At 37.9% G+C, this 60,948-nt stretch overlaps 9 protein-coding genes and 1 non-coding gene across 12 annotated transcripts in view; 4 read left to right on the forward strand and 6 right to left on the reverse strand.

The window, feature by feature from the left end:
* LOC137736651 (carboxyl-terminal-processing peptidase 2, chloroplastic-like) overlaps positions 1-3,120 on the reverse strand; it is a 5,599-nt gene extending 2,479 nt beyond the window's left edge. The window contains exons 1-7 of one of the 2 annotated variants that reach the window (XM_068475884.1): positions 2,946-3,120; positions 2,033-2,393; positions 1,787-1,936; positions 1,217-1,299; positions 814-1,022; positions 475-543; positions 1-64 (exon numbers count right to left, since the gene is read on the reverse strand). The exon at positions 1-64 is cut by the window's left edge and continues 55 nt beyond it. In XM_068475884.1, coding sequence (XP_068331985.1) covers positions 1-64; positions 475-543; positions 814-1,022; positions 1,217-1,299; positions 1,787-1,936; positions 2,033-2,393; positions 2,946-3,059 — 1,050 coding nt within the window. In that variant the 5' untranslated portion in view covers positions 3,060-3,120. Of the gene's footprint in view, positions 65-474; positions 544-813; positions 1,023-1,216; positions 1,300-1,786; positions 1,937-2,032; positions 2,394-2,945 lie in introns of those variants that run through there. The other variant, XM_068475885.1, reaches the window with a different exon arrangement.
* A 1,517-nt stretch (positions 3,121-4,637) lies between these two features.
* On the reverse strand, positions 4,638-6,514 carry LOC137736653 (eukaryotic translation initiation factor 3 subunit A-like). The gene is made up of 3 exons (XM_068475887.1): positions 6,297-6,514; positions 5,826-5,873; positions 4,638-5,523 (listed from the first exon to the last, which is right to left on the reverse strand). Exons 1-3 carry the CDS (start codon positions 6,340-6,342, stop codon positions 5,300-5,302), a joined length of 318 nt encoding a protein of 105 aa, XP_068331988.1. The 5' UTR covers positions 6,343-6,514; the 3' UTR covers positions 4,638-5,299.
* A 3,447-nt stretch (positions 6,515-9,961) lies between these two features.
* On the forward strand, positions 9,962-12,013 carry LOC137736937 (ammonium transporter 1 member 1-like). The gene has a single exon (XM_068476263.1). It carries the CDS (start codon positions 10,002-10,004, stop codon positions 11,523-11,525), a length of 1,524 nt encoding a protein of 507 aa, XP_068332364.1. The 5' UTR covers positions 9,962-10,001; the 3' UTR covers positions 11,526-12,013.
* Positions 12,014-12,535: 522 nt separating this feature from the next.
* Positions 12,536-14,003, reverse strand: LOC137736654 (eukaryotic translation initiation factor 3 subunit A-like). The gene is made up of 3 exons (XM_068475888.1): positions 13,812-14,003; positions 13,343-13,390; positions 12,536-13,040 (listed from the first exon to the last, which is right to left on the reverse strand). The coding sequence occupies exons 1-3, from the start codon at positions 13,855-13,857 to the stop codon at positions 12,817-12,819; spliced, it is 318 nt and encodes a 105-aa protein (XP_068331989.1). The 5' UTR covers positions 13,858-14,003; the 3' UTR covers positions 12,536-12,816.
* A 5,216-nt stretch (positions 14,004-19,219) lies between these two features.
* Positions 19,220-21,270, forward strand: LOC137736753 (ammonium transporter 1 member 1-like). The gene has a single exon (XM_068476010.1). It carries the CDS (start codon positions 19,290-19,292, stop codon positions 20,805-20,807), a length of 1,518 nt encoding a protein of 505 aa, XP_068332111.1. The 5' UTR covers positions 19,220-19,289; the 3' UTR covers positions 20,808-21,270.
* A 14,109-nt stretch (positions 21,271-35,379) lies between these two features.
* On the reverse strand, positions 35,380-35,452 carry TRNAK-CUU (transfer RNA lysine (anticodon CUU)). Its single transcript has one exon. It is a non-coding gene; the product is annotated as a tRNA-Lys (tRNA).
* Positions 35,453-35,615: 163 nt separating this feature from the next.
* LOC137736567 (uncharacterized) lies at positions 35,616-37,254 on the forward strand. Its single transcript, XM_068475818.1, has 3 exons — positions 35,616-36,099; positions 36,347-36,529; positions 36,794-37,254. The coding sequence occupies exons 1-3, from the start codon at positions 35,890-35,892 to the stop codon at positions 36,941-36,943; spliced, it is 543 nt and encodes a 180-aa protein (XP_068331919.1). The 5' UTR covers positions 35,616-35,889; the 3' UTR covers positions 36,944-37,254.
* A 4,987-nt stretch (positions 37,255-42,241) lies between these two features.
* LOC137737574 (probable folate-biopterin transporter 8, chloroplastic) lies at positions 42,242-45,395 on the forward strand. 2 transcript variants are annotated; one of them, XM_068477104.1, is made up of 2 exons: positions 42,242-42,958; positions 43,555-45,395. In XM_068477104.1, the coding sequence occupies exons 1-2, from the start codon at positions 42,460-42,462 to the stop codon at positions 44,706-44,708; spliced, it is 1,653 nt and encodes a 550-aa protein (XP_068333205.1). In that variant the 5' UTR covers positions 42,242-42,459; the 3' UTR covers positions 44,709-45,395. The 2 variants fall into 2 exon arrangements, with proteins under 2 accessions (XP_068333205.1, XP_068333206.1); XM_068477105.1 differs by having other exon boundaries at positions 42,550-42,958; positions 43,566-45,395.
* A 1,091-nt stretch (positions 45,396-46,486) lies between these two features.
* On the reverse strand, positions 46,487-48,744 carry LOC137738341 (pentatricopeptide repeat-containing protein At3g12770-like). Its single transcript, XM_068477979.1, has one exon. The coding sequence runs from the start codon at positions 48,732-48,734 to the stop codon at positions 46,842-46,844; it is 1,893 nt and encodes a 630-aa protein (XP_068334080.1). The 5' UTR covers positions 48,735-48,744; the 3' UTR covers positions 46,487-46,841.
* Positions 48,745-49,268: 524 nt separating this feature from the next.
* On the reverse strand, positions 49,269-53,615 carry LOC137738168 (uncharacterized). The gene is made up of 5 exons (XM_068477794.1): positions 52,619-53,615; positions 52,395-52,502; positions 52,122-52,325; positions 50,201-52,044; positions 49,269-49,847 (listed from the first exon to the last, which is right to left on the reverse strand). The coding sequence occupies exons 1-5, from the start codon at positions 53,318-53,320 to the stop codon at positions 49,322-49,324; spliced, it is 3,384 nt and encodes a 1,127-aa protein (XP_068333895.1). The 5' UTR covers positions 53,321-53,615; the 3' UTR covers positions 49,269-49,321.
* Positions 53,616-60,948: the final 7,333 nt, after the last annotated feature.

Below are 60,948 nucleotides of genomic sequence, written 5' to 3' on the forward strand. Positions count from 1 at the left end.
CTTTCCGGAAGCAGGGACCGCACATAGTCTTGACTTTACAGGATTCAGTGAAACTTTCTCCCGCCTAGAATACAGCAAGAAGGCATTTAAATAAATTTAAAAATGGAAAAAATGGCTCTACATTGAGTAAAAATAAAATCACAATTTACCCCACTCCTAAGTGCTAATCCCCCACTTTAACAGTAGCTCAAGGGTCCAAGCAAATGGGATGCCTTCTGGTTAAACACTGAGCTCAATTGCCAGCCATCAAATAAATGAGAACTTAAACCAAAAGCATTCTTATATTTTTAAGTTCACCAATTATCAAATGCATTCCATGACGAAGTTAAAACCAATATATGATCAAATCAATAATCTCCAAACACTTTTGGGCATACAACATTATTATCCCCAACAACAAAAAAATGAACGAATAATTCCTTAGACCATGATATTAAAATATTTCAACACAGATGAATGAAGAATTGAACCAACATTAAATCCAGGCGCTTTATTTCAGGTCCACTACGAACTGTTAGTTTAACCGTACTTCCTTCCGGTCCCCTGTAACAATTAGGAAAAACAAGATATAAATGAAAATAAATAAAAATTTAGTGGGGAAAAACAAGTCATGATTCTGAAAGCACTTGTTTCAATTACAAGTAACCAGACCCACACACAAATTCAAAAGATCCAAGGTAAAGAGCTTCTCCAGATTTTTAAATGATATGACTTCCATCCACAAGTTTTGTGAGTTATCCCCATTAAATCCTAGTACTTGATGGATAGTTACTATAATGACAGGTTAAGCGGCAGGAAGTGTAAGAAACTCACTGTAGCCGCTCTGCAGCATCATATATGCCCATTGTTTCTGTACTTGTATCATCAATAGCCAGAATAACATCCCCAGACAAGATGCCAGCTCTGTTTGCTGGACCTCCTGGGGAAGCTGAAATAACAACAAGACCAGCAGCTGATCCATCAAGTTTTGTAGGGTAACCAATTGACAGCCCTACGCCTGTAAGAGCACCTTGAGTTCCAGACTGCCTTTGAAGAAGATATTAACAGATTTCAGGAAAAACAACTATATTCAAATCCAACTGAAGAAATGTATCTTAAGATAATGAGTCATTGTAGAGTGAGTTTGATGTAGTTTCCAATGGTGCATCACATTCTTATTCAGGCTAAAACGAACTACACTAATACACTAATAGTATAAGAAGAAATATCATTGTACCCGTAGACTATTGAATTTTTCAGGCTCCAGAAACCGAGTGAAAGGATCCTCCAATGTGGCAAGCATCTTCTTAATTGCCATATCTGATTGCAAATAGACCATTAGGGTTTAAAGAGGTAGAAACTGGAAACTGGAAAGATAAGTATAGTATTTTCAGTTAAATGAAGTGATCCAGCTGGCATGAAGCTTTGCTCATTTTTATACAAAACCCAACTACAGCTTAGTAAAATAATGGTTTGTCCAGTGAATGGAGCCTTCGGCATGGTAGGATCAGTAAATCTTGAAAATTTTCAAGCTGGAAAATGAAACGATAAGTAGTAAACAAAAGTGAGAGCGGACTTTAGGTGATTCAAAGTCTCAAACAGTTTCTGCAACTACAGGCAGGAAAACCAATTATCAAGTCAAATAAGGTATCATATACAAAAGTGTATGTATAAAACTATTCATTATGTCCAATGAACCACTGTCGAGGTGTACTTCAAAAGGACAGTCTTGGTATTTCAAGCTGCTTTTACTATAGTAAATTTTCCCAACAATATAATATGACTGACTGTAGGAAGGATATCATACACGTCTCTTCTCTTGTGTTCATTGGTTCATTGCGCAATGCATTTTCTCTGTACCGAAACCAACTTTGTCCATTAAAACTTTTGTCAACATATGCACGGTCAATCATCTTCCATGCCTCTAAGAAGATACGATTCTCTTCTGTGAGAGCCCCTGGGCAAGTCAATAAAACAACAGATTAAAGTAAATCTCTTAACATTGCACGACTTTGGGTTGTCATTACTCCATTACCGTATAACGTAAACTTACAGGATGGAGTACTGCTAACAGAAAGAGAAGCTGACATGACAACCATCAGTCCAGCAACAAAAACAAAAACATGCCGTCTAATTTTTTCTGAACATTTTAGCACTTCATGGAGACTGCCAGCATATTTCTTCAGTTGAAGTTTTTTCCTGACCTTACTATAATTTGCTGAAAACAAACCACCCTGACAAACAAAACTCCGACTGAGCCTCAACACCGGTGGAATCAAGAAACTGTGCTTAAAGTCCCCATCAGTGTTACCATAATTTATCGGCCTCTTAAGCGACGTAGTCATTATACACATTAAGGGAGACTTTGCTCGAGCTTCTACAATCCTTACTGGAAGATACTTCCAGTGCAGCACCTGCAAAGAGTCCGGTTAAAAAGTGTAATTATGGGAGTCCCCATTACAACCAGATAACGCCCGGCATACATTATAGAGCGGTATCTTTCAGGAGCCACAAGGCCTCTTTAGTATCAATTTCCAACATTAAAACTCAGGAAAGTTACAATAAATAACTAAACTACCAGAATGGATATAATAAGCACCAACATGTCCTAAGAAAAATAATTAGAAACGACCAGCTAGTCGTATATTTTCCTTCGTAAAATGATTTAAAGACTTAGGACAACTATAATTAGGTGTTTACACAAAACAAGTTGCAATAGAAAAGCAAGACATCTTCTTGGAGCACGTACCAAGTAATTTAAACCCATCTAACGGCAATCAATACATTGATTAGAACGTAGTTTCGCAAAAGATGAAACCCGAAAAGCTTTAGAATTTTATCATTAAAACGTAATTCCGCAACTATATTGTTCTCTAATTCCATAATTGCGGATTATGCCCAGATAAAGAGAGCTAAAATGAGGCATGAATTAGATAGAAATCGATGAGAGAGAGGGGAAGGGGTACCTGAGGCGGAAGAGTGGCGGCCATGGAGACGGAGCTACGGTTGTTCTTGTAGAAGCTGGAGAGTAGGAAATGAGGGGATGAAGATGCAGTTGCAGAGCTAGCGAGGACCTCCATGAATGGAGAGTCCGCACCCGTAGAGCTCTTCCTTTTCCGCTTAGAACGTTATCCAATGGGAAGTTTCATTCGAAGCAAAAGATATCATTCCAAAGCCAAATTAAAAAATTTATCCCACCAACTTCCCATTTTACCCTCAAATTAAAGTTGTGCATCAAGCACATGTGGAATTGCATTACGATCTAGTGATATTCCTCCTCACTTGTAAGTAAGAGGTCTTAAATTCGATTATAGCCAAAAACGAATTTGAACCACATTATTGCTAGTCTATTGTAAGGCTTAACTAGGGATGGTTCGGTATGGGATACCATACCAAAACTAGTATCCCGAATCCCAAACCAAAATTTTTTGGGACGGGAATTTGAAGACCAATCCCAAACCAAATTTTCGGGAATCCCAAATTTCGGGAATCCCGAAATATTTTCGGGATTTTGGGACAAATCGGGAATCCCAAATTGAAATATGAAATTATGAATTGTTCTTCAAATATATAATTCAAGAACACATTCATGAACTAGGAATTTCATTTCATTCACACTACCATTTAATTGAACACTGGCATGCCTGACTGTTTTTATCATAGTCAAAATTCAAATTAATTAAACCCTTTTTGCAATCTGTTGAGAGAAAAGAATCAAGTATTCTGAAATCATCAGTCATGGTAGCATCAATAATAAATTCTACATGAATATCAAACAGAACATGAAAAATATGCAAGGTGTAGAGCATTCCAGCTTGCAGAGCATGAATTAGAAACTACTAGCATCAATTATAAAAGAATAATATATATATGTATAAATATATATATATAATAATTAACATTATATATTTTCGGTTCGGTATGGGATTCCCGAAATATTGAGAAGCCAATCCCGAATCCCATACCGAAATTTTGGGATCGGTTCGGGATAGCATCCCGAAAATTTCGGGAATTTCGGTTTGGGAAATTTTTGGTTTGGGATCGGGATTTTTTCGGTTCGGTTCGGGATTTTTGGGAATTTTTTCCACCCCTAGGCTTAACTCACTTCCCTCCCCTTAAAAATAAATAAATAAAAAACCATGTGCCCATGTGGAATTGCGTGGAGAGGTAATTGAAGAATTGGACATCCAAAGACCAAAAATTTTGAGAGACAAGGTGGTGACCCGCGAATCGATGGCGGCAGGCGAGGGGGTGCCTTTGTCGACAACAAAACTCCGCCGAACCTAACTCAATTCAGGTGCACTTTCTCCGACATTATCGTCAAAGGGCACCATCATCATCGTGAACTAAGCCAAGCACACAACTATCATCGTTATGGTCATTGTGTCTTTCCAACACGAGTTTTTAGAGATGCGTACTTGATGATTCATTATTAACAAATTATAATGTATTTAATCTTAAGCGTATCTAAGAGGATGAATTGAGCCTAAGGAGGATAGATGATATTCCATTAGTGGCATGGAATCGTTGTAGGTTTCGTAGGAGAGAGTGAGAGATTAATTAATTGGGATGAACATACAAGATGTTATTTAAATCAGTACATATAATGGAGCAAGAGCTGAGATGAAACTCACATCCCTGTATAACCGTTTCCACGGAAGAACCACCTCAATATCCTTTTTTTTTTTTGGTCAAACAATAAATTTTGTTAAATTAGATGTTAGATTAGCCGAACCCACACCATCATGCAAATGCTCAACTCCTTTCTACGACTATGGTAAAGGGCCACTTGCAAGGAACCACCTCAATATCGACACCAAAAGACAGATGTCATAGCTACTCTTAGACTCGACATTGAGTTTGAAATTACCTATTTTGAAACCCGTCCCCCTTGGACTTTTGGTGTTGTGCTCATCTTGCTGGTTATTTTTGCTTTCAACCCAACCCTAAATCCTAGACCGAAAGAATTTTGTGGTAACCTGAACCGTTATGGCAAGTATGGCTTCATCCCAAGCAAGGGAGAGGCATCTGTATCATACAAAACCAAATTTTAAGGCAAATCCTTCAAGACATGAACCTACAGATTCGTCCTTAAAAACCCACCTGCTCCAATTCTCCCACACTAAACAAAGACTAGATGTCTCAAATTCTGAATTTCCAACATTACAATCAGAATATTCCGTGAGACAACACTTCAGGGAAAGAAAGAAAATTAAAAGTAGAGATGACGGCTTACAACAACTCGTCGAGGTTAGCTACTTAAATCAGCTTCTTCGGAATAGTCCCCGCTTAGTCAGGCATTCGGTTCTAAGACGAGTCTTCAGTTCCCGGCCCATTGCTGAAACCTAGGCACACACACCTCTCTACTAAAGGATGGTGAAGCAGCAGCTGCTGCAGTCTCGGTTGATCTTCTCATCCTCGAAAGAGCCTCTGCACGCAGCCTTTCTAATTCTTCCAGCTCCCTCTCTCTTTGCCTCTGCCTTTCAGTAATCTCGCCTAATTTTGCCCTCCATTCAGCTGCTTCTCTCCTTAGTCTCTCCTCTTCTGCATGGTTCACCACGGCAATATACGATGCACGTCAAAAGATGACAACAAAAAGTATATCAAGTACAAAGGGTCGAGAAACAAAATCAACTTGATCAGCGACGCAAATTCATAGTCCGACAACAGAACCAATTATGATGGCAAACTACATTGAATTTTCCCTTAACTAAAGTACTAAAGTTTCAAAGATCAGAAACTACCATCTGAATGAAAACAAAACTGATTCCATAACCCTCCCAAACAAGATGGTCCAAAACTGAGAAGAAGCTTGACATACTAAAACTGTTTGTAACGAAACATACCTTCTTCACGCAGCCGGGTTTCGAGCTTTCTCTTCCTCATGCAGATTTCTGAGCAAAAATCGCAGCATTTATCATTATTGTTAAGAAATAATTTTTAGTTACATTCATCGTTTTTTAAAACTATATATTAGTTTCAAATTAAAAACCAATCAACCCCTAAACTCTCTGGAACAACTAATTATCCAAAGCAATTTTCAGATTTGCAAATTAATTTGGCCCATTGTAGCAAGATCATGTTTTCTACACAATTTTAGCTAAACATCAACCAAATATCCTAAACCTCGAACAAGCCTTACTTAATTACTGATTTTTTTTTTCTAATTGTAAAATATTTAAAAAATTGAAGGGCAAAATTACAACAGAGACAAGATTAAGAGACTGAAATCTTCAAAATTAGAGATACAAACTTCTAAATATAAATAATTAACGTTAAAACCTAGATAACAAGGCAAAAATTAACAATGCACTTACCTTCCACTCGCTCCAACCCACTTTCCGAATCTGCAAAATCTGCCATGTCTGAGTCAAAGATTGAACCACCACGAAGCTCCGGTGAAGCGATAATTGCAGCTACCTGATTGCGCAGGCCACTGCGCAAAATCCGCACAAATCAATTTCAAATTTCGCGGCAGATGGTGGCGCGCGGAGAGAGAGAAAATTTAGGGTTTTAACTTCTTTACGCGCGAAAAAAAAAAGAAAGCTAGCGGCAGATTTAGGAAAGCTAGTCAACGGAAAGGACCAAAAAAAATAAAAAATAAAAAAAAGAAGGGAAAGGTAGTATTGGGCTGGGCTTTCGTGTGAACGGCTCAAATTTATTGCAATTTGAACCCATGAATAACATGGCAACGCCCAGGTACTATTTAATATTTTCGTTTTCAGATTTCATAATTAAAAAATAAATAAACTGTTTTGATAACTTCTTTCAGTTTTTTTTTTTTTTTAAAAAAAACCAATCTAAATTTTAAAAATTTAAAAAAAAAAAAAAAAAATTTTAGTTTTAAAAAAATGAAAATGATGACACTCATCAAACAAGTTTTCTGTTTTCTGAAAAAGTTAAAACAAAACTAAAATATATTTTTTTTAATTATTATTATTAAGGTGAGGGTAAGGATTCAAAATTATTACAATAAGTAGATACTCAACACCCTATTCATTAAGATATTGGTCCACATACAAACTAAAATCTAAAAACAATATACTTATCAAACGACCATTTTTTCATTTTTTTTTTTGTTGATCAAAAGACCCCTTAATAAAAATAAAAGAACCTTTCAACAAAACTTCTATTTGAGTTTAATTTGAAGAGTCATAAATCTACAAAAATTATACCGCATTTGTTGCTCATGTGGTTGTAAGTATCCATGCATGCGTTGACACAAAAAAAAAAAAAAAATCCATGCATGCATTAACCGATAAAAAAAAATCCATGCATGTCCGATATTGATTGTATGAAAGAAAAAACCAAAGGACTTAAAAGGAAATAGGAAACGACAATGACCAGTTAAATGTGTGGCTTACTTCGAACCCTCTCGTCGTTTCTTAATATTGGTGTATAAAAACATGACAAAATTATTTGTATTCAATTGTGGCATGGAATATTCGTCAGTACTAGCAGATAAGATTTGACAACTTGAAATTACCACCACGAAATTTTCAAGAGGCTTGAGAGAGCGCATCTTTGGGATTTCGAAAGCACTTTGTCAGGATTTAGAATATCCTTTAATTGTATATGTTTATCATAAATAGTGCGATCAATGTTCGTTATGTATTATTTGTATTCAATTTTAAATAAATAATTTCAAATAATTTCTTATCACATGATATACGATGAATGGACACAATTAAAGTATCTTCACAAACTAAATTATGTTACGGATCTTCGTTCCAAAATAAAGGAAGTAGAATAAAAAGGGTTGTAATATTCCAATTTAACTTTTAAACTTATTTTCTTTTTTTTATGTGCATCCATATGTATAAAGGGAGCATCTTAAAAAGGTGAAAATGAAACTTTTATACGCTTTCATGCACATTATTGAAATAAGATTATCTTCCTTGTAAGTTGTAACCGCCAAAGAAAAAGTAAAAATAGGATTCCAAAAAAAAAAATGTAAAAATAAGCAGTAGAAGAAAGATTTCGTAATCTCTATTAATTAATGAAACCTTCCTTGTCAACCAAAAGATAGTGAAAAAACTACTTAGTCTTCTATCACACAAAAAAAATAATGGACAATAATGTAATTTCACAAATCCAAATTTTACTATTTTTTATTGAAGCCTTACCTACATGTAATATTAAATACCTTCAATATTTTTATAAAAAACAAAAAACTCCCACTCCCCCCCCCCCAATGTTCTCTCTCTCCCTCCTTCTCATTTTCTAAAAAAATGTGTTCATACACACAAAGTATGTAGGCAAATGCTAGTTTTAATATAAAGAAATGAGAGATTCGGTTAGCGCACATAATGGACCAACTACTAATTAGGTATCGAAACCCACACAAATATATAACGTTATCGTCATTCATGTGTGTTGGACTTAAAGCCTCTAATTTACAAATGAAGAGAAATACCACTATGTCGTAGTATTGTCTATACTGCCTAGGGTTATACAAGATTTATAATGATTTTTTGTTCTTTGAGAGAAACATTGTTGAAGAGAATAAATAAGATCTCAGGTGGAGTTATTATTATTATTATTTTTTAACAAACGATATTATCTACACTAAGGGAGAGGGGTGAGCGTAGCCTCACAATGGGCTAGCAATAATATGGTTCAAATTCGCCTTTGGCGATAATTGAATCTAAAACCTCACTTACAAGTGAAGAACAATACCCCTATACCATAGTACTAAGTGACATCTCAGGTAGAGTTATTGAAGTGCCACAACAAATTAGGCAAACCAAACAATACCGCTAGATCATCTAAATTTCCACTTTTTCTTGGATTTTCTACAAGTTTGTAATTTTATTTGTTACTTGATTATAAGAACGTAAATTTTGTGAGTACGTTTATATGACGTTCTAGCCAAACATAGGAGAATTTAACTTAAAAAGCATCTCTGCACACGCTTATGCACAAACAAAAGGCCTTTTACCAATCATGCGCACTAGATCCGATTTACAAATTTGTATTTGATTTTAGACGTTTTTATTGGATTGATACCTTAAATAATTAATTATTTCACCTAAGCCAAGGCTCTTGTGGCTTTACATTTTCTATTAAGAAAGTATGATTATAGCATGTGGAAAAGCGATAGAATTCCACTCCCATTCACTCTCCTCACTTGTATCTTGATAATTAATTGTGCGGCTAAACTAACTTTTTTTTTAATGTAAATAATATAATTTATTAAAAAAAATCGCAACATGTGCTACAATTAAGAATTTGTTTGTTTTTAGGAGTGTTATCCACTTTTTTTTTTTCAGCAGTTGGATCAGATGAATTAAAAAATATAAATTAAAAAGGGATGTAAGATAAGTAAAAAGAAATGTGGAGATAGCACACCCCTATTTTTAATGGGGTAATAAAATTTTGGAAACTAAAGAACATGGAGTTGATGATTGATCAATTACTTAAGCGTTGACAAAAGTACTCATTTTTATTAATGACATATCATTTAGTTTATAAATTTTGTTTACAAATTAGTCTTCCTTTTTAACATGTGTATGTCTAATTTGCAACCACTCTTTTCTACTAATTCATTTAAGTAAGGGAGCATTTTTGCTCATCACTATTTAATGTGGTATATGTTCACTATCCTATTTATCACCGTTATATAAATTTGAATTTCAAAATTCGTGTAGTAGATAAGTACAAATCTCAAAATTTAAATTGATAAACATAAATAATGGTGAGTAAAAATGCACTCTTTTTAAGTAACAGGTTAATTATAAAAACCCATGTTTAAGGTAAAAACGGAGAGAGAGATTCATAGTTCTGAATCCTGACCGTATATTCCCACCTTTTCCAAAACCAAATCAGCTGCAGATGATAAGACTCCAAAAAGTCATCAAATCACGTTCCCCATGAGGTGGACCCCACACCGCTCCAAAAAAGTCAAGCCACCAGTCAAAAACTCTCTCCCTCCCCCTATATATATGTATAGCCAACTAGACTGCTAGAGAGAGCAGACGACTCCAACTCCACCTCTCTTCTTTCTCTCTCTAATTGCTCCAATGGAGACGTGGGCAACACTAGACTGCTCGGCTGCCCAGCTGGCCGACCTCCTTGGGGGGCCCAACTCCACCGGCGCAGCCAACTTCATCTGCAACCAAATCGCCGGCGTCTCCAACAAGCTCTCCGACACCGCTTACGCCGTCGACACCACCTTCCTCCTCTTCTCCGCCTACCTCGTCTTCTCAATGCAGCTCGGCTTCGCCATGCTTTGCGCCGGCTCCGTCCGCGCCAAGAACACCATGAACATCATGCTCACCAACGTCCTCGACGCGGCCGCCGGCGGCCTCTTCTACTACCTCTTCGGCTACGCCTTCGCCTTCGGTGGCCCCTCCAACGGATTCATCGGCAAACACTTCTTCGGCCTCAAAGAAATCCCGTCCCCGCCCCCCACCGTTTTCGACTACAGCCACTTCCTCTACCAGTGGGCCTTCGCCATCGCCGCCGCCGGAATCACCAGCGGATCCATTGCCGAGAGGACTCAGTTCGTCGCCTACCTCATTTACTCCTCCTTCCTCACCGGATTCGTCTACCCGGTCGTCGCCCACTGGTTCTGGTCAGTCGATGGCTGGGCTAGCGCCCTAAATACCCGAAAACTCTTATTTGGAACCGGGGTCATCGATTTCGCCGGGTCGGGTGTGGTCCATATGGTCGGAGGCATCGCCGGTCTGTGGGGGGCTTTCATCGAAGGCCCCCGAATCGGGCGGTTCGACCACTCCGGCCGGGCCGTCGCTCTCCGCGGACACAGCGCTTCTCTCGTCGTTCTGGGCACATTTTTACTCTGGTTCGGGTGGTACGGGTTTAACCCCGGTTCGTTTACCAAGATCCTGAGTCCGTACGGATCATCCGGATCCTATTACGGGATGTGGTCAGCCGTGGGTCGGACCGCCGTCACCACAACTCTCGCCGGATGCACCGCCGCTCTCACCACTCTCTTCGGAAAAAGAATTCTGTCGGGTCACTGGAACGTAACGGACGTCTGTAACGGCCTTCTCGGCGGATTCGCGGCGATAACCGCGGGATGTTCTGTCGTCGAACCGTGGGCGGCGATCGTATGCGGGTTCGTGGCCGCCATTGTTTTGATCTCGTGCAACAAACTGGCCGAGAAGTTGAAATTCGACGACCCGCTGGAGGCGGCGCAGCTTCACGGAGGGTGCGGCGCGTGGGGGATAATTTTCACGGCGCTGTTTGCGAGGGAGAAGTACGTGAACGAGGTGTACCCGGAAAAAGAGGGGCGGCCATACGGGCTGTTTATGGGCGGCGGAGGGAAGCTGCTGGGGGCCCATTTGATACAGATAGTGGTAATTATAGGGTGGGTGAGCGCGACGATGGGGCCGTTGTTCTTTGTGCTGCACAAGCTGAAGCTGCTGAGGATATCGGCGGAGGACGAAATGGCGGGTATGGATCTGACCCGGCACGGGGGGTTTGCTTACGTGTACCATGACGACGAAGACGAGCAGAAGCCGAGCGTGATTCAGCTTAGAAGAGTAGAACCGAACGCTTCCACGCCGCCGACTTCTGTGTAGAATCTAATAAATTTCCGTACTAAAATTAAATTTGAAATGTTACAAAATGTGTGGTTTGAATTTGATTAGGACGGCTGTCTAAGTGTTATTATCTGTAAGATTTGGTGTGAAATAATGTTGTCATTAAAAAAAATTGTGTGTAGTGTGTTAGTGGTTGCTGTATAATTTGTATATGCATGTTGGCGAGAAGGAAGTTGTGGAGGAACACAAGACTGGGTATTTTTTGTGTTAAATTAAAGAGTAATATGTGGAGTTGGAGAGGGTTGGTTTTGTCTGATTTGGTATGAGTGATTAGAGAACCATAAGAAATGTGTGGCTGTGGCTGCCTTTGTTTTGATATGGTTTGTAAATGAGATGGGAACCGGGAAGAGACCAAATCGTAGCGATGGGATGAAATGAAATCAAGGAATGAATGAATGATGCGGTAATGTTGGAGCAATTTTGTCCATACCCAAAAAGACAAAATTAATTATTTTTCATAGTGCCAATTGTCTTGCCTTGCCCTCCTCTCTTAGAACCAACAATCAGATATACATGTATTATAATGTACTTTGAACACAAGCAGATATATCACGTATCATAATACAAATAAAAAATCACTAAAGAAATTTCCCTATATACATTTATCGATGTTCCATGGAATGAGTGATGAATGATGATGTTGGCATGATATAATGCAGGTGGGAAGAATGGGAAGGATATCTGTAGGAAGGATATCATACATGTCTCTTCTCTTGTGTTCATTGGTTCATTGCGCAATGCATTTTCTCTGTACCGAAACCAACTTTGTCCATTAAAACTTTTGTCAACATATGCACGGTCAATCATTTTCCATGCCTCTAAGAAGATACGATTCTCTTCTGTGAGAGCCCCTGGGCAAGTCAATAAAACAACAGATTAAAGTAAATCTCTTAACATTGCACGACTTTGGGTTGTCATTACTCCATTACCGTATAACGTAAACTTACAGGATGGAGTACTGCTAACAGAAAGAGAAGCTGACATGACAACCATCAGTCCAGCAACGAAAACAAAAACATGCCGTCTAATTTTTTCTGAACATTTTAGCACTTCATGGAGACTGCCAGCATATTTCTTCAGTTGAAGTTTTTTCCTGACCTTACTATAATTTGCTGAAAACAAACCACCCTGACAAACAAAACTCCGACTGAGCCTCAACACCGGTGGAATCAAGAAACTGTGCTCAAAGTCCCCATCAGTGTTACCATAATTTATCGGCTTCTTCGGAACAGTCCCCGCTTACTCAGGCATTCAGTTCTAAGACGAGTCTTCAGTTCCCGGCCCATTGCTGAAACCTAGGCACACACACCTCTCTACTAAAGGATGGTGAAGCAGCAGCTGCTGCAGTCTCAGTTGATCTTCTCATCCTCGAAAGAGCCTCTGCACGCAGCCTTTCTAATTCTTCCAGTTCCCTCTCTCTTTGCCTCTGCCATTCAGTAATCTCGCCTAATTTTGCCCTCCATTCAGCTGCTTCTCTCCTTAGTCTCTCCTCTTCTGCATGGTTCACCACGGCAATATACGATGCACGTCAAAAGATGACAACAAAAAGTATATCAAGTACAAAGGGTCGAGAAACAAAATCAACTTGATCAGCGACGCAAATTCATAGTCCGACAACAGAACCAATTATGATGGCAAACTACATTGAATTTTCCCTTAACTAAAGTACTAAAGTTTCAAAGATCAGAAACTACCATCTGAATGAAAACAAAACTGATTCCATAACCCTCCCAAACAAGAGGGTCCAAAACTGAGAAGAAGCTTGACATACTAAAACTGTTTGTAACGAAACATACCTTCTTCACGCAGCCGGGTTTCGAGCTTTCTCTTCCTCATGCAGATTTCTGAGCAAAAATCGCAGCATTTATCATTATTGTTAAGAAATATATTTTAGTTACATTCATCGTTTTTTTAAACTATATATTAGTTTCAAATTAAATACCAATCAACCCCTAAACTTTCTGGAACAACTAATTATCCAAAGCAATTTTCAGATTTGCAAATTAATTTGGCCCATTGTAGCAAGATCATGTTTTCTACACAATTTTAGCTAAACATCAACCAAATATCCTAAACCTCGAACAAGCCCTACTTAATTCCTGATTTTTTTTTTCTAATTGTAAAATATTTAAAATTGAAGGGCAAAATTACAACAGAGACAAGATTAAGAGACTGAAATCTTCAAAATTAGAGATAAAAACTTCTAAATATAAATAATTAACGTTAACACCTAGATAACAATGCAAAAATTAACAATGCACTTACCTTCCACTCGCTCCAACCCACTTTCCGAATCTGCAAAATCTGCCATGTCTGAGTCAAAGATTGAACCACCACGAAGCTCCGGTGAAGCGATAATTGCAGCAACCTGATCGTGCAGGCCACTGCGCAAAATCGCACAAATCAATTTCAAATTTCGCGGCAGATGGTGGCGCGCGGAGAGAGAAAATTTAGGGTTTTAACTTCTTTACGCGCGAAAAAAAAAATAAAGAAAGTTAGCGGCAGATTTAGGAAAGCTAGTCAACGGAAAGGACCAAAAAAAAATTTAAAAAAAAAAACAAAAAAAGAAGGGAAGGGTAGTATTGGGCTGGGCTTGAGTGTGAACGGCTCAAACTTATTACGCAATTTGAACCCATGAATTACATGGCAACGCCCAGGTACTAATTAATATTTCAATTTTAGATTTTTGTTTTTAGATTTCATAATTAAAAAATAAATAAACTGTTTTGATAACTTCTTTCAGTTTTTTTTTTTTTTAAACCAATCTAAATTTTAAAAATTAAATAAAAAACCTCTTAGTTTAAAAAAAAAATGAAAATGATGACACTCATCAAACAATTTTTCTGTTTTCTAAAAAAGTAAAAACAAAACTAAAATATTTTTTTTTAATTATAAGGATTCAAAATTATTACAATAAGTAGATACTCAAAATCCTATTCATTAATATGTTGGACCATATACAAACTAAAATCTAAAAACAATATACTTATCGAACGACCCTTTTTTCATTTTTTTTGTTGATCAAAAGACCCCTTAATAAAAATACAAAAACCTTTCAACAAAACTTCTATTTGAGTTTGATTTGAAGAGTCATAAATCTACAAAAATTATACCGCATATGTTCCTCATGTGCATGCATTGAAGAAAAAAAAAATCCATGCATGCATTGACCGATAAAAAAAAATCCATGATTGTCTGATATTGATTGTATGAAAGAAAAAACCAAACGACTTAAAAGGAAATAGGAAACGACAATGACTAGTTAAATGTGTGGCTTACTTCGAACCCTCTCGTCGTTTCTTAATATTGGTGTATAAAAACATGACAAAATTGTTTGTATTCAATTGTGGTATGGAATATTCATCAGTACTAGCAGATAAGATTTGACAGCTTGAAATGACCACCACGGAATTTTCAAGAGGCTTGAGAGCATCCCCAGCGTGGGGTTTTGCTCGGGGGAAGGGGTTCAAAACAATGGCCCGAGGGCCGGTGGCTTGGCTCCAGCGTGGGAGAGCCGGATGGAAGGGGGAGGCCCGAGGGCCAGGCCCGTGAGGGATTGCCAGGCCTTGAGCCCGAGGTGGGGGTGACGCAATGCTGACGCCAGGGTGGCGTCAGCGCATTATTTAATTTTTTTTGTGTCAGGCGCGTGCACCCCACCCGCGCGTGGGGGCGCGTCGCCGACACAAAAAAAATTAAAAAAATAAAGTGTCAGTTACCGTTGGGAAGCCATGTGGCTTCCCACGGTGCGTTAGATCTTAACGGTCAGTTAATGTGGACCGTTAGATCTCAACGGTAAAAAAAAAAAAAAAAGTCAGATTTAATATCCACCGTTCGATCTGAGATCAACGGTGGATATTAAAATGCTTTATAAATTAAAAAATAAATGAAAAAAATAGTTTTAAAAATCTGAAAAAATTACCGTTGTGACACGTGGCACAATCTGGAGTGTTGGAATTCAAATTTTTTTATATCCAACGGCAGAGATTAATTAATTGAATAAAAATTTAAAAAAAATTGTAAAAAATTCAAAAAAATATCTGAAAAAAAAATTGTTTTTACTTTTCTATAAATACCTTCTCATTATCATCTACCTTACACAACAATTTCATATTTTCTCAACTACTTTCAATATTGTTACTTATTTGTTACTTATTTGTTACATTTATTTGTTATGTTGTTTGTATTATTTATTTTTTACTTATTTTCATTAAAATTAATGTATAATATCACTTACATTAAGAAAAAAAAATGTGTATATTTAAGGTTAAAATTATTTACTAAACTTGGAACTCTAGCCCCATGTTATGATTAACATGACATATATATATATATATATATATTTGCTAGGTATACATTTGCATGATAATTATTTATTTGTTACTTATTTTCATTATTTACTAAACTTGAAGCCTTCTTACTTATTTTCATTATATTTGTTACTTATATATATATATATATATATGTATATATTTGCTAGTTACTTATTTTCATTATAATTATTTATTTGTATTATTTATTTGTATTATTTTGTATTATTTAATAATACTTCGGATAATGACACGTGGCGCAACGAGAACGATTAAAAATCTTATCCGATATTACAATTAAAATTATTTTGTATTAATTTTATAAATAAAAATAATAATAATATTTTATTGCCTATTGCCAGGGCTATTGAAGTGTAACGGTGGAGATGCAAATTCTATTGTCAGGGCTACTTACTGTTCATTAAGGGCAATTACTGTTCATTAGGTGGATTGAATAGTGTATTGCTAGGGGGAGGGCTCCAACGCTGGAGTTGCTCTGAGAGAGAGCGTCTTTGGGAGTTCGAAAGCACTTTGCGAGGATTTAGAATATCCTTTAAGTGTATATATTTATAGTAAATTATACGATCAGTGATCGTTAGGTATTATTAGTAGTCAATTTTAAATATATCACGTTATCATTATTCATGTGTGTTGGACTTAAGGCCTCTCATTTACAAGTAAAGAGAAATATCGCTATATCGTAGTATTGTCTATACTGCCTAGGGTTAGACAAGATTTATAATGATTTTATGTTCTTTGAGAGAAATATTGTCAAAGAGAATAAATAAGATCTCAGGTGGAGTTATTATTATTATTTTTTTAACAAACGATACTATTTACACTAAGGGGGAGGGGTGAGCTTAATCTCACAATAGGCTAGCAATAATGTGATTCAAATTCGCCTTTGGAGATAATTAAATCTAAGATTTCACACTTACAAGTGAAGAATAATATCACTAGACCATAGTACTAAGTAGCATCAAGTGGAGTTATTGAAGTGCCACAACAAATTAGGCAAACCAAAGAAAGGTGATCATATCATTTTGAGAAATGAAAACTCAAGACTGCAAATGTCACATCCCCACCCGTGGCGGAACCACTTCTCGGGCCCGCTCCACCACCGTAGCACGATATTGTCTGCTTTGGGCCCCGACCACGCCCTCACGGTTTTGTTTTTGGGAACTCACACGAGAACTCCCGATAGGTCACCCATCATGGGAATGCTCTCGCGCACTATTCGCTTAACTTAGGAGTTCCCATGGAACCTAAAGCCAGTGAGCTCCCAAAACGCCTCGTGCTAAGTAGGGATGAGAATATACATATAAGGATCACTCCCCTGGGTGATGTGGAATGTCACAATCCACCCCCCTTAGGGCCCGACGTCCTCGTCGGCACACACGCGACCAGGGTTAGGCTCTGATATCAAATTGTCACATCCCGACCCAGGGCGGAACCACTTCCCGAGCCCGCTCCACCACCGTAGCACAATATTTTCTGCTTTGAGCCCCGACCACGCTCTCATGGTTTTGTTTTTGGGAACTCACACGAGAACTTCTCGATGGGTCACCCATCATGGGAATGCTCTCGCGTGCTACTTGCTTAACTTCGGAGTTCCCATGGAACCCGAAGCCAGTGAGCTCCCAAAAGGTCTCGTGCTAGGTAGGGATGGGAATATACATATAAGGATCACTCCCCTGGGCAATGTGGGATGTCACAGCAAATGGAAGGCAGAAATGTAAATGAAGAACAAGAAAGCCACGAGGTAGTAAAAGCTTCACAGTTTTATTTTTTTGGACATGGTTGTGTTTGAGAATATTTCTACATCTAAATTTCCACTTTTTCTTGGATTTTCTACAAGTTCGTAATTTTATTTGTTACTTGATTATAAGAACGTAAATTTTGTGAGCACGTTTATACGACGTTCTAGCTAAACATAGGAGAATTTCACTTAAAAAACATCTATGCACGCACTTATGCACAAACAGAAGGCCTTTTACCAATCATGCGCACTAGATGCGATTTACAAATTTGTATTTGATTTTAGATGTTTTTATTTGATCGATACTTGAAATAATTAATTATTTCACTTAAGCCAAAGCTCATGTGGCTTTACATTATCTATTGAGAAAGTACGATTATGGCATGTGGAAAAGCAATTGAATCAAAACACTAGTGTCAGTTATTCCACTCCACCCCAGAGGCAGATTGTGTGCGCTTCTGTTTGGATGTCATTTCCATCCCCTCCTTTTTATACGGTTACGGTTAAGTTACGTCAATATTTTTATATTAATTTTTTTATAGAGATAATAAGACAAAAAACAATAGGAATATAAAATCTTAACGTGGCTTAACCGTGATCGTATAAATAGAAGTGGATGGAAAGAGCACCCAAACAGAAGGGCAGACAATCTGCCTCCCTCCACCCCACTCCTTTCCACTCCCCTCCACTCTCCTCCCTTGTATCTTGATAATTAATTGTGAGGCTAAACTAACTTTTTTTTAATGTAAATAATATATTTTATTTAAAATTAAAAAAAAACCCCAACATGTGCCACAATTAAGAATTTGTTTATTTTTAGGAGTGTGTTATCCACATTTTTTTTTTTTTACTTTTCACACTTTTTTTTTTAATTTTTAGCAGTTGGATAGGATGAATTAAAAAATATAAATTAACAAGGGATGTAAGATAAGTAAAAAGAAATGTGGAGATAGCACACCCCTATTTTTAATGGGGTAATAAAATTTTGGAAACTAAAGAACATGGAGTTGATGATTGATCAATTACTTAAGCGTTGATAAGCGTAGTTATTTTTATTAATGACATATCATTTAGTTTATAAATTTTGTTTACAAATTAATCTTCCTTTTTAACATGTGTAGATCTAATTTGCAACCACACTTTTCTACTAATTCATTTAAGTAAGGTAGCATTTTTGCTCACCACCATTTAGTGTGGTGAACCATCCTACTTATCACCGTTAAATAAGTTTGAATTTCGAGATTCATGTAGTGGATAAACACAAATCTTAAAATTCAAACTTATCTAAAGATGATAAATAGGATGATGAGTATACACCACATAAATGATGGTGAGTAAAAATGCACTATTTAAGTAACAGGTTAATTATACAAACCCATGTTTAAGGTAAAAACGGAGAGAGAGATTCATGGATCTGAATCCTGACCGTATATTCCAACCTTTTCCAAAACCAAATCAGCTGCAGATGATCAGACTCCAAAAAGTCATCAAATCAAGTATGAACACACCATGAGGTGGACCCCACACCGCTGCAAAAAAAGTCAAGCCACCAAATCAAAACTCTCTCCCTCCCCCCTATATGTACCGTACAAGTACCCCATATATAGCCAACTAGACCGCTAGAGAGAGCAGACGACTCCAACTCCACCTCTCTTCTTTCTCTCTCTAATTGCTCCAATGGCAACGTGGGCAACACTAGACTGCTCGGCTACCCAGCTGGCCGACCTCCTTGGGGGGCCCAACTCCACCGGCGCAGCCAACTTCATCTGCAACCAAATCGCCGTAGTCTCCACCAAGCTCTCCGACACCGCCTACGCCGTCGACACCACCTTCCTCCTCTTCTCCGCCTACCTCGTCTTCTCAATGCAGCTCGGCTTCGCCATGCTCTGCGCCGGCTCCGTCCGCGCCAAGAACACCATGAACATCATGCTCACCAACGTCCTCGACGCCGCCGCCGGCGGCCTCTTCTACTACCTCTTCGGCTTCGCCTTCGCCTTCGGTGGCCCCTCCAACGGATTCATCGGCAAACACTTCTTCGGCCTCAAAGAAGTCCCGTCCGACACCGGTTTCGACTACAGCCACTTCCTCTACCAGTGGGCCTTCGCCATCGCCGCCGCCGGAATCACCAGCGGATCCATTGCCGAGAGGACTCAGTTCGTCGCCTACCTCATTTACTCCTCCTTCCTCACCGGATTCGTCTACCCGGTCGTCGCCCACTGGTTCTGGTCAGTCGATGGCTGGGCTAGCGCCGGAAATACCGGAAACCTCTTATTTGGAACCGGGGTCATCGATTTCGCCGGGTCGGGTGTGGTCCATATGGTCGGAGGCATCGCCGGTCTGTGGGGGGCTTTCATCGAAGGCCCCCGAATCGGGCGGTTCGACCACTCCGGCCGGGCCGTCGCTCTCCGCGGACACAGCGCTTCTCTCGTCGTTCTGGGCACATTTTTACTCTGGTTCGGGTGGTACGGGTTTAACCCCGGTTCGTTTACCAAGATCCTGAGTCCGTACGGATCATCCGGATCCTATTACGGGATGTGGTCAGCCGTGGGTCGGACCGCCGTCACCACAACTCTCGCCGGATGCACCGCCGCTCTCACCACTCTCTTCGGAAAAAGAATTCTGTCGGGTCACTGGAACGTAACGGACGTCTGTAACGGCCTTCTCGGCGGATTCGCGGCGATAACCGCGGGATGTTCTGTCGTCGAACCGTGGGCGGCGATCGTATGCGGGTTCGTGGCCGCCATCGTTTTGATCTCGTGCAACAAACTGGCCGAGAAGTTGAAATTCGACGACCCGCTGGAGGCGGCGCAGCTTCACGGAGGGTGCGGCGCGTGGGGGATAATTTTCACGGCGCTGTTTGCGAGGGAGAAGTACGTGAACGAGGTGTACCCGGGAAAAGAGGGGCGGCCATACGGGCTGTTTATGGGCGGCGGAGGGAAGCTGCTGGGGGCCCATTTGATACAGATAGTGGTAATTATAGGGTGGGTGAGCGCGACGATGGGGCCGTTGTTCTTTGTGCTGCACAAGCTGAAGCTGCTGAGGATATCGGCGGAGGACGAAATGGCGGGTATGGATCTGACCCGGCACGGGGGGTTTGCTTACGTGTACCATGACGACGAAGACGAGCAGAAGCCGAGCGTGATTCAGCTTAGAAAAGTAGAACCGAACGCTTCCACGCCGCCGACTTCTGTGTAGAATCTAATAAATTTCCGTATTAAAATTAAATTTGAAATGTTACAAAATGTGTGGTTTGAATTTGATTAGGACGGCTGTCTAAGTGTTATTATCTGTAAGATTTGGTGTGAAATAATGTTGTCATTACAAAAAATTGTGTGTAGTGTGTTAGTGGTTGCTGTATAATTTGTATATGCATGTTGGCGAGAAGGAACTCTTTAATTTAATTTGGTGTTAAATTAAAGAGTAATATGTGGAGTTGGTTTTGTCTGATTTGGTATGAGTGATTAAAGAACCATAAGAAATGTGTGGCTGTGGCTGCCTTTGTTTTGATATGGTTTGTAAATGAGATGGGAACCGGGAAGAGACCAAATCGTAGCGATGGGATGAAATGAAATCAAGGAATGAATGAATGATGCGGTAATGTTGGAGCAATTTTGTCCATACCCAAAAAGACAAAATTAATTATTTTTCATAGTGCCAATTGTCTTGCCTTGCCCTCCTTTCTTAGAACACAAGCAAGTATATCACGTATTATAATACAAATAAAAAATCACTAAAGAAATTTCCCTATACATTTATCGATGTTCCATGGAATGAGTGATGAATGATGATGTTGGCATGATATAATGCAGGTGGGAAGAGTGGTGGGATAGATTTATATGAATACTACCAATGCACCAGCATATTTAAGGGTGGTGGGATATATCATTGTATGGCTTTTTCCAAGTTCAAATCTTAATCTTCCGTAGAAATTTGACTTTGGATGATCGCCTTTTTTGTTTTTGACACAAAGAATAATTCAAATAACTAAAATAAGATTATACGTACACATTTGGAAAAGAAAAGGACAATTAGGAGGAAGGGGCGGCTAATTATGACATATAAACGGAAATTTCTAGCTATATAATTCAACATTTTTTTTTTGTTTTCACGTGAAAAAAAAAAAACAAATAAAAGGCCATTCATATCAAAATTTTAGAATAATTGGTCAATAGTTTAACACTGATACTGTCATTAACTTAACTAACTGTAATCACTTAGTACTACAATCTAGTGATATTCTTCTTTAACTATAAGTGAAAAATGAGATTTAACCTACCATTTATCTTAAGGTACTGTAAATAATATCGTTTGTTCAAAAAAATAAAAAACCACCAAACTGTCAGCCCAACAAAAGTGAAGTTTGGATTGGAAATCAATTAGAGTTGTAACAGTGAAGGATGCAATGGAAAAGAACGCTTGGCACCAAAAGAGAAGAAAGGTGGCCAGTCAAAAAATGCTAGTGTGAAAAGTATTAAACTAAAAAAGCAAAGCAACTACAGGTGGTGGTTCGGTCAATGACGACTTTGAACGCTGCCCTGTGGAACATTGGAAAAGTCCAACAATTCAGAATATTTTTGGGCAAATCTGTACCCTTCATCATAAGACATTTTATTTCGCAAATATATTGCTATGGCATGTTCAAAAACAAGTGATGAATCATGAAATGCAAAGTAACAAATAAGTAGGAAGTTGTAATGTCGAACTAAAATATTCCTTTTATTACATGAAATTTAGCATTCTCATCATAATTTAAATAAATTAGTGTAATTATTTTTATCGTTTGAAAGAAAAAACTAACAAAATCTAGTAATAATCCTTGTTTTTATTAACTTAAGAATTCAGTGACAATCAATCAATCATGCCTAGTTATTATGGTGCAGATCGATCTCATCGGTTTTTCTTTATTCTAACACTTAACTATTTAACTCCTTAATGTTATTGTACATCCCTTATACTTTTCGGGCTACAGTAAAACTTTTCCTTTAAACACAAAGCAAAATCTGTCAACTTTTCCCTTAACCACAAAGCAAAAGGTTTCAACTTTTCCTTTAAGCTTAATTTTCCACGGACCTTAATTTCTAAGACTTTGACAACCTCATGAAACTTTGTGGTGGTAATTTTCAGTTGCTACATATTTTATCTTCACATGATCAATGGATATAAATCAACATTTGTCACATTCCAAGAGGGCCACGATGATCTGTCCCTAATTTTTTTATGTAATTTCTTCCCTGACTTGTGAATTGTCTATTATGCCCTTAGAGGCAAGTGGCGTGGATGTGTTTGTTTCTCTCTTAATTTATTTTCTCGCTTCCGTAATTATTTTGTACACATTGTTATGAGTGTACGTTAATTTTTATCAGTGTGAAAACATTGTTACGGATAGATTTCAATTTCCTCTTACCGTAAAAAAATCAAAAAACTTATCCCTAGTTTCCTATTTATCCTACCCCGTGCCCTTCCCTTTGTGTCACTCACCAATCAACTTCCACAAATCTCTCACCAATCCCATCCTTTCCCTCTACACGGCACCCAATCAAAAATTAGAAATAAAAAAAAGGAACTCTCTTTTTCTCTTCCTTCTTTCTCTCTTTCCCGTATACCATTCCCTCTACAACAACCCTATATGAGCCTCAAAGGTCACATATCGAACCAAGAATCTCATTTTCATGCTCATCTTATTTCCACGAGCACAACCATACCCTTAGAACTCAGTTTAGACGAGATTTGATTCGTTAACTCGGAAGGTCCGAACTCGAACGATTTGAGTTCGACGTATTTTTGAGCGAGTTAGGAAGTTTTGAAGCTTGGGGAAGCTCCTACGCAACTCCTCGAGTCTCCTTCAACAATTTGGAAGAAGTTTGGAAGTGAAACGACCGAGTTTTGAAGAGTTCACTTTTGGCCGGAACTTTCGACGTGTTTTCTGACCACCTTCGTCCACCTTTTAGACTCCAAAAAGGTACAACGCGATTCTACTCTTCATAAGCTTCAAATCCATATAATGTGGGTCGAAAATGGTTGAGAAATGAAGAAGTTATGCAAGTTTGAAATTTTTCCAGAATCCGGCGAAGTTGAGTTGCAGATGTCGGAGCTCGACGAAATATTCTGTCAAAGTTGATGGAATATTTTAACGATGTCAGGTAACGCCGTTAGACTCTGTTAAGGACTTAACGGAATATTCTGTGGAATATTCTTAACGGCCGTTAGGCCTCTATTAAGGTTCGCCTGCGCGTGGGGGCGCCTCTGGCCGTGCCTTGGCCGGCGCGTGGGGGCGCGTGCAAGGTCCAAAATTATTTCTAAAAATTTGGGGATGTTCGTAACGTCGAGTAGATCGATTTCATGTATTTAAACCCTAGGTTTGAGCAAACTACGGGGGTTTTATTTAAGTTTCCGTATATGTGCTTTAATTAATTCTTTTATAGTTATTTCACATATAGGGGAAACGTATCCCGAGGACTTACGAGGCCAGGCTAGGCTTGAGGGCTACGACCCGACGATGTACTTTTGAGTGGGCAATTTGTTTTTATACCTATACATAGTTATAGTCTCTATAAATGTGTATTTACTTCATTTTTATGCTTATATTTGCCAAGTATTCGTTATTGTGATGTAAATTGTGATAAATGCTGCTATATGGTTGTGATATTACTGTCATGACATTCATACATATTTGTACATGCTCATCTGCTGCACCCCGATGTTAATACTCGCCTCAGGGCTAGGGCCAGTCCTTCACGTGCATGTTCACATCCGCACCATTCGCTCGCCTTGGATCCAAGTGAGGTGCCAGTCCTGTCGAGTAGATTGCATTAGGCAATCCGACTTGTATGTGACCGTGCTTCTGCACCAGCCTTCACGTGATCGTAGTACTAAAGTGTATTGATTACACCTAGTCCTGTTCGTGTTAGAGATTATCTGTTAGAACTCGTATTTCAGCTTCGATGGATGAGCACTTAGTTATACTTGATTATCACATGATTATATTATTGTGGCATTTGATATCTCATGACTTGGCATATTTCCTGGTTATTTTGTTGTTATTGTTGTTTAGATACCTATGTAGTAGATTTTAAGGAAACTATACTTGTTTTACGGCGAGGGGTTAGTATATTCGAAAATAAAGGTGTTCTTATAAGCATTGTTTTGTTGACCCACTCAACTTTGTTTTTCGCTCCTCCAGGACATAGACAGTTGTACTCTTTGTGGCACTTGAGGATCTTTTGGTAGTTCTGACATTATCTTCGATTTAGATGTACGAACTTATCACTGGTGTGTAATAAGTGTACTTTAGCTACTTTGACTACTCTTTGGTAGTCGTACTGTCTTTTAAGCTCTGAATATTTGTAATGGGTTATTCCCACGATTGCGCACTCTTTCATTGTTCAGTATTATTAGTTCTATTTAGTTTTAACTTTATTTCACTTTTCACATCACTTACCCTTATGGTTACGTCACCTCACGGTGATGGCCAGCATGCTTCAACCTTCCCAAGTCGAGGTGTGTCACCACGTGGAAACATTTTGTTTCAGAAACTGATTACCTCAACTTGAGATTCGTATAAACTTCAACGTTACTATTTTTGTCTATTTCAAAAATAAATGTTGTCTTGGTTACTGAGTAATTAAAAAAGTCTGATCATTCACTTTTGAATTTAATTTAAAGATAAAAAAAAATAAATTAAATAGTGTAGTTTAAGTTTTTGTGATGTCTCGCTTAGTGGGCATGTCTTGTCTCAGTGAGTTGATGTGGGCTCCTTGTCTTAACGATTGGCTTTGGTTTCAAGGTTGTCACATTTGTAGTCTTTGTAGCAAATTTGTACTGACATCTTTAATTTCTCGTGATCGTTTAAAGATTTTACCATTATTGTTCATTGCAGTGTTCTAAAAATCAACCTAGGCAGCCGCCTAGGCGTTGGGCGTTGTGGTGCCGATGCAATTATGTTCGAATCGCTAAGAAAAATTGGGGAGTTGTTAGGCGCCCGACTAGGCGCTCTTAGGCGGGCTGGGCGGTCTAGGTGGTTGTCTAGGCCACGGTATGAACGGAGTGAAATGATTTTCTGGGAAGAAATTCCAAACAGACCTAGAATCACTAAAGTTTTCTCCCGCTTCGACTCCCTCTTTCTATGCACCACGACTTTCTTAGCTGTCGCGACTCCCTCTCTTTTAAATCGTTTGAAGAAGAAGCACTGACAACTCAAAACAGAAGAAGAGAAAAAAAAATGGAGATTTATAGAGAGAAAACGGAAAGAAAAACAAGAAGAAGAGGAAACAGAAAGAAGACGAAGATGATAAGGAAAAGGAAATAATAAATAATAAAAAAGAATAAAGTTCTAGTTTTCTAGGCTTCAAAATGGTCTCGGGAGTCTCTAACTCTCTCTGCTGATGTGAGGGAATAGGGATGGAGGGGAGGGGTCACACCATAATGACCACACATGTAATGCTTTATGAAATGGGAAATGATGGCTTGACAAACGGGTCGTGTCTGTCGTGTTCGTGTCATTTTCGTGTAACACCTGTTATCTTAACGGGTCGTGTCGTGTCGTGTCACACCTGTTATCTTAACGGGTCCTTAAAAGGTCAGGTCATTTTACCCAACGGGTAAAGTGACCCGACCCGTTAAGAAAAATGTATTTTTTTTCATTAAATTTTCACATACCACGCATTGCCAAATAAATATTACTTCAAAACATTAAAACACATTTGTCGTTTAAGTACTACATCTACACTTGAAAATAAGAGCCTAATAAACAAACATTCATACACTACCAGTCTATTACAAAATATTAAATGTGCAAAGATATGCAAAATGAAAGAGTTTTTGTTTTCAAGGTTGTGAAGCCTTTCTCAAAAGTTTAAAGCTTGCTAATGGAACTCAAAACTTGCATATTATTCTTTTTACAAAATCCTCAATTTTCATCGATCATTATGACATAAGATTTTATGGTATCCACTAGTGTAAATATTTTAAATTGAAGATCGAATTCATTCATTGTATTCATATAGGGTCAAGAAGTATACCTGTAAAAAAATCATCAAAATCGGAGTTAAAATAACCGTTAAATCGTGATTTTTTGTTGATAACCGTTTAAAAGTTTTGTCTCATTACTTGATCTCTGAATGTTTGTTTTTTGTGATTTTTGGCGTATGCGATCTCGAAGCATATACAAACAAATTTGATGGTTGGATCATTGAAATTATTTTCGTAGAATGCGTATCTCATCAAAATGATAGATTCACTAACACTTAAGAGTTTATTTATACTTTCATTAAGTATAACATAAGATTTTGTGGTATCCACTAGGGTAAATATTTTAAATTGAAGATCGAATTCATTCATTGTATTCATATAGGCTCAAGGAGTGTAGCTGTAAAAAATCATCAAAATTAGAGTTAAAATAACCGTTAAATCGTGATTTTTCGTTGATAACCATCGAAAAGTTTTGTTCCATTACTTGATCTCTGAATGTTTTTTTTTTTTTGCAATTTTTGGCGTATACGATCTTGAAGTATATACAAACATGTTTGACGGTTGGATCGTTAAAATTAGTTTCGTAGAATGTGTATCCCATCAAAACAATAAATTCACTGACACTTTAAAGTTTATTCATACTTTCATTAAGTATAACATAAGATTTTGCGGTATCCACTAGGGTAAATATTTTAATTGAAGATCGAGTTCATCCATTGTATTCATATAGGGTCAAGGAGTGTAGCCGTAAAAAATCATCAAAATCGGAGTTAAAATAACCGTTAAATCGTGATTTTTCATTAATAATCGTCGAAAAGTTTTGTCCCTTTACTTGATCTCTGAATGTTTTTTTTTTTTTTGTGATTTTTAGTGTATGCAATCTCGAAGCATATACAAACAATTTTGACGGTTCGATCGTTGAAATTAATTTCGTAGGATGCGTATCCGATCCAAACGATAGATTCACTAACACTTAGAGTTTATTTACACTTTCATTAAATATAACATAAGATTTTGTGGTATCAACTAGTGTAAATATTTTAAATTGAAGATCGAGTTCATTCATTGTATTCACATAGGGTCAAGGAGTGTACCTGTAAAAAATCATCAAAATCGGAGTTAAAATAAACGTTAAATCATGATTTTTCAATGATAACCGTCGAAAACTTTTCTCCCGTTACTTGATCTTTGAATGTTTGTTTTTTGCAATTTTTGGCGTATTCGATCTTGAAGTATATACAAACATGTTTGATGGTTGGATCATTGAAATTAATTTCGTAGAATGCGTATCCCATCAAAACACTAGATTCACTAACACTTAGAGTTTATTTATACTTTTATTAAATATAACATAAGATTTTGTAGTAACCACTAGTGTAAATATTTTAAATTGAAGATCGAGTTCATTCATTGTATTCACATAGGGTCAAGGAGTGTACCTGTAAAAAATCATCAAAATCGGAGTTAAAATAACCGTTAAATCTTGATTTTTCGTTGATAACCATCGAAAAATTTTGTCCCATTACTTGATCTCAGAATGTTTGTTTTTTGCAATTTTTGGCGTATGCGATCTCGAAGTATATACAAATATGTTGGATGGTTGGATCGTTGAAATTAGTTTCGTAGAATGCGGATCCCATCAAAATAATAGATTTACTAACACTTACGAGTTTATTCATACTTTCGTTAAGTATAACATAAGATTTTGTGGTATCCACTAGTGTGAATATTTTAAATTGAAGATCGAGTTGATTCAATGTATTCGTATAGGGTCAAGGAGTGTAGCTGTAAAAAATCATCAAAATCGGGGTTAAAATAACCATTAAATTGTGATTTTTCATTGATAACCATCGAAAAGTTTTGTCCCGTTACTTGATCTCTGAATGGTTGTTTTTTGCGATTTTTGGCATATGAGATATCGAAGTATATACAAACATGTTTGACAGCTGGATCATTGAAACTAGTTTCGTAGAATGTGTATCCCATCAAAACAATTGATTCACTAACACTTAAAAGTTTGTTTATACTTTCATTAAGTATAATATAAGATTTTGTGGTATCCACTAGTGTAAATATGTTAAATTGAAGATCGAGTTCATTCATTGTATTCATATAGGGTCAAGGAGTGTAGCTGTAAAAGATCATCAAAATCAGAGTTAAAATAACCGTTAAATCGTGATTTTTCTTTTTATAACCGTCGAAAAGTTTTGTCCTGTTACTTGATCTCATAATGTTTGTTTTTTTCAATTTTTGGTGTATGCGATCTCAAAGTATATACAAACATGTTTGACAGTTGGATCATTGAAACTAGTTTCGTAGAATGCGTATCCCATCAAAACAATAAATTCACTAACACTTAAGAGTTTATTTATACTTTCATTAAGTACAACATAAGATTTTGTGGTATCCACTAGTGTAAATATTTTAAATTGAAGATCAAATTCAATCATTGTATTCATATAGGGTCAAGGAGTGTACCTGTAAAAAATCATCAAAATCAGAGTAAAAATAACCGTTAAATCATGATTTTTTTTATAACCGTAGAAAAGTTTTGTCCCGTTACTTGATCTCAGAATATTTTTTTTTGCAATTTTTGGCGTATGCGATCTCGAAGTATATACAAACATGTTTGACGGTTGGATTATTGAAACTAGTTTCGTAGAATGTGTATCCCATCAAGTTCAATGGTGTGTGTGTATATATATATATATATTTATTAAGTAGATTTAACTCTATTTATTTTGTACATATAATTGACCGGTACACGGAGTAGTACATTACGTGTCATTATAAAAATAGTGGGATATGTGTGATAAAAAGTTAATAACTTAAAAAATAAAAATTCTCACGACTTCTATTAAAACACATGGTGTACTATTTGTGTTCCCGTTACAATGAAAAATTTCTCAAGAAAAAAAAGGAGAGAGAGAGGTAAATGACGTACACGTGTCAGGAACACAGTTGTCGGATCTTATCCTAATAATAACAAGTGCACACTTGAGAGACCAAGGTGGAAAAACCCACCCTACTAGTAGCAAGCAAAATTGAAAATACCACTAGGTCTCATTTTTCACTCTCTTTTTTGTTTCCTTTTCAGCTTTTCTTATCATTTTCATTTTTCCCTCCCTTTTTCTTTAAAGGGCGGCATGATGCATATTAATTATTATAGTTTTTAGGGGTATAAAATTTAATTTAAAATTTAATATCTATATATATATATAATTATTATAGTTAATATTTTGGGGGTATAATTATTATAGTATATATAATTATTATAATTATTATAGTATTTTTGTAGGGTTACAAAATTATTAAATTAATATTCTGCTTATCGTGTATCGTGTTACTCACGTGTATACCCGAACCAACCCGTTATCTTAACAGGTGCTTATCGAGTTAACCGATAACGACCCGATTCGTTATCGTGTCGACCCGAATATCTGTTAATTTCATGTCGTGTCGTGTCGGGTTATCATGTCGTATCAGTAATTGCCAGGCTTAGGATGCATGGGCCTTCTCTTCATTATGAACCAGCCAACCACTTTTATATTTTAAAAATTAGATATAATCATTCAAAGTGTCTTAAGTTATATGACATATATGTTTATTGTGTTTTTAAATTTTAGATTGTTAAATAATTTTTTTTTTTTGTATTTTATCATTATTTTATTATTTTATTCATGAATTTCATACGAGTATAATTTTTTGTAAGTGTCAATATGCACTTATTTACAAGATATACAAAAAATTTACCTAAATCCGCCTAGGCGCCCACCTAGACCCCGCCCAGCCGCCTAGGCGTTAGACTCCAGCCTGCCGCCCGATTAGCGTCTAGCGTATTTTAGAACCTTGGTTCATTGTGCAAATTTCTTTCCTGATCAATAAATTGGTCATTAAAATAGATATATTAACGCGATCATGCACTTAATAATGAAAATATTTATATTGGTTCTTGTAAAAAGAAAAAAAAAATGTACACATGTGATACATCTTAAACAACACCCTACCATTGGACAGATTTTTCAATGTGATCGGAACACAGGGTAGTACACCACGTGTCTCTATACAAGAGATGACATTCTTGTATTAAAAAATTAATAACAGAAAAAAAAAATTTCTACCACTTATATAATATCATGTTGTATACCACTTATGTGTAAAAATTCTCCTACCACTGCCATAAAAAACAAACCCAAATTTAATTCATAAATTGCTTCGAGAACTTACTAAATGTATGCAACCATATGCATTTAAATTTAAAATACGAATTTAAGCTTATAAAAATGTATGTCAGAGATTCAGAATATTTGGATTATGGTAAACAATGAATTTCAAACCTTTATTATAAGTTGGCTCACAGATCATACAATACAACATAATTTTGCACCGATCGTGATATTTCTTTTTATTTGAAAAAGCTCTAGATCACATCCTGTGACGTTCTTATTAAAAATTTACTATTTGATTATCAATAAATCGCTATCGTTTTGCATCAAAAAATGAATGGGCAGTCTAACGGATGAGAGACCTTGTTTAGATTCCTTACAGCACATATGGCAAGGCGTAAACCAGGGGCAGGGAATTAGAGATGGCTTAAACGAATGAGGATCCTCTTCAGATCGTTTTTGTGAGGATCTTGGGGATAATTAAATCGTGTCTATTTATTATACATTATGTGAGCAGTTTTCGTCAGGTGCTATTCATGTTTAATTTTAAATAAAAATATTTAAAATGATTTATGACAGCACGATGTACGATGAACAGACACGATTTGAGAATTCTTAGAATCCTCACAAAAATAATCCGAAGATGATCCTTATTCGATTTAAACAACAACAAGAATAATAATAATAACATGCCATTATATATATATTTTTTATTTTATTTTATTTTATAACGGAGAAGGATCCTCTCTGAATCCCTTCTACCAAGTCCTCATCAAACAATCCAGACCTTTTAAATTTGATATAACGGTTAAAGTTATTATAACTTTTAAAGTGGACCCCTATTTGTAGCCGTTGAATCAAATTTCAAAGTTCCAAATTAGTCAATAAGGAGGTCTTAGTGGAAGGGATTCGAAAAAGACCCCTTTCCTTGTATGACAAGGTCATGCAACGGCTGTTGCTAAAAACAAAAACCAAAAATGCAACGACTTAATGTAACTTGAAAAAAAAAAAAGGAAAAAACTGCAACTCAGTGAGATCACGGTCATGTTATGTCACACGACTACACAACATATATGTGTGTGTGTGTATATATTTATATTTAACATTAATGATTTGATTGTCAACTTAGCATAACCCCAATTAATCTGTAGAATCAGCTAGCCCCGTTTGTGGCTGCTCCATCGTTCATGGGCCATGGCTAGTTAATAATAATGGCAAATGTTAATTTGCTTATATTTAAAATTTTGAGTTTGATTATTTATTTATTTTGATATCTATGTACTTAAAGTTTATCTATATATAAATTAAATGTCAACTGTTCACACTTCAATCTTACTATTTTTGTCTATTTCAAAAATAAATGTTCTCTTAGTCATCGAGTAATTAAAGAGGTCTGGTCACTCATTTTTTAATTTAATTTAAAGATAGATAATAATTAAATAGTGTAGTTTAAGTTTTTGTTATGTCCCGCTTAGTGGGTTAGTCTTGTTTCAACGAGTTGATGTGGCCTCCTTGTTTTAACGATTGGATTTCGTTTCAGAGTTGTCACATTTGTCATGTCACATCCCGGCCCGGGGCAGATTACTTCCCGGGCCCGCTCCACCACCTTAGCACGATATTGTCCGCTTTGGGCTTACCATTCCCTCACGGTTTTGTTTTTGGGAACTCACGAGCAACTTCCCAGTGGGTCACCCATCATGGGATTGCTCTAGCCCCTTTCTCGCTTAATTTCGGAGTTCCTACGGAACCCGAAGCCAATGAGCTCCCAAAAGGCCTCGTGCTATGTAGGGATGAGAATATACATTTAAGGATCACTCCCCTGGGCGATGTGGGATGTCACATGTCATCTTTGTAGCAAATTCGCACTAACATTTTAAATTTCTCGTGATCGTTTAGAGATTTTACCATTATTGTTCATTGTGCAACTTTCTCTTCCGATCAAGAAATTGATCATTAAAAATAGATATATTAACACGATCATGCACTTAATAATGAAATTTTTTGTATCGATTCTTGTAAAAAGGGAAAAAAAAATGAACACATGTGATACGTCTTAAACAACACCCCTTCACTGCCAGGAAAAATAAACCCAAATTTAATTCATAAACGGCTTCGAGAACTTACTAAACGTATGCAACCATATGCATTAAATTTTAAAACACGAATTTAAGCTTATAAATAATGTATGTCAGAGATTAAGAATATTTGGATTATGGTAAACAATGAATTTCAAACTTTTATTATAAGTTGGCTCACAGATCATACAATACAACATGATTTTGCACCGATCCTGATATTTCTTTTTATTTGAAAAATCTTTAGATCACATTCTGTGACGTTCTTATCAAAAATTTACTATTTGATTATCATTAAATCGCTATCATTTTACATCGAAAAATGAATGGGCAGTCCAACAGATGGGATTCCTTACATTTCATATAGCTAGGCGTAAATCCAGGGGCAGGGAATCAGAGATTGCTTAAACAATAATAATAACAGTATATATATATATATATATATATATATATATTTTTTTTTAGTTTTATGATAAGGTCATGCAACGACTGTTGCCATAAACAAAAATAAAAATGCAATTTGATTGTCAACTTAGCATAACCCCAATTACTCTGTAGAATCAGCTAACCGCGTTTGCGGCTACTCGATCGTTCATGGCTAGTTCATAATAATGGCAAATGTCAACTTTTTACGAGGCGCTTGTATTTAAAGTTCTGAGTTCGATTTTTTATTTATTTTGATATCTATGTACTTAAGGTTTATATATAAACTGTATTAAACTAATTGAAAAATGAAAACCATCTATAAAATCTGTTTGCCGGGTATACAATTTGTAGGTATTGATGAATATTTGTGACAACAACAAATATATATAATCAAAGGTCAATAACACATACACAATTAATTTTGTTGCTCGAGTTTTTGTCTTTATACGGAATCTGCGCACTGCACTGCACACAGTTTGGTCTCATAAAAAATTGGTTGACTATCACCAAAAGAAAAGAAAAACTAGTTGACTTTTATGTTTTGTGGCAGAGTAGTGCAAGGGACACAAATTCGTTCACCAAATGATTTTATAATCTTAGGTATGTCATGTTATTAACTTAACTAGTTGATTACTCACAACAATTTTATAAAAATAATTTAACAAACACAATTTAACGGTTTACTCAAATGTTTTACTACGTAACTGATTATTTTCACAGTACAACAAAAAAAACTATATTATAAAAATACATCGACATCAAACAAGCTAGCCATAAAAGTTGGGAGTTACCTCAATGAAGGAGGAGGATTGAGGTCTTGACAATACGTCATACATACTAACCAGTCCTTATTGTTGTAGTTTTTATAGGTTACATAGTCCTCCTGTAAATAAGGCCCAATAGGATTACGAGGTACAGAAGCCCAAAATTTCTCTAGACCCATCTTGACAAGGCAATAGTTGGGACGTGGGCAGTCGGAGTTAATTGTTCACTCGCGAAGAAATTAGGCCTTCTTTATGTAGGGATTGTGTTTGTTCACGAATGGGATTCCTAGTTCTCGGACACCCGAATGATAAATATTTTTTGGGACATTTTTTATTTCGTAAAGCTTTTTCAAATTTAAAATCCGCGAAAACATAACTCAAACTTAGCCACCCAAGTATAGTATTTTCATTAAACTTCATAATAATCGAGTTTCTTTTTCTCTTTTACAAAATTTTCAGAAGCGATCTCAAAATAGACTCTCATTCTTCAAATACAGAAGAAAAAAACAATGCAAACTTCAAACATGTATAAATATCTCATACCCTTTTTATATTATGTCCATCAACAATGGTGTGAAGGATATTCAAATCCATCGGTAACTAACCAACTCATGAAGGCTATGCTTTCCCTTTCAATCCTTTAAATTAGCCTAATCAAGTAATCACGAGAGGGCCTTGGGGGAGAATTGGAATAATGAGAGGAAGAATGCCCCTGAATCATGGTATAGTACGCCCCAAGATTGGAAAGGGGGAAAGGAATAGAAAGATAAATGGATGGGGAATCCCCCTATGTGCTTGGGGCCAACACCGATGCAATAGTATCAACCCTTAGAAGATAGTTTAGCATCACCCCACCGATGAGTCTAGAAGATAGACTAGTGAATCAGGCAACCCCTCTATCTACCGATCAAATGCCCATTTCCCATGCCATCAATCAACGAATCCGAGAAACTTATCTCAACATACCTTTTTTCTTCGCATGCACATTCAATGTTTTTTTTAATTGTTAGATTCAATAAAGCAAAAACATGAACCGAACATCCAATTATTATTTCTAATTGGTAGACTCAATTAAGTAAAGAAAATCAACGAACAAAAAGAAATGGGTGAGTAAAAAGAGAAAGAGGGGTATTCTACAAATTAATTTTCCAACACTCATTCAATGTTTATTTTTAATTGTTAGATTGAATAAAACAAAAACATAAATCGGACAACCAATTGTTATTTCTAATCGGTAGATTCAATTAAGTAAAGAAAATCAACAAACAAAAACAAACAGGTAAGTAAAAAGAGAGAGAGGTATTCTACAAATTCATTTTCCAACACTCAACTAACGTTTGTCACATTGAAAAAGGAAAAAAATACAAATCGCCCACCGTGGGGCTCGAACCCACGACCACAAGGTTAAGAGCCTTGCGCTCTACCAACTGAGCTAGACGGGCTTGTTGCTTAGACCGTTCCATTTTCGAAATTATTCGGAAAAATGAGACGGTATTGTTATCAATACCCTTGGTTTTTAATCTGGCGCCAAAACGTAACGGCCTTATGTGACTGATCTGATTGACTCTCAAATCTCGATCAGTGTCGCTGTTGTTAATCCGTTGCATATCCCTTTTACCAAACAGACCAAAGAATTCTAGAAATCCCAAGACCCAATTTCTCCGCCGCCCACCATGAACCACCACCACGACGACCACCACCCGCAGATTCCATCCAAGAACCCAGAACAAGATTCTTCTCTCCCTGTAGCTTCTTCTGGCTACCGCAAGATCTCCGTCCCCCTACTCCGCCTCTGCATCTCCTACCCTTACAACCCTCCGTCTGCGTCCACCGCCAACAACCCATTTGAGCACTCTCTTCCTGCCTCTCTTTGCCCAACATGACTCCTCCCTACTCTCCTGATCGCCACCACTTTCCCAAGACTACGTCCCATTCCCAGCACCGGTCCTGCCTCCTCTTCCTCCACCGCACACTCTCCGCCGCTCCATCTCGGATCTCAACCATTCTCCGGCCAAGACCTCGTCCCGCTCCTCCACCTCCTCCCAAGACTTCCACTTCTCCACCGACTTGGACACACCCCGATTCCAAGGTAATACCAAATAATTTAATTAATTTATGCTCTAAATTTTTGAAAAACTCATTTCTTTCTCTCGTTTTGGATTGCTGATGAAAGGGGTTGTTGTTTTTATGCTTTAATCTGCCAAAGGTGAATTATTTATCTGTTTTTGGATTGTATGAAATGGGGTTATGGGGAAATTGTTAATTTACGTAAAGTTTGAATCGTTCTCCCTGTTTCGATTGTTTTTGAAATTGGTTTTTGGGGAAAATGATTGCAGAGGCTGAGGAGGATGAAGGACGGCTTGAGAGAGATGAGCCTGTGGTGCCAGCAACTGATGCGTGAAGAAGACTTGATGGAAGAAGACGAAGATTGTGAGGAACAAGCGGTGGAAGAAGAACTAGTGCAAATTGTTGATGACACTGATCAAGATTTTCATGACAACGCTACTGCTACTGCTGAGGTATTGGGTCTGAAATTGATACGATTTTCTCATGTTTTTTAACCAATCAATCATAGTAAGATTTGGTATTTTGATTTCTTTCGAACAAGCAAGATCAGAAAGAAAATATGGCCATTTTGATGTCTTGGGTCTGAATGATCTAACACTAAAAGCTAAAAAAGTTCATTTCTTTTCCATGTTTCATGTTTTTGCTAATTAACCGGTCAAAGCAAGCATGATTTGGCATTTTCTTATTACAATGTCAGCTAATTTTGATGAATAAAGAATTTGCAGGATGACGGGGGGAAAGATTTTGCGGAATCTGTGAGTGTGGAGAAGAAGGATGACTGCTTGGTCATCCACTTCAGGTGTCACTGTGATAAAGCCTATCAGTTCCTTCTCAGTGGAGGCGACTGCTACTACAAGCTCATGTAGATATCCATCTCTATTATCCAACCCACCGGAAAAAACTGAGCACTCTTCATTCTCGGCTTGGGATTTTTCATACACGTAGGTTAAATTCTTTTCATGATACTAAACTCAGTCACACTGATCTAATTCTTAGGTTGTTTAAATCTTCGGCTTAGATCGTACCCTTTTCATAGATTCTTTTTGGATGAAGTACTCAGTGCTCTGATTGGTGTCAGTTTTACAAATCATCTCGTTTTTCCTGTTACTTCTTCTTTTCATTGTAATGAAGTACAATATGTGGAATATTGCATGAATCGCAAAGGCGAAAAGATACATGGAATGTACTTTGTTGCAATTCTTGTTTGGAAGCGAATGAATAAAATTTCCTGATTCTCTTGTGAATGAATACATGAACCTTATTCTTCAAATGTCATGAAATTTTGGATGTCAGTAACAATTTCTTGCTGATTTCAGTCACTTGTGCATCTCCCAATCCTTCGATTGCATCTGGTCATTCGATTGTTTAGAATTCTGCATGCATACTAGGATTGTCATAGCTGCTTTTTTGTTAAGCTCATAAGCATATAACATCCACACTTCATTTGAATTGTATAATCGTAAGTTGAATGAAATCACGAGGAAAACAAGTTGTTCCTTGTTCTGTGAGTAGAATTTGTCAAATGATTTTTTTTTTTTTTCTTTGTTTCCTTGTTTTTGTATGTGAGTTTTTATGCTCGTTCTATTAATATGTGGTGGAAAAGACGGCTCCAAATTAATCGTTATGAAAAAAGCAATGGAGATATCTCAGCGATCTCATACATATTTTGGGGGAAAGATTTCAGTCTCAGCGATCTCATTCTTAGGTTGTTTTATTCCTCGTCTTACATCGTACCTTTTTTGACAGAAAACTTACAGTTCATGTTCTCTCTGAAGTCAAATGAAATCGCGAGAGAAACACGTGGTCTAGGGGATGGGATTTTAGTGCACATTTAAACAAGTATATGGTAATGCCTGCAGAATTGACAAGGATAGCTGTGGAGCCAAAAATAATCACAAGGCGATACGTGGATATTTGGATAGAAGAGGACAAAAATACTCTTGAGGCATACCAGGATTCATACGCGCGAGCAGCGGATAATCATCCCTCAACCACATCAAAAGTGCCCAAAATAAGTAACAATTCAAAATCCATCTCGTCAAATCCCTTCTACAAGGTAACTCCCAAAACCTATTTCATTCCATATATTTTTATCTCTTTTTCCCTCTTTTAGCTAATCAATTAGCTATCATTCCATAACTTATAAAATATTCCACATAAATTACATAAACTCCAAAATATTCATTCCAAAAATGTGTTAATTGGCTAATAATTAATCCATTAATTGCCAAATAACTCACACATTAAACCACAAAATACACAAAAAAAAGCATCCCAAAGGCCAGCCACCTTTTCTCCAAAGGAGACCGGCCATGCCCTATAAATACTACCCATTTTTCTCTAAAAACCTAGTTCCACACTCTTGCAAAACTCCCAAAAACTCTCCAAACACTTCTCTCTAAATTCTAACTTTGGCATCGGAGGAGGTTCTTTGACCAAAGCACCCCCCAATTCATCGTGGGCGCGTGAGGCTCTTGGCCTTTACCTAAGGTGTTAATTGTTTTGTAGGTGCAATTTTGTCCAAGAAGAAGAAGACGGAAATTTGTATCCACAATAGCCAAAAGATTTGCAGAAATAAGTCGAGCAGAGCAGGCAATGTAGAAAGTTTCAAGTTGCCGGTCAAATTTGTTTTTGTGTGCTTGCAAATGTTTGTGCTAGTAACAAATTTGGCAATTCAAATCTCTCTTTACAGTTTGGTATTTTGCAGAAGATTAGGATACATTCCCTTGTGGCATATGCATTTTTGATCGAAGATCTAGCGGTTAAAAAAAAACCGAAATTTCGGATACTCTGGAGCATTGTAGAAAATATTTGAAAACCAATCATCTCCTACTTTCCTGAATAAGCTAGTGATTATTGTCCCTGAAATTATACTCATGTCTTTAGAACTTAGTGTTCTATCACTTCACAGCTCATTGAATCTATCACTTTACAACTTAGCTAACTTAATAATAATGAGCCGTTAGAACTTACTGTTCTTGAGTCTTCCTTCCTTCAATGATGGATTGGGAAAATTGGAAAGCTTAGGGCATGTTTGGTACTCTACTGGAATTTAACTTTTTAAACTTAAAGACACTTTTCAAGTTGTAGGCATTAAAACTTGTTTTGTAAGACTATTTCAAAAAACCTTTCTTTCCCTTCTCTGCTTACTCACTCCGAATCTATCTCTCTCCTCTATTTTTTTTTTCTTCCCACTCTCTCCTCCAATCCCCTCTCTTCATTCTCTCTCCTTCCTCCTCTTCTCTATCTCCTCAATGCTCTCTTCTTTCTCATTGATCATCTCTTACTTTCCATGTCAAGGGTGCTTGATTATATTGAAATTTTATCAGCAGTTGGTGGGTTTCTATGTCACCAGCCGTCCTTCACTTCCTCTCCTGCTCTCCACATTTGGACGGCACGAATTTGAAGGGATTTTGTATTCAAATTTTCGTCGTTAAATTATTAGTCAATAATTGAATGATTAATATTTTATGAACAAAAATTTAATACACGGTACATCGAAGTATAATAGAATTTCAAAGTTTCGGTTGCAAAGCCCATATTGGAAAAATTATAAAATAAAAAAGAGTTGTAATTTCTTACCAAATTGATTAGAAGAGAATTAATCGGGCAGTGTATCAGATGCACATGCTTTTTGTGTTATGAATTTGGAATTGATTTGTTCAGTGAAAACCCAATAAAGTCAGACAGAGGTAAACTAATTTGGTATTTTATTGGGTAACCTAAGTTAATTTTGATTGGTGAGTCGAATAGCGAAATAACAATCACACTAAAATATAAAATTATAAAAAAAATGTGAAGTATGTCTGGTAAAAGTTCGACACGTTTCAAAGAAAAGTAGATGTCCCATTTTTGTTTTCTCACTTTGCTTCCCATGATCGTTACCTAGTCAACTACAATCCAAAAATGAACGAACGAACATGACATTGAAGCCCCTGATCAGAATAAATTTCTTCTACAAATTTATGAATAAATTAATTTTAAATTCGTCACTTACGATATTAAAATGTAAAACTACTCATTTTTAATTTTGAAAGAATATCATTAAAGAAAGGAAAACTTTTACACATCCCATATTGCATATGCAGCCAAATAAAATGCCTGATTAGGAACCCCACGCGCTTGTTCCTCTAGTCGACCATACAGACGGATCTTGCCGGCGTCGTGAAGTACAACCGCGCGTGTGAAACTCCCAACAGTTGCGCACAAACGAACGGTCGTTACGGATCCAACACCTATTTCCAAACATGCAAAACTCCCAACACCTATTTCCAAACGAACGGTCGTTACGGATCCAACACCTATTGCAAAACTCCCAACATGCAGTCCCAAATTTCCAAACAATGCTTTTTACTCAGATCCGCTGTGTTTGGTACAGGAATTGACTCCAGACAAATCTCTATGTGAGACACACCCCACCCTCACCAATCCCGTGTTCGTTCCTGTTTCCTCGGACTCACTTGCGTTTATTGGCGCGTGTGCAGTTGAATCAGAACGCTATATTAGTGGCGTTTTAATCCTGTTATGAATTGTCATGAGTTTTAACTTTTTTATATAAACTCGTAAGATTGTTATGAGGTATTGCCACTTAGCATCTCATTTTCACGTAAATCATTCTCTCTAAAACACACATTCAAAATGGGAGCTGGCCAATAGGATCGTATACATCGAGAATTGTACATATGTCAATTCTAACTATTTAATAATGACGTGTAAGAGAGCATTACAATCTAATTAGTTAGACTGTCCTACCTCTTAATTTTCTTCCTCTAAACCTGAAAAAACATCAAGAAAATATGGAAATATTTGTGCTCACCAGCATTAAGTGATGGTGGCAATGAATGAGTTTAAATTTTGAAAACTTTATAATGAATAAACATAAATTTCAAAACTTAAATTTATTCAATAATAATAAATAAGATGATGAGCATTACTACCGTTTAAGAGCGATGAGCATAAATGCGCCTAGACAAGCAATATAAGACAAACCAACCGCTAAAACCAAAGGGTATTAGCCTCAATTGAGCTGATGGGTCATATACTCTGCATTGTCTGCACTCTCTCCCTCCCACGCTAGATTGTTCAAAGCAAAATGATTAAGAATGATACATAACACAGTTTCTAGATCTCTCCATTAACAAGATTAGGGGTGGTTCGGTATGGGATCCCATACCGAAACCCTTGTCCCGATTCCCAAACCGAAATTTTTGGGAATCCCAAATTCAATACCAATCCCAAACCAAATTTTCGGGAATCCCAATTTTCGGGAATCCCGAAATAATTTCGGGATTTCGGGACAAATCGGGAATCCCGAAATGTTTTTGGGTTTTTGGACTAAAATTTGACATATTATGTTTTTGGGCTAAAATTTGACATATTATGTTTTTGGGCTAAAATTAAGTTTCAATCTACCCACTACCCATTTGTGCACAAAGTTTTTGGGCTAATGCCATCTCACCCCACATTCCAACTTTGATTCCTCCTCCACATAGTTGTAATTAAATGAAAATTTTGGCGGCGCCCATGTCTGAAAGAACAACTATATTGTGTACTCGAAAACAAAAGAAAAAAATTTGAGCTCAACTAATTGCATGCCCTGTACCCACCTTGTCCGTGTATATATATACAATATATGTATACTGATATGTTCATGCATGCATAATGGTCTTTGCTCCTTTGTTTCCTTGATTTGCCTAGGTATGCAGGAAACTAATATCCACATATTAATCACACTAGTGGCTAGGTAAACTAATATCCAAAGATTAATCACACTAGTGGCTAGGTATGCAGGAAACTAATATCCAAAGATTAATCACATTAGTTGAGACAACTGGAATATAAAAACAAACAAATTGAACAAACAAACATTAGTTATTTAGTTGAGACAAAGATTAATCACACTAGTGGCTACCAATACCATTAATTAAAAAATAATTCTCTTATAATTAAAAAATAATATATATATATATATAATATTTATTTCTATTCGGTATGGGAATACCGAAAAAATGGAGATGTAATCCCGAATCCCATACCGAAAATTTCGGTTTGGTTCGGGATGACATACCGAAATTTTCGGGAATTTTGGTTTGGGATTTTTTTGGTTTGGGATCGGGATTTTTTCGGTTTGGTTTGGGATTTTTGGGATTTTTTTCCAGCCCTAAACAAGATAGCATATTCTTCTATCTTCTTCTCAAAGCAATTCATCTTCAATGGCAACTTACATAATTATAAAAGAGTATATATTGATAGGTAACCACACTTCTACTTCCCCTCGTTGTTTCAATCAAAACTCCACACAATCATAGCAACTTTCAGTCCATTTCTTTCTTGTTTTTCCCATTTTTTTCAAGTCCCCAATTAATATTAATTAGTAATTACCATGATTTATCCATCAATTTCTTCTGAAAATCCATGGATATCATCACTGTCAATCACCCCAAAACCCCCACCAAAAAAGCAACCTCCTTTCCACCGAAACCCCATCCTTTGTTTTCACCGCCTAAACCCAGCAGGACCCATCCAACCTAAAACCCAGATCAAAAACCCAATCCTGCCAAACTCAGCAACTCAAGTTGTTTACAGAAAAACCAGGAGAAGCAGCAGCCATGAGGAAAGGAGAGGCTTTCGATTTCCCCAACTGGGTAGGCAGCAAATGTTGTTTCTGTGTGGATTTGGGTACTGGATGCAGGGTTTCAGGTGTTTTCCATGGCTGGCTCTCAACTTCCACATGGCCCACAATCTGCAAATGCATCCTTCCACATTGCAGCTTGTGCAGCATTCTGCTAACCTTCCCATGGTGGCCAAGCCCTTGTATGGAGTCCTTTCTGATGCTCTTTACATTTCTGGTGCTCATAGAGTTCCTTATATCTCCATTGGAGGTCAGTTCAAATTTTCTTGCCTTATCTCCTTCGTGGTTTTCGGTCTGATTTCATTTTATTTCCTACTTTTCTTATGTTCATGGTAGAGAGTTATGTTAAATTTGAAGATGCATTGTCGGTGTAAGGTCATATTATATGTGCTTTTTTATTCGAATCCGTAAAGAGGAAGGCTTCTTTATGGTGGTTTATGTTGTATTCTTGGTACTTTTTGTTCTTTCCTTTGCTTGGTTATGCTGTAGATTCTATTTGTCTGATGCCTCCGCAAATTCGTTTGATTGACAATCGAGAGTAAAAGTTAGATTGTTAATATAAGAAAGATTTTCGGTTTGTAATACAATAAATTTCTCCGTATAAGTTTCATTAATCCTACTACTTTTATGCTGTAATTCCTTTGAAAGACTGGCTTAAGCTTAACAATACTATTTAACGGGGTAAACAATTTATCGATCAGAAAGTAGAATGAACTAAATTTGGATTTGGAAAAGGCAAATTAAAAAAAAAGTCTTGTTTGCTGTGTGAGTCCTCTCGGCCTTGGGTATTACTGATGGCTTGAACAACTTCTCATGGGAGAATCTGATGGAGTTCGAACTTGTCAGTTGTTTTACAGGTCTTGTCTTGGGGGCCAATGGCACTGATCCCTGTTGCAGCTCGAGCAGTTCCTACCCTCATGGCATGCGTTCTTCTGAGTAATCTTGGAGCGTCCATTACGGAAGTAGCACAGGATGCTCTTGTTGCAGAGTATGGCCAAGAAAAAAATATGACTGGCCTCCAGTCTTATGCATTCATGGCAGCAGCTGCTGGTGGAATCCTTGGTAACTTAATAGGTGGATATTTCTTGATGAAAACACCGCCCAGAACCATGTTTCTCGTATTTGCAGTTTTACTCTCCGCTCAGCTTGCAATTTCGTTGAGAATACGAGAGGAATCTCTTGGTTTACCACAGTTGCCGGATGACAGTCTTATACGAAAGCCAATCTTTGAAAGTATCAGAAAACAATTTTCTGAGCTGCAGATGGGAATTCAAGAGGAAAGTATTGCTCGCCCTCTTATTTGGATTGTAGCTTCTATTACCATGGTCCCAGTCCTCTCAGGTTCCATCTTTTGCTACCAAACACAATATCTACATCTCGATCCTTCAATCATTGGCATGTCTCGAGTGATCGGCCAGTTGATGCTTCTTTCCACTGCTGTACTTTATGACCGTTATTGGAAAAAAGTTCCGGTGAGAAGGTTGGTTGGTGTTGTTCAGCTGGTGTATGCCTTTTCACTTCTTCTTGACCTTGTTTTAGTGAGACGGATCAATGTCAGACTGGGGATTCCAAATGAGGTGTTTGTTCTTTGTTTTTCGGGGTTAGCAGAGACTATTGCACAGTTCAAGATCTTGCCTTTCACAATACTATTTGCGGATTTGTGCCCTCAAGGATGCGAAGGATCTCTAACTTCTTTCTTAGCATCAGCCTTGTGCTTTTCGTCAATAGCTAGTGGGGTTTTAGGTGTTGGACTGGCTTCTCTGATAGGAATAACGGCAGGCAACTACTCAAGCCTGCCCTTCGGGATTATGGCACAATTCCTTGTTGCTTTATTGCCTTTAGGATGGCTTTATATTTTACCCATGTCAGAAGGTGTCGTTAGGCAGGAGAGGAAGAGAGGTTTCAGTAGAAGAAGTCAGAAAAATAGAAGGGTCGGTCGAGTAGTGTATGGTTCAGTATTTATCTACAGACGTGAGAGAGAATCAGAGGCAGAAGAGTGAAAGAACAACTTTTACAATTGCATTCTTTTTCAGATAGCAAGCGGTTTGAAAATGAAAGCGCGTGTACCTGAGGGAGAATCTGTATCTTTTGGAGAGAGCCGGGGGAGTGAAGGATAAGAAGAAGACTCTGGGATTGCCTTAGTGGTGTTCATTTTCCTTGTACACTCGGACGACTTGGAAGGAGGCTTCATCTCGAACATCAGTTCCACCGATAGGTTCTGTGACGAAGACGGAAGTTGTTGCCTCGTGTTAAATTGTGCTCACCTGTCAGAAAAGTAATCAGTTAGTCATAATACAAGTTTACTAAGTGCAAATGTACATGTCATCGGTGTTGAGGTCTTGCCACGGGACGAAGAGGGAACGGAAGAAATGAAGAGTTGCGGAGCTATGAGGTACTTGATGTCCGACTCACCTCTCCCAAGAGCAATGAGGCATCTCTAGTAAAATTGCAGTGAAAATCGGAAGAAAATGTGTGCAAGGCAGTGAAATTGGAAGAACATCGAATAGAAAGCCAGGAAAAGGAAAAAAATAGAGAGCCCGATCGATCGGTACTCTGAGCAAAACTGTCAAGACCGTCCGTCGGTGAGGCACATAATATTTCAGATAAATAGGGGATAAGACTCGGGCGAACTCTGGCCTCCTACTTCCTTTTCTATAAAACTAGGAGTGTCCTGTTTTGTGAGAAAAGAAGAAAATGACATGACATTTCTGGGGTGAGGATCTTTGTGAGGATTCTCACGTTCTATCCGTTCATTGTACATTGTGCGGTCAGCTTTTATTAGGTACTGTTTGTGTTTAATTTTAAATATAAAAAAATTCAAATATTTTCTAATTGCAGGATGTATGATGAACGAATGTGAGGATTCCGGACGGGACCCAAATCTGACATTCTGTGTGACATACAGTACTAGTAGCATACATGTGGACACACACATTGTCACAAAATTATTTCGAATTTGGGAACGAGTGCGGCACTTGTCACTTGCGACATTCCTCTGTCATGCGTGATAGGGTAGACGAGTGCGGGAGTGACAAAATCATACCAAGTTTTAAGTCTCTAAACATGAATTAGGCAGTGGTTAATGCCGAACCCTCGTGGCCAATAATTGTTCAAAATTCTTCCAGTATCAGCAGCTGGCAGGGATTTCGTACATATGGATTCAACCGTCAAATTAACAAAGGCAGGCCAACTGCCTCAAGAATTGGCCAGGCGTAAACAATGGAAAAGTGACACGAAAGAGGAACACAAATTGCTATCAAGGAAATTTCATTGTGTAAATATTAACCACCCTTTCATAATTATATAGTTTTTAGTTTTCAATTTTTAGTTCTAAAAACTGAAAGTAGTTACCGAACAAGTTTTCAATTTTTAATTTTCAAGAACAATGACAAAAAAACTGAAAATTGAAAATAAAATGGGTGTCAAGCGACCTCTTATTTAGTTGGAAATGTATACAATAATTTACTATTAGACCAGTATTAGACAATACTTTACACATAGTTGTGGGCTTGTATCTCCATCTTGCCAACAGAGAAAGTGAGGACTGGGGCTTGAAGGGTGTCAAACGCAAGCCGGAAGGAGAAGGGGCAAACAATGTATTTCAAGCTCATATGTGTAATCTCTCAATGGAAATCTGTGTATTTCTCGTATGACAAGCGATGTGATATTTGCAACGAGAAATCCTACTAACTGCCACCAACTGCAAGGGGTTTCGGCTTCTTGTAGGCAAGTTGCCATCTACTTAATCAAAATCTTCTCAAGTTTACCATCTACTTAATCAAATTGACAAGGGTTTTGCACTTCATCTCTCTATGACTATTTGTTAGGATAGTCACACCAATGGGAAAAGATGAAAAAGTCCTGCATTCAACCGGTGTATACACTCTTCTCACAACTGCGTCTCACATGCAGGTCACGCGATCAACTGTTGAGAGTGAGTTTGTATATATGCCTTGCCTATATGAGTTTTTAGAACAGACCTGAATCATGCTAAAACTAAAAAGGAAGTTTGTGTATTCGGATTTCGTTCTCAGGAGAAAAAGATGGTAAGCAACTAACAACAATCATTACATCACTAAATCTAAATGGTACCTGCAATACGATCGCTGGCATCTATCCCCATCAGATACAATCTATGATGGATGTTCAAACGCTTCAGAAGAGCAGGCTCCCTTCATTGCTAAGAGGAGGTAATCCAGCATCTCATAGATTGAAATCGAACGAGGATGTAATTTATCAGCAACATAGAAACAATGAGTCTTGGAATTAATGCTTATCCAACTGCATCCGGGCTCCTTCTTTAAACCTCTTTCTTTCATCATTCTTCTCATTTCCGCTACAGCATCCCATCTCCTAGACGATGCATAAAAATTTGAAAGTGAAATATAGTTCGAAGGGTTTCTGGGTTCTACTTGAATAAGGAATCTATAAGCTAGATCTTGCATGTCATGATTCCCATGCAACACAGAAGCAGTAACTAAGGCCCCCCAAACACTTGGACCAGGTTCTACAGGCATCGTTTTGATGAAATTTAATGCTCGATCAAGCTCTCCTGATCGGCCTAACAGATCCACCACACAAGCACACATCTCCACCGTTGGTTTAATTCCAAAATCAGCTGTTACAGAGCTATATATGGAAAGGCCTTCTTTTACCAATCCTGACCTTCCACAAGCAGAAAGGAGCCCAACGATTGTTATCGGGTCCGGTTTGATTCCAAGATGGAGCATCTTATTATACACATCAAGGGCTTCCTCACCCCTTCCATGTAATCCATATCCTGAAATCATTGAGCTCCAAGAGATTGCATCCTTGGAAAAAGAATCATCCTCAAACACTTGCCTTGCAAAATCCAAGCTCCCACATTTCGAATACATATCGATTAAAGCATTACACAAAGATACTTCACGACTCATTTCCTTCCTGATAGCAAATCCATGAATTTGTTTTCCGCTCATTAAACCAATGTGCGAACTACAAGCAGGGAGGACACTCACAAGTGATACTCTATTGGGTTGTACCCCATCTTCCACCTGCATCTTTTGAAAAAGAACCAAAGCTTCATCAGGAGCGCCATTCTGCACATAGCCATTGACCATCGCCGTCCAAGCATAAACATTTCTACACTTCATGTGGTCAAATACCCGCCTAGCCGAAGCTACTCTATCACTCCTAGAATACATATCAATCAAACAACACCCAAGATGAACGTCCGAACGCCACCCGAAATCCAATTCATACTTCACAACATAACAATGAAGTTCTCTCCCATGATCACATTTCCTGATATCATCCCCTCCACACATAGGCAAAAGACTCGAAACAGTAAATCCGTCAGGTTTCACCCCATTCATCACCATGGATTTAGCAATTTCCCAAATCTCCTTATCAAAATTATGATCCAAAGAACTTGTATACCCCGCTATTAACGCATTCCAAGACCCCACATTTCTTTGAGGCATTTCATCGAACAGTTTCCGACACTCATCAATCCTCCCGCATTTATAATACAAAGACATCACAGAATTCGCAACAACGGTATCCAAGACAAACCCGGCTCTCAAACCCTTCCCATGAACATACTTTCCGGTAGCCAAGTTCCGAACCTCGCTGGAAACTTTCGCCATGGTCGCCAAGGTATAATCATCCGGCAATACATAACTATTGCACATTTCCACAAACAGCTCAAAAGCTTCATTGTACGCACAATTCTTTACATACCCGTTAATCAGTGAGTTCCATAAATACACACTCTTGAGAGGAACCGAGTCGAAGACGAGTTTCGACTGGGTCGGCTTTCCGCAGAGTGCATAAGCAGAGATGAGCTTTGTGGCGAGGAAAGGGTTTTGTTGGAGGCCATGAGTGAGAATGTGGGCGTGAACTTGTTCGGCGAGCGAAAGGGAATGCTGGGTTCCTGCAAGCTGAAGAAAATGGAGGAGATTCAGGGGAAGGTGGACAGCAGTGGCGCAAGTGTAATAACGGGAGGTTGTGAGGGCAACTGTTTTGCATGCGTACGAAAAGTTCATCACACACGGAGAGATCGTTTGCATTTGGCAGGGATTTGGAGTCCCGCGAGGAACCCTTTCAGTTGAGGTCTGAGGCTATATCTGTCATTTTCCTTACATTTTTCTTGTATTATATTATTTTTATTTTTTATTTATTAAAAGCGCTATTATACACAAATTTATACTTTATGTAATGTGTTGAAAAGAAAAGTCCTAATCACCGGACCGGAGCAATCCATCACTTGCGGATTATGTTGTTTTTATTTATTGGGTTTATTGACCAGAAAAGAAAAGAAAAAGGGTAGTTTGATTCATTGACCCATCTTTCTCTTACAAATCCTAGTTAATTTTTGTCCATTGATCTTATTCAATTTATTTGATCCGATGGCTAAAACTCTTAAGTGTCAGGTGTAAAAATGAGTAAAATGAAAATCAGATTATTTTTCAGAAACCAATGTTACAATTAGCGTTTTCTTTTTGTACAAACGATATTACAAAAGAGTGAACGAACACAACTTTTTTTTTTGGTCGAAAACGAACACAAAACTTTGAGTGCATATGTGAACAACACTTTTTACATGTTTGGCTTAATTCATCAAAACTTCAATCTATAACCTTTGTACGGTAAAAAGAGGGCCAGAATTCAAAGGGGGTAGAGTCCAACAATTACCCTGACTATCAACACAACAGCCATGCCATTTGATTCTGTAAGAACCCGCTGGAAAAGCAGAAACATCAAGCAAGCAACTTGAGAACCCTTGCCCTCTCTCGTTCAGTTCGAAACGCACGAACGTACTCACGAAGTCGCCGTCATTTTTACCCCTTCGACGCTTATTACTCTTTTTCGTACTGCACTCTGTTACATACTGCAACAGCTTTTCATTCATTTCTACAATGTCATCAGGTTCCCAAGCCTGCTTGTGCTCCTTGTTTTCTCCACTTCCTCTTGGCTCGTGAAAGGATTCTCCACTGTAAAGCATGTAGTACAAAGTCTTCAACTCCACTCGGATGTCTGGTGGTACATTTCTTAACTGTAGACACAAATGTAATGATAAGTGGAAGCCGGAGGAGACATATATTCCATCTGGGTTTCTTGTTTCATTGACAGCGAAGAGTTCTGAGCCAAGGCAAGGCCTGAAATTTATGTCAGTGGAAAACATTAGAATGGTGGTGAAAATAGAAAAGCAAAAATCATATAACTAACAATATGATGTTAGAGCTTGCTAAACAGACTTAAAACATCATATCTTAACGATTAACCAGTCCGAGACTAAAACCCTAAAGTCGAAGCTTTAAATGGTGATTTTTACCCTAAATAATCAACTATGTCAAAAATGATATGAAAGCTTTAAAAGATTGAGTAAAAGTAAAATATTCTCCACGCCTTGATTCTTAAAGAACGAATCGCCTGTTCAAATAAAAGGCCTAGGACATGGAGAAATCAACAAAAAGAAAAGAAGAATGTTCCAGTTAGAATGATATCATACCTTAATTTAAAGAAGTACTTGGGAGTCCGGAAGGGGATTTGCATCCATTTCATAAGGATGCTATACAGAAGTTGTAAGCCGTCCTTTGTTGCTTGGGACAGACCTTCCACATTGTGGACTCCGTTTGCCTTGCTTTTCAACCCAGAAATCCCTGAAACCGCATAACTACAAACACTGAGAATATATTTTGCTTCAGAACCAACCTTACATGCTTGGATTCTGGACTGCAAGTGACAACAATCAATGGGATTGCCAGCCGGATTCAAAAGCAGATAAAGATTTGCACTGGTTTCATGGTTACTAGCCCCCAACCGCCCAATTAGATTTTGTATCAACATTGAGTCTAAGTTGTTCTCTGTTGTTCCCAGACCGTTAATGGAAACAGATTTGATTAGGCTTGGAATGTAGAGAGAAAAACCAGTACAAAAAGCCAACAGTGAACAAGATAGTGCGAGTTCCGAAATGATTCCTGAACTTTTTCTGTCCATGTCAATGAAAGATTTTGTTACTAGATCAAATTCTTGTGATAGCCTCTTCAACTGCACAGATATTCGAGTAAACTTCTGTAAGGATACGAGGTATCCAACCTGTCCATTATTGGGAATGTCGTGCTGGTCAAATTGAATGTTTTCCAGAACTTTAACTATATCCACCACTGCTCCAAGCACCTTTGCTCTTAAAGACAAAAACCACCTTTGGAAATAAAAAGTTTGTCCCATTCTGACATCAACTTTTAACGTTGCCAAAGAAGAACAAAGACCATTGTAAGCGGCTGCTAGCTCCCTACTGTTAATATGCTCCCTGATGTTACTAGCTGAATCATTACTAGAAAGTATAACATTGAATTTATGTGTCTCTATACCTTGTTTTGTCAACAGCAGCAACATGAGTTTCCTCTCAGAATCCGAAAATTGAACTAATGATCTCATCCAGCAGCAGCAGGAAATCGAATGAACCATTGATACTAACTGCTCAAATGTCATAGTGGCAGTGAGCCAGGCTCCCTGACATGCTGCATAAGTCCCGACTCTGTAAGCTGGCCACTTATTGTTTTCTGTCAGCATCCTCTTTGCACGTTCAATGGTACGAATTTCATGTTCCCTTGAGTGAGATATGCCCGAGTTCTTATCAAGATTGTAACTTCCCTCAGTCTCATGCACCATGTTATCCCAAATGATTCGACAATGTAACAACAAAGAGTAAAGTGTGTATGTATAACATTCAAGCAAGTTGCTCTGACTTACAAGTTCAACCAGAAGCTTCACTTTGTCAAATACTTTGGTGGAGATGGCATCAGCTTCACTGAGATTTTCAAGAAAGGCCCCCAAAAATCTGTACACAATAAATAGAAGCTTTGATCTGATAGTTCTGCTTTTTTCTCCTTTCAAGTCTACATTATCACGAACAAATGCATCTGCTTCTGATGTAACGACCCGATTGTCATGCATATATGAGAAAGACTTGGACAAAACATGTATTTGATCCAACACAAAGACATGCAGATCCAGATATTCTCGACTTAGAAAGAAAAGAAGATTGAGCAGGCAATTAACTTGTTGAAACACTGGAGACTCGGTCTGACAAAGATCCAAAACTGGCTTCACCATCAAGGTGATTCGATCAATGACAAGTGAGGTCACATGAGATGGCAGAAGAGAGGAATGAGGTGCAAGAGATCCCATCTCTGTACTTCCCCTTAGTTTCCTTGAAACATCTACCAAAACAGAAAAAGCTAACAGGCCCTCAGACGTGATTGGAGATGAAGTTGCATTCTCAACAACGCTTAACAGCTTAGAAGATTCAAGTACATCAAAGGGTAGATCGGGTACCGTACATGAAATAATCTGCAGAATGCATATGTGAGTCAATGTAAATTGCTAAAACGTTAATAAAAAGTTAATCTGTAGGACTGAGAAACAACCTTACGTAAAGTCTGCAGTGCATCACATAGCATGGGTGACCGAACTTGAGGTTCACCTAGTACGTTAAATAACGCTCTCACAAGATATGCATTTAAAGGAAAATGACACATTCCTTGACTGTATATAAAATGCAGGCTTCTTACTGCCGTTGCACGCAGATGAAGAGGTTTTTCTTGGCTAAGAAACAAGAGAAGCAAGTCCACCTGCATCCAGATGCCAATGAGTATTACGGATCGAGAAATTTGAAAGAATATGCTACCAAAAACAATTACCTGCTGAGATATAAGAAGGGTTGACCTGGAAGCCAGTTTGGAGAGAGAAACCAGCATTGCAACATGGCAATCCTCATCCGCGGACTCTAGCAGAAGCTTTAGGCAAGTCTGAAATAAAGCAGTGTTAAGCAAGCATCAAAACATTGTACACAAGTAAAGAACTAAAACTCTAAAAGAACAATTCCCGACAGAGTTCATGCCAAATAATAAGATCGTAAAAGAACCTTGTAAGCATTATTTGCAAGAGCATGCGAGCATCCAAGTTTGGCAAATACTCGTGCTCCAGCCAACCTTATAGCAGGTGACGTTTCCGGTGAAGTCATCATACGAGGCAGCATCTCCAAGACAACGCATGCAAAGTCCTCTGATAACTCGGAAAAACATCCTGCTGCAAATAACGACGCTTTTACCTCCATAACGTGTGAGGAAACCAAACTAGAAAGCACCGAGTAGCGTGTGCTCGAACTCTCTTTAGCAAAATGTGCCCAGCAACCGAACAGACCCAAAGCCAAAGCCCTATCCTCAACATCCCCACCGTCAAACACAAGCTTAACCATCCTCAGCAATTCCGCCTGCGTATAAACCCGAGTTTTGGAGAAAACTCCGTTGTACTCTTTCCTTTTGTTCCTCTTCCGGTACTCAAACAGAAAAGCCTTGACAATACAGAGCCTTATATGCTTGTCTCCACATTCGAAAGCGTTGGCAAGACGAAGGATGATGGCATTTAAAAAGAGCTTGTCCTCGCCAGGAATTAGGTCGAACAGATGGTGGACAGCTGGAGAAGGCTCTGGCTGTCTGCATAACCGTTGGATTCTTGCACTGATTTCCGAAATGGCTTCGAGTGAGCTCCCTGGTTTCCTGGAGCGCAGGGCCTTCTCTAGCTTGATGCTCCATTCCATCACACGTGCCGCTGAGCTCCTTTCCATTCCACCTAAAATTTCAATTAGAATGAAACGAACACTCCATTATACCCTTCTCCTCACTTTCGGCGAAAAGTAACCGACTTTTTCTGTTTTCAAGCCTTCAAACTACTGAAAAATCAAAGCTTTCCTAATCTATGGTAATCATTAAACTCAAAACAAAAGCTCTCTCTATCTCTAAACCAATTTTTCGCCCAACCTAGAAACCCATGTTAAGACTTCCTATTGCTACAGAAATAAAAGTAAAAAATTGAATCAAATTAAAAACTCAAATATTGTGAACGAGCCAAGTCTCCGCCTTTGTGAAAATAGAACTTTTACGGGAATACTTCCTTCTATTACTTGTTTAGAAATATATACACGTGCTATCATAGTTTTACAAGGAAACAAAAAACATATACACAAACCTACTTATAAAGGACTCCTATTATTTACATTCCTTTTTTTTCCTAATATTGACTCACGCTAACACTCCCTCTCAAGTTGGTGCATAGATATCACACATGCCCAACTTGACAAGTGAGTCATCAAACCTTCGACTACATACTGCATGAGTTAGAACGTCTGCAAGTTGCTCATCTGACTTCACAAAAGGTATTGACACAATCTTCCTTTCAAGCTTCTCTTTAATAAAATGTCGATCAACTTTCACATGTTTTGTCCTATCATGCTGTACCGGATTATCAGCTATATCTCTTGCTGACTTATTATCACAATATAGTCTCATGGTTTCCTTTGGCTTGAACCCAAGCCCCTCAAGAAGCTTTCGAAGCCAGAGAATCTCACAAATGCCGTGAGCCATCCCTCGATACTCGGCCTCAGCCGAGGATCTTGATACTACCTTCTGTTTTTTACTTCTCCATGTAACCAAATTTCCTCCTACAAAAGTAAAATATCCCGAGGTAGACCGTCTGTCACCTACACTTCCTGCCCAATCAACATCCGTGAACCCCTCAATCCTCAAATGTCCATACTTCCGATATAGAACTCCTTTCCCAGGTGCAGACTTTAAATATGCTTAGATACGCATAACAGCAGCCATATGATCTAGACTTGGTGAATGCATAAATTGACTTACTACACTTACTGCATAGGCAATATCAGGCCGTGTATGAGCCAAATAAATTAGTCTCCCTACAAGTCTCTGATATCTCCCCTTATCAACTGATTTCTGATTCGGATCCACACATAGATGATGTTTTTCAACAATAGGTGTATCTACTGGCTTGCATCCCAACATACCAGTTTCTTTTAGCAAATCCAAAACATACTTACGTTGTGACAAGAAAATACCGTTCGAAGATCGAGCAACTTCAACTCCAAGAAAATATTTCAAATCCCCTAGGTTCTTCATTTCAAACTCAGCCGCAAGATTCTTCTGTAACCTTGAAATCTCATCACAATCATCTCCAGTAATAATCATGTCATCTACATAGATGATTAAGGCTGTCACTTTTTCCTGTCTCCGTTTAACAAACAATGTATGATCAGAATGACTCTGATAATACCCAATCTTTTTCATAACTTGAGTAAACTTATCAAACCATGCACGAGGCGATTGCTTCAGCCCATAAAGAGACTTACGCAACCGGCATACTTCGGTACTTCTACCAGCACTGTACCCAGGAGGAAAATCCATATATACTTCTTCCTCCAAGTTCCCATGGAGAAAAGTGTTTTTCACATCAAACTGTTTTAATGGCCAGTCCATATTAGCGGCTAAAGATATCAGAACACGTACCGTATTCATCTTGGCAACCGGAGAGAACGTCTCTTGATAATCTACACCATATGTTTGGGTGTATCCTTTAGCTACCAACCTTGCTTTGTACCTGTCTATTGATCCATCGGCTTTGTATTTGACGGTAAACACCCACCGGCATCCAACTGTTTTTTTTTCCCTCTGGCAAGGACGTCACCTCCCAGGTATTATTCTTCTGTAACGCCAACATTTCTTCATCCATTGCGTTTGCCCACTTTGGATCCTTTAGAGCCTCATCCACACGAGTTGGTACTCGAATAGCCTCCATATTGTCTATCAAGGTCTTACGCTCTGGTGCAAGACCATTGCATGAGACATAGTTGGCTATCGGATACTTCACTTTGCCTTCCGGAGAAAACCTGTCAAGTGGCACACCCCGATTTTGTCTCGGTGGCAGCTTATATGTATTTACATCAGTACTTGCATTAGTTACATAATCATCCACAATACTTACCTCAGGTTTATTCAGAGAAGAATCATTGGGCAGCACCGTGGAGCTAGAGAGAGAGGGGGTTACACAAGTAGTCTCGACAATGATCTGCCCTGACTGCAGATCATTCTCGGCATCTTTTGTTTTTGACTGCATGCTGCTCTCGGCAGCAACTTCTGACTTATGCCGTGGCATGTTTGGTATTTCAGCAGCATATGGCACGGCATGTATGATCACTGCCGCATTAGGCACGGCATCAGCATGCACGGCCTCAACATCAACCACAGTATTTTCTCCCAAGTCCAACCATTCCAGATCACCACTAGAGCTTTCCCCCTGGTGATCTGAAGATGAAGATACGGGGGCATAAAAAAACTCCGATTCAGAAAAGGTCACATCCATAGTAACATACATATGCCGAGTCTCAGGGTGATAACATTTATATCCTTTTTGGTGAGATGAGAAACCAACAAACACACATCGAAGGACACATGGATCCAACTTAGTGCGATGAATTTTCGGAATATGCACATAAGCCACACAACCAAATACCCGGGGCTTGAGAGTATGAGTAGACATCACCTGAACATGTTGAGTGAGGGCTTGAAGAGGAGTTCGAAAGTCAATCACCCGAGAGGGCATACGATTAATCACGTAGACAGCATAAGTAACTGCTTCAGGCCAAAAAATCTTAGGAACAGACGCGCCCAGAAGTAGAGCACATGCCGTTTCTAAGATATGGCGATTTTTCCGTTCAGCCACTCCATTTTGCTGTGGAGTATAGGGACAAGTTGTTTCATGGAGAATGCCTTGATCACAAAGAAACTCCGACAACTCACAATTAAGATACTCACCACCATTATCAGAACGAAGAACTTTAATTACAGATAAGTATTGTGTCCGAATCATTTGAGAAAAGGTTCGGAATACCATACCAACATCACTCTTATTTTTTAACACATATAACCACGTCATACGAGTGCAATCATCAACAAACGTAACAAACCACTTAATCCCAGAAGAAGTAACAACAGGAGATGGTCCCCAAACATCAGAGTGCACAAGTTCAAACGGTAAAGCTCTTTTATTCATACTAGGAGGAAACGAAGCCCGATGGCTTTTAGCAAGAATACATACTTCACAATGTAAGTCTGATTCATTTATTCCACTAAATAGACTAGGTAACATATGCCGTAAATACCCAAAAGATGCATGCCCTAACCGACGATGCAACAACCACACTTCTTGTAAATTACTAGACCGGGACGCTCGAACCGCATTAGCTCTGCCAGAAACAATGTCGTCCACATAGTACAACCCCTCTCTCTTAGTGCCACGCCCAATTATCTCCTTGGTCTGAATATCCTGAAGGAGACAAAATGATGGATACATTAGAACAACACAATCTAATTGTTCAGTAACCTGTGGTATGGATAACAAATGATGAGATAAAGAAGGAACAAGCAAGCAATGATGTAGGGGAAGTGTAGGGGTAAGATGCACAGTGCCAGCACCACACACGGGTGCCAAAGTACCATTGGCAGTTGATATATTTTTCCTGTGAGATGTGGTCATGTATTGAAACATATTTTTTTCATATGTCATATGATCCGTTGCCCCAGAGTCCAGAATCCAACCTGTATGGTGCTGATTTTCGGAGGCTAAGAGAACACGTCCCACGGTACCTGTGTTAGATGACGAGTCACCCCGAGTACCAGGCAACAAATTCTGACTAGAGTCACTAGAACTAGGCACGGCTTCCTGAACTGTGGGTGTAGCCGGAGCAAGGGAGGCACGGCCTCCACTGGATCCGGCTGCTCCACGCTCCTTGGCACGCAATTTTTTCTTTAACTCTGGAAACCAATCAGGCACCCCATGCTTAGCAAAGCATGTATCCTCAGTATGACGGGTTTGTCCACAGAAAGTACACTTCAAATCATCTTTATTTTCTCGGTTGAAAGGTCGAGAATTTAAAGATTGATTAGAAAAATTACTAGCACGATGAGTACCAGCTGGCCGAGAGATCATTGCCATGGACGGCAACCCTCCTTGATTGTTACTCCCACCCATCATGGTAGCATGTCGTTGAGCTTTACGCCGAACAACAGAAAACACCTCCTCAACAGAAGGTAAGGGCTGAGTACGTAAAATATCACTACATACTTTATCAAACACATCATCCAAACCCGCCAAAAAAGCATACACACGATCAACCTGAATTTCTTCTCGAAGTGTCTTGAAATCCACAACACATACCATCTTGATTGGTCTCCGTTGATCTAACTCCTGCCAAACGGACTTGAGATCAGCATAATACACACCAACTGGCCGACCCTTTTGACGGAGTCTGAACGATTTAACCTTCAATTCATAAATCTGAGAAATATCTGAACCATCATAATAAGTTCGAGCCACCTTTTTCCAAACTTCTTTAGCAGTACGTAGGTGAATAAAAAATCTCATGATAACAGGTTCCATGGAATTGATCAACCACCCTTTTACTATTGCATTCCCTGTCTCCCACGCCTCATACTCAGCACTAGCCTCAGCAGGCTCCTTGGTACTCCCAGTCACAAAGCCCTTCCTACCGCGTCTAGCGATGTGCATCTCCAAAACCTTGGACCAAAGAGGATAATTCAATCCATTTAATTTCACGGTATTTGGTACAGCAGACGCATCACTCTGAATAACGACAGGATTCACTACTTGATTATTGGTTGAATTACTGCCCTCTAACTTCAACACGCCACTGCCTCTTGAGTCCATTCGGTGTTACTCAACAAATCAACAAGACTATTACCGCAGATTTACGACTGCTGCACACACAACAGTACCACACCCACACAGCAACAATACACAGCAGCAGTACCACACCCACACGGCAACAATACACAGCAGTCCCCACAGATACGGCACCACTGTTTTCCGCAGAAGATTTGCAGAAACAAGATCAACCAAGCACAGCGAAAAAGAAAACTAGGGTTTTAGCTCTTGATACCAAATAGAACTTTTACGGGAATACTTCCTTCTATTACTTGTTTAGAAATATATACACGTGCTATCATAGTTTTACAAGGAAACAAAAAACATATACACAAACCTACTTAAGAAAAGACTCCTATTATTTACATTCCCTTTTTTCCTAATATTGACTCACGCTAACAATGAATTTGAATTCAAAGAGTTGCTTCAGGAACTGCTTCTTTTGCACCCAACAGACACCAAACAGAAAAAGAAAGAAAACGAAAAGAGGATTGGGTGAGGGACAGCGGGCGGCAAAGAGGGAAAGGGTTAAGAAAAATACTACTAAACCTTAACTCTAAGTGATGATTTGTTATTAACAAGTATTCTCAAGATTTTATTATAGGCCATATTTCTATGATATGACATGAGTTCAAATCTTCAACGTATATGTTTTGGGAAGTTTTATTTGAGGGAAGTGTTATTAGCACTCTAAAAATCTCATTATACACTTCTCATAAGTGTATTTTTCTTTCTAAATATAGAAAATTTGGAGTGTAGAATGAGATTTTTGGAGTGCCAATAACAATTTCCTTATTTAAACCCATCTAACTTATCTCTACACCAACTTAAATTTTAAATGTGACTTTGTCTTTTTATCCTATTACATAATTATCATTAAGTACAAAATGAAATTAACAATAAAACTAAAATTTATTACCAAACCCATACCCAATAATCAAACCTATTATCACTGAATCTTTATCCTCCATTCATTCTAGCTAAAACTCTAAGACGTTCTCACAAATAAAGACAAGCTCTTTTTGAACGATAGAGATGATGATTTTGAAGTTTTGAATCCTTCAATCAAGGAATGAATCGATTTATGCAAATTTTTTTTCGTTTGATTTCACAATCAACCCCTTTTTCAAAGCATAATTACTAGCAGAAACATATATAGGATTTAAAATTTTAAAGTCTGGCTACTTGTGTGAATATCACGCTTTCTTTTCGTTTCATTCGTGAATGGTGGAGGCTATACTTTGCTTGTAGTTCTGATGGTAGTGCATGGCAGCAATATAGGGACTGTCCTTGAATTTGAAGGTGTTGAGTTCGTTCTATCTGGTGAAACAAATGAATGTATGTAGTCTCCAAAAGTTTCCCTGTCTTCCACTTGTTTCAATTTGTCATAATTTAATTCGGTTGTTGGATGTCGAAATTGTTTCAATTTCGTGAAAAAAATAGGAACGTGATTTTCAAGTAGGTTTGTAGCATAGAAAAACATGCCTTCAATTTCAGAGGTGAATTTTTTATCTTGATTATGATAATTAAAACATAATCTTGTTTTAATTATAAGATTATTAGGTATCGTTATCGTCATGTAATGGGAAGATGGCGTGCCTCTACTTCTCTGCAAATTCATTTAGGCCTTGCAAGGTTCTTACCTCTCAGATGTGAGACTTTATGAAATGCTTTGAGTGGAAGGCAAAGAGTTTTAGATAATTTTTGTCTCATCCAACTGTAATGAGGAAAAATTCAATGAACACTTCCAAGTGCACGCCGTGACTGACAGTGCTCATCTTCATAAAAGATTGAGTGATATGTATCACATAAAATGAGCTTCGATACATTGATTTTGGATTTTTATTTTTTAAATGGGTGTAAAGATAAACTTATATATTGGATTAGGTTTGTGAGGGTAGTTTAAGTAGTAAATTGGGTTTAAAGAAAAATTAAGAATTCAATTAAAAGTAATATGGGTGTGGAGAGTAAGTTGGGTGTAGAGAAAGATTATATGGGTTCAAATAAAATTTTACTTATGTTTTTTGTATGTATGATTTTTCTGTAATCTCGTTAAGATATGACGAGTAATGAAAATAGGAAGGATTATGAATGAGAAGGGGATTGGGCACGGAATAAACACCTTCCCATGTTAGCGGGATATCTGGAAGTACTCTTAGGTATGGTTGGTTGTCTAAGGAGCTCCTCATTTGAATTCGTAGCTTTTTAGCTAAAATTCAACCAAAAAATTGAGAGTATGATTGAAAGTGCTCTTAGCAAAGAAATCAATGGGAATAATACATATTTTTAAAATAAATAAAAAACACATTTTTTAAGCTATTTTTAGTCATGAAGGGCTAAACATACCTCTTAACTATATTTTAGTCTTCTAAAATTAATATTTTACTACTTAAGGACTAAATTTTTTTCATCTCCAACCATGCATGACTTAATTTATTCTTCTTCAGTACTCAAACAAAAAAAAAAAAAAAAATCTTCATCATATTTTATTACTTTCTCGTTTGGCAGCTCGGATTGTACTGACTATTTGTGTCGGATAGGATAAATAGCCACCGGATAGTACTGACTAAATTAGTCGGGTGTTTGGTGCAGTATCGGACTAGTGACCATATTATTTATACTGTGTTTGGTATTATACTAGATAGGAGGAATCAAACTTTAAAAAAAAAAAATTTGAAA

Source organism: Pyrus communis, chromosome 6, assembly GCF_963583255.1.
Source record: "Pyrus communis chromosome 6, drPyrComm1.1, whole genome shotgun sequence".
Classification (NCBI taxonomy): Eukaryota; Viridiplantae; Streptophyta; class Magnoliopsida; order Rosales; family Rosaceae; genus Pyrus; species Pyrus communis.

Coding starts and splice junctions, on each gene's coding strand:
- LOC137738168 (XM_068477794.1), bottom strand. CDS start 53,320: ATGGAAAGGAGCTCAGCGGCACGTGTGATGGAATGGAGCATCAAGCTA. Junction 52,503..52,618: donor TTGCAAATAATGCTTACAAG/GTTCTTTTACGA, acceptor GCTTTATTTCAG/ACTTGCCTAAAGCTTCTGCT. Junction 49,848..50,200: donor AAGTACTTCTTTAAATTAAG/GTATGATATCAT, acceptor CATAAATTTCAG/GCCTTGCCTTGGCTCAGAAC.
- LOC137736937 (XM_068476263.1), top strand. CDS start 10,002: ATGGAGACGTGGGCAACACTAGACTGCTCGGCTGCCCAGCTGGCCGAC.
- LOC137736653 (XM_068475887.1), bottom strand. CDS start 6,342: ATGGCAGATTTTGCAGATTCGGAAAGTGGGTTGGAGCGAGTGGAAG. Junction 5,874..6,296: donor TGGGTTGGAGCGAGTGGAAG/GTAAGTGCATTG, acceptor ATTTTTGCTCAG/AAATCTGCATGAGGAAGAGA. Junction 5,524..5,825: donor AACCCGGCTGCGTGAAGAAG/GTATGTTTCGTT, acceptor TGAACCATGCAG/AAGAGGAGAGACTAAGGAGA.
- LOC137737574 (XM_068477104.1), top strand. CDS start 42,460: ATGATTTATCCATCAATTTCTTCTGAAAATCCATGGATATCATCACTG. Junction 42,959..43,554: donor TCCTTATATCTCCATTGGAG/GTCAGTTCAAAT, acceptor CGAACTTGTCAG/TTGTTTTACAGGTCTTGTCT.
- LOC137736567 (XM_068475818.1), top strand. CDS start 35,890: ATGACTCCTCCCTACTCTCCTGATCGCCACCACTTTCCCAAGACTACG. Junction 36,100..36,346: donor GGACACACCCCGATTCCAAG/GTAATACCAAAT, acceptor AAATGATTGCAG/AGGCTGAGGAGGATGAAGGA. Junction 36,530..36,793: donor ACGCTACTGCTACTGCTGAG/GTATTGGGTCTG, acceptor TGATGAATAAAG/AATTTGCAGGATGACGGGGG.
- LOC137738341 (XM_068477979.1), bottom strand. CDS start 48,734: ATGAACTTTTCGTACGCATGCAAAACAGTTGCCCTCACAACCTCCCGT.
- LOC137736654 (XM_068475888.1), bottom strand. CDS start 13,857: ATGGCAGATTTTGCAGATTCGGAAAGTGGGTTGGAGCGAGTGGAAG. Junction 13,391..13,811: donor TGGGTTGGAGCGAGTGGAAG/GTAAGTGCATTG, acceptor ATTTTTGCTCAG/AAATCTGCATGAGGAAGAGA. Junction 13,041..13,342: donor AACCCGGCTGCGTGAAGAAG/GTATGTTTCGTT, acceptor TGAACCATGCAG/AAGAGGAGAGACTAAGGAGA.
- LOC137736753 (XM_068476010.1), top strand. CDS start 19,290: ATGGCAACGTGGGCAACACTAGACTGCTCGGCTACCCAGCTGGCCGAC.